Source organism: Pistacia vera, unplaced genomic scaffold (assembly GCF_008641045.1).
Source record: "Pistacia vera cultivar Batoury unplaced genomic scaffold, PisVer_v2 Contig320, whole genome shotgun sequence".
Lineage (NCBI taxonomy): Eukaryota > Viridiplantae > Streptophyta > Magnoliopsida > Sapindales > Anacardiaceae > Pistacia > Pistacia vera.
This window is the reverse complement of record NW_022196136.1, coordinates 1,670,823-1,741,757: the sequence shown is the minus strand read 5'-3', so window position 1 is coordinate 1,741,757 and position 70,935 is coordinate 1,670,823. Positions and strand designations below refer to the sequence as shown.

The following is a 70,935-nucleotide window of genomic DNA, read 5'->3' as shown; positions in this document are numbered from 1 at the left end:
TTTTGGGTCATGTCTAAAGGGTGAAGCTGACCTTCCATCATGTTTGGCTGGAACATTTCTACAGATCTTTAAGATTCCGAAGCTTATGGTTTTTCAATCTAACAACACAATGGAAAATTCCACTGAAAAAAAAAAAATGCAAACGCATGTCGCAGCACATAAATATGTAGGAGAGAGAGTGAATATAAGAGAAGAAGGTTGCCAGGATTAAAATGGTAGGCAAGAAGACAGATAAATTACCCTATCTGACATTAGTTTATTAAAAAAATAAACGATCGACTTGGTTAAGTCAAGAATAAGACTTAAGAGCATGTTAAGATTCTATTTGTTTAAATAAAAAACGAAGGTCCCAAATTAACGTTTCTATCCGTGTGTGCAGAGCAAAAGACTTTACGCGGTTTCGCAAATTTCGAGATGGATTTTGCTTGAAATGGCAAATTAGTTCCACTAAGAGCAGATCACCAATATAATAAATTTTTTTTAAAAGTAGAAGATGAACAAAAGATCCGTAGTTAATTTGAATAGTGAGAAGAAATGATAAAACGAATCCAAACTCAAAAATCTTGTAACCCATGGCATTCACTGAAAATGAAGAAAGCAAGCAGAAAAATCGAGGAATTAAACATGAGAAAGACTAGAAGAAGAAGAAAAAACTCATCCAAACCATAGATTCAAAGAGCAAAGGAAAGAAAGCTCAAGTCCTGACCTGACCGAGGGAAAGTCCTGATGATGATTCAAGTCCACCAACAACATTACCGTTCCTACCGATCATTGACGGCACGTTTCTTGCCGGGATCATAACTCCGGTTGGCATATTTTCAGACCCAGAAACCCTATATTGTATATGGCTTCCCCACTCTTGTTTCCACTGTATCTAGTGATGTTTGGTTTGGGGGTTTAATATAGTAATTAGGGAAAATAAGTATTGTTAGATTCCTTGCAGATGTCTGTGCAAACCAATTAGGTTATTACATGGAAAAAAACAAAGAGAGCTGACTTATAATTTCTCTTAGCCGTTGAAAAGAGTCTCTCTTTTTCTCACTCTAGTTGCTTGAACCTATCTGATTCTTACGTGCCAATGCACGAGAAACAGAATATTAGTAGAAAGATTGAGTTGACAAATTTAAGACGCCCCTTCACAGACAAAAATCAGGTTTAAACCCAAATAACGCACAACGAAGATCACGGAAGATCCAACTATGCCTTCTCTGTCTATCTCAAAACCACCTTATTTTCATTCCTTTTCTTTCTTTGGCTTTATCTGCATCAAGAAAATAAAAACGTAAAAGAGAGAGAGAGAGAGAGAGAGGATCAGAACAAAATGAGAACACTTTATCTCATATAGATATGAATTTGCAAAACCACTGATCCTAAAAAATGCTAAAATTAAAGAAGAGCGAAAGAGTATCCAAAAACTTGCTTACACAAAGATTTTGCCCTAAACCGAACAACCCCCTAAAAAGCCCTAAAAATGCCCCAAAAATGATAAGGGTTTAGATCTGTTTTCCATCCCCTTTGATAATGGAAAACCAACTGGTAAGGCTCCGAAAGTGGTTGTTTGTGGTGGTTTTGATGTGAGCTGTTACAGTAAGGAATATGTTTGGGATATTGAGAGAGAAAAATAGGGGCAAGCAATGTAGAGAATAACACGAAGAATGAAAAGAAGAAGATGGAGAATCGAATTAAGAGAGAGAGAGAGTTCAATGGCGAAAGTGGATAAAAGAAAGAAGAAAGAGGGGAACGGATGGAGAAAAATGTGGCAGCGAGGAGTTATTGCAGAGCGTATTGAGAGGGTGCAATAGCATTTAATGGTGGAGACCGGAGAGGTGTAATTGCTATGAGGGGAGAGAGATAGATAGCATTTGATGTTTAATTTTCCCCTAGGAAAGTGTATGGTGCAACGAATGACGGCTACCAAACTCTATAATGTCACCATTCCATTTCTACCTTCAACTTTTGTTAATTCTAATCTTCACTTTCTACTACTACATTATATATGCTTAATCATTTCTTTTCAGATTATGATTTCAATTATTTGAAGGCAAATGTGTGGGGGATTTTACTCTCCTGTTTGGTGGCTATGAAAATTTTCTTGTGGATTATTTTGAATAATTATACAAGTCAAGGTATTTGATCTTATTAATTCCTTTTATTGTTGGAAATATTATAATCTAAAAAATAATGCATGCAGTAATTTATGATCTATCGATATTAATTTCAAGTGTCTAATGTTTTTATTCTTTTCGTGGACTGTATTATTCTGGAGATATGAATCTTACATTCTTTTAATGAGAGTATCAAAATAAGATATTAAGAAATGCATGATAAATATATAAGAAATCAACTAATTGCTCAATTATTAATTAAACGCTCGGTGAAAAACATGTACGTACCCTGGTCTCAATCTTTCCTTTTCTTTTTTTCTTTTAGTTTTTTTTTTTTTTTCAAATCAATTAATATATTTATCTGATAAATGAAACTTAATTATTCCCTTATATATAAATCCCCCTTTCGAATAATTCTTGTGCTTCCCATCTTATTTTTTTTTAATGCATTTAAATTTATGCTATTCTTTAGTTTTCGCGTGTCTTCATAATATAGTTGCCCAGTGCATCACTAATTAGTTTTTGTTTTATGATACTGTTTTCAATTAATCTCCGTAACTTCCTAGTTCCAAAACTATTTTAGTTTAAGTCACTCAAAATTCTTGTTGTTGAAAACTATTATAAGGTCTAAATCTCAAATTTTATACTGTAAAAAAACTTTCATCCTTCACTGTCGTTTATGATATGGTTGAATACAAGACATTTTTGAGTCAATCCTCTATTCAGTTTTCTCTCTCACACTTTTTTCTTTTTTAAATAGTTTCACTCCTGTGATGGTTTAATTGACAACTTCTTTGGTAATGAAAAATGCTAAGAATCTTTTGATGCCTAATTTTTTGGTAATTAAATTGTGAAATTTATAGCCCCATACAGAAATTTATAGTGAATTTAATTACTCTTATCTCTATAATATGTATATTTGTTGACACAAATGTTAGATTATGAATTTTTCTTTATTTATTAGCAACGTTTATGCTCTTTCTTTTTCAGTAGATAATAGCTGGATTACATTTTGAAAAAGATATATTTGGTAAATTTGGTGAATGATAATTATGCTTATCAGACGGAGAACATTCATTAAAACAGTTTATATTGAACCTATTCTAATATTTCTTACATCATCGTATAAAAAAGCTCTCTCTTCAATTGAATAGTAATTCACTACTAATAATTAATATACAGTACCATTAAAATACGTACATATATATATATTCAACTTTATGAAACGACTTTTCACTGATCATGAGCAATAAATTTTTGATTCTTATATTGATCTCCTAAGTGATTTCAGCTAATATTTATTTGTTGTTCTCTTTCATTAAAAACAAAACATTTAAAATAACATTTACTACTGTTGACCACGGGCGAAATTAATTGAGGAAGCTCATGATCTTCTTAAACCCAGTAAAATATGTTTTTTTTCTTATTATAATTCTTTCATAAGAAATTGCTTGACACATCTTTTCAAAAAGTATCATATCATAAAAGTATTCCACCAAACTTATTATAATTTCCTCATTATGTGACAAATATAGTCATGTCTCACCATAGAAAGGACTCCAAATCCCATCATTTTGATTCAAACATAATCGTGGATTCACACCATTGTAAAGAGAGTTTAGTTGCTTCCTTCCCCGTTGTTTGTAGGAAGATGACCTTAATCCCCATTGAATTAGCAAACGAAGATAAAAATATCACGTCATTTTGCTATGAAATGTAAAAGTGAAATTAGGAAATGCTTATCAGGTTCTTTTGTTGTACGTTATTGTCTGAATGTAATACAATTGCAGGTATCCTGATCACTTTAAAGCATCGTTAAAAGATAAAATGCAACTAAATTAAAACTTATTTCGTGAATTAAATGAACTAGAGAGTATACATCTTTAATGTTGATTATGATATAAATTTTGGTCTGTCAAGTAAGAACATCAATGTCAATTATAGAGAAGGAAACAAATTTGAAGAATAAGCCATAATCATAAATATTGTTCCAAATGTAATGCATTTATTAGTGTGGAGAAGGTGATAGGAAATAAATACATACGTATAACATTGGGCTGCCGCGCTACTTAATGGCACATCCCAATAACGACATTGAATTTTGCAGAAAAGATTATAATTAATCCTTCATTGACCCATTTCATGTTTGAGCTAGACCCAATTTTACATCTATCTGTTTAAGGAATGTTGAAACAATGAAGCATGAGCTGGAGAAGAAGTTTCTTTTCTTTTCTTTTTTTCATTTTTATACTTTTAAGTTAAGATACTTTCAATCAATTACACACTATCATAACAACGAAATACGGAATAGCATCAGAAACAAGCATATTTTATTTTGTTTTAGTTTTGTGACCATGAATGAACATTGCAATTTCAAGAAAAAGCATATGAATTGCATATGCTATATTTCGTCATCTCATCACTACGATAACTTCAAACAGCTCATTTACAATTAATGAGGTATTACTTTGTTTCTTTCTCGTACTTGGGCTGACATTTTATTTTACTCGTAATATTATTCTCTCTAAAATATTTATCAATTTTTATAGAGATTGATTGAGTAAACAAAGCCATGTTGATTAATACAAAAAAATGACTCCAAATTGCCACTAGTAAGGGAGGAAGCAACTAGGGTTTGTATGGTGATGTGTTTCCTTCAAGAAAACTAGGGTTTTTGTGTGACAGTAATGTGATGTGGTGAAGGAATTGAGGTTCCGGTTGAGGCGAAGCAAAGTCATCTCTATCCTTGAACTTGCCCACACCAACTCTCATAAGTCTTCCTTTTCCCCATTAAATGTTTCTGAGCACGCACAGACTCTGCATGGCTATCCCCATTTACTACGTTCATGCCAGTCTTGCACACTTGCTTCCATTTATCCCCTTATTTTACCTTTTTTTTTTTTTTATATATATATATATATATATATACTCAATTAAATCAAGAGCCTCCTTGATATTGGCAACTCACGCGCTTTCCAGTGAACTGTAGCTTTCTTGTTAGACCACATACACCATTAGTGAGTCTCGAATGTGGAAGGTAACGGTCCCAGTCCAATTTATTGTCATTACGAGTGTGTGATATAGCGCGTGAGGGTTCGTTGGGTCTTTCTATCTTTCGCTCTCCCTCGTTTTGTCTTATCTATGGCCAGTTACGAGTTACTTTAAAGTCAAACGCTTCGTTCCGTTCCGTGAAAACTGCCAAAAACATTGGCCACTTCACCGTCCACCGTTACGTTTCCCTTGTGGGGAAATTTAGGTAGCGTATGTGGTTTCACCAATTTTTCAAATAAAAATTGTGAATTTTATTAATAATATTAGTTTGGCAAGTGGAAAATTGAAATTTAAAAACGTTGACTTGATTGATCGTGAAAAGATGAGTCAGCGGTGTAGGGACACGGAGGCCGATGACAGTGGTATTGGCATTGACGAATGTCCAATGCGCTCATATTTGTCAACTGTCACGGGTCCACGGGACCTTTATCATGTCATGACTTACATTTTTGGCATCTCATATTTTATATTTTGTTCTTTGTTTCGAAAATACATATATTTCAATAATTCTATGAAAAGAAATTTTACTTTTTATTATTCATAGCAGATACCGTACCCATGTGAGAGCAGCTTATCATGTAGAATGGGCCCTACCTACCAATCAATGGTTGATGGAGAGATCAGATTCATCACAACATTTCTTATTTCGTGAGCATAGCTCAGATCAGACGGTCCACATACTATCATATCTCCTCCCGTTTGCTTAAGTTAGATGATACAACACGGTCCATTACTCCGGTTGATCTTGTGTTGTAATTTAAACAGGCCCATGTGTAATTTACTAATGTTTAAAAAGCCCAATGCCGAATGTGAGTGAAACAAAAGAGATACAGAGATTATATCTGCCCTTTTTTTACACAAATTAAGGAAGAATTGAATAATTGATGAAATTAAGGGCGTGATTTACTAATATCAATTGGCAGAATTCAAAAATATAATTAAAATAAATAGATATTTGTGTATAGAGTAATAATGGTTTGACCACGTCAGCGTTTGGCGGTAGCCACAAACATCAAAATCCGCTTTATCTTTAAACAATAATGCAAAATAAAATTGATTTTATGTAATTGAGAGTGGATGACGTGAAATGGTCTCTCAAATAAAATTTCCATCTTCTGGACCATACACTAGATCTAGACTTGTTCTAACAAATTGAATGGAATACGCAAATTATCCATAAAGCTTCCGTACAAATTAATAAATTTGACAGAGTCATGATATGATACATTGATTTGTGAATTTTCTTAATTATATTGAGATTAGGTAATTAAATAAAAAGATGTAGGTGGGTTGGGTAAGCAATGGTGATGAAATAAATACAAATTATTAAAGGAAGAGAATGTGTATATCTCACTCCAGTGAGATAGGATATGTGGTAGCATTTGCACCATTGATGAGTCTCTGTCTTTGCAACCGCACAACCTTTCCTTAATTTCCACTTCGCTCCTTTATTTTATCACACTTTTTGTGATAATTAATTCCGTTGTCGGTCTTTTCTTCATTTATTATACGGGAATTACTTTTTCATTCATTCATTCATATATTTTTTTTTTATTTATTGCTATTACCAATGACACTATTTATTGTTCCCGTGATAATCTGGTGAACCCAACTTATAAGAAAATGCTCTAGTGCATGTTGTTTTTGTTTTCCCTTTCGATTCGTTGCAATCAACCCCATCTAATAAATAAATAAAGCCTCGCTGATTTCAGCATTCACGTTTGATAAAAGTAGTTTGTTTCCCAAACATTATATAAGGATAATTATCTGTAATTCAAATATGGTTGGACTGAAATCATTCACCTGTCATTGCTAAATTATTTAATTTGTCTTATCTTATAAAATATAAAAGCATAATTAGAAACATTATACTATGAGGATAATTCGTTTCTCATGACTAGTCAAAGCTAAATGGATAAAGACAAGAATAAATCCAATTTTTTATTTAAAAAAAAATAAAAATGGTCGTTAAAATAATGATCTGAAAAAGGAGAGATTAATAGGAGTAGGACCAGTGGAGGGTGGAGATGACAGGGCAGTATCTGTCATGGGGTCAATGGTTGCTATCATGGCCTTGAGGGAAAGGGCAACTTGCTCCCACAACTCATCATCAAAAACTTCTGCTTGAACAAGTCAAAATAAAAAACTAAAATCAACTCCTCCTTTCTTCTTCTCTTTACTACTCCCTACCACCACCACCACTTCCCCATTCATTGCCTATTTAATAAACTCCCTGCATTCTTAACTAAGTCAATTCTCTTTTTTATTTTTTCCCTCACTACTCTAAAGTCATACATTGATTGAAAACACTTAATTTGAGAAAAGATAAGATAATTTCAAGTGTAGTCACTCATGTCAAATTAAAGGAAGTTTGATATAGATGAGATTTAATTTTTTTTACTGAACTTGGGGAATTAAGGAATTGCGTTAGCTGAAACAGTAAATGATATGTCATATTAAATGAGTTTGAATATATATGCCAGGATTAAGATTGATTGTTTATCTTATATATTGACTACTTCATCTGATATTTACATTAAATTATTAATTATCAATAAATTGGTGTGAATAAATTCTTCATAGTTGAGTACCGGACAAATTTACAAATATTGTCAATGAGCATTGAATCTGAATTCTAATGACTTAAATTTAACGTTGGAGAGACTTCTTAAATGCATTTCTCATAGAAGATTTGATGATTTAATATGAAATTGATTCTTCTGCTGGGAGACAAGAACATTTCATACCCTGCATATATCACTTGAGCCTTTAATGGAGAAAGGGATTCTTGCGTATAATTTTTTTTTTTTTTTTCTCACATTTAATTTGTTTGATGGAGTAATTGCAATCCCTATGCAGTTTTCCATGAATATGTATTTTAAGGATATAACATCTGTAGCCCATTGTTATGACTAAGAAATCAAAGGCTGGCGTGGAGTTGCGTGACGAAACGTGGTCTGCTCCCGTCAGAATGGTAAGCGCACGTCAGGCCTGCCAAACGCCCTGGTGCTCCCACTTGTCCGCTAACCTGCTCCAAATCGCTTGAAATCGGCTTGGAAAATAGGTAATGGGACGTAAAATCAGATTAAGTCCTGATACTCACACCAACCCATGGATTTAATGATGATTACACGCTTCAGCTTGATATAAAATGAAGAAGACCCTTTCATTAAAGGGGATTCGACAATTTTACATAAAAAACTCTCTCTCTCTCTCTTGTAAACAACGCATTTTACTTTTTCTAAATCTCTTGTAAGTCAGTCCGCTGTTGCGACCTGACCCACACTATCAATATCAATACAAATCAGTGGACGTAGGATTTTCTACCTTAGCATCCGAACCACTTTAAAAGCTCTCATAGCATTGATTTCGTATTGATAATCCATATTCACGTGCGTTCCTTGTCCAATCAACGTTGCGCACGTGTCGATTGGTTGGTGCCTAAATCACGCATCAACAGTTTGGCGCTAGAAGGAGGGCTGATTTAGTGTCTACCCTTCATCAGGAGAATCTTCGGTCCCACAGCTACAAATGGCCCGCTAATCTGAACCTGAGCAAGTCAACCAGCGTGCGGAGGGAGTCCCCCTAGCCTAGAGGGATGCCCCTTCCAACGTACCTCCAGTTTCGCAAAATGCTGCGGGGAATATCCCGGCAGCTCCACAACTCGACCCTGCCATCAGAAGCTACCTGGAGAGGTTCGACAATACTCTCCAGACGGTCAACCAGAGGCTGGACCGTTTGGACCAAGGCATGTCTTCTACGACAGCCGGGGCGGTACAACCGCCAAAGACACCTGCAGGTCGCGCGAAAGAGGGGCAAAGGGCAATAGCCCGTGCCGCGAGCACTGCAGTGCGTAGGCGCAAGGGTAAGCAAGTGGCAAAAAGTCAGCCTACGGGCTCCCAAGGACCAGCGAACACGAAAGGTGCCCCGAGCAGGGTATCGGCAAAGCTGAGACTCGGCGAAAAAGTGAATCCCAAGCTGTCCCATGCCACGTCGCAGGCAAACCCAAGCAAAAACGCTGGGCGCGATGATTCCTATCACCACCAGCAGAACGACCCCGATCGTTATCATGCGGGTGGCCCCCACACCTCGCAGGGCAGTTTGTACCACCGCGAGGGTCATGAAAATGCCCCGCACAATCCACCACTTTCACACGCCTCTAGTCAGCGTGTGTCGAGTGCAGCCAGAAATGTCGGCCGAGGACCTCTGGACCTTCCTGAACCGTAATCGAGAAGGCCGGACTCGCACGGGTGAAAGCAATCCCCAATTGGCTCCGCTACCACAAATTGAGGAGCTATAGCGAGCTCTGGACAGGTTAAGGGAGCAGCAAAACGAGTAGGCGCAGGTCGCCTCTACATCCCTTTTTTCTCCCGAAGTGCTAGCTGCTCCACTCCCACCAGGGTTCAGAATGCCAGATATGCGGCCGTTTGATGGGAACTATGATCCGCAGGATCACTTATATGAGTTCAACGACCTGATGGAGCTCCACCAGGTTTCGGACCTTGCAAAATGCCGTTGTCTGGCCGTGACGCTGACTTCTCACGCCAAGCGGTGGTTAAGGTTGCTCCCGGCGGGATCAATCAGTTCGTGGCCTCAGATGAGCACGACGTTTCCAAGCCAATCGGAAGTTTTCGATGCCTTTGAGCTACCTCAGTAACATAAGGCAAGAAAGAGACGAATCCCTGCAATCTTATATTGACCGTTTCCACAGGGAACTCAACAAGGTGGCCCACGCTCCAGAAGAGTCCATCCGAACACTTATAATAGTTGGAGTTCGCCCGCAAACCGACCTGTGGAAAGAACTGCAGGCTGAGGACGATATTTCCCTTACCAGATTCTACAACCTGGCAGAAAAGTATCTCCAAATAGAGAATTCATTGGCGGCACTCTGCCGTCGCGATCACAGCACTTCCAGCAGTATGTCTGGTCGGGGAGATAATAGGAGAGCTGATCGCAAAGGAGACATTGACGATCAGCGAAAAGGGAAGAAACCCCGCTACGAGCAGAAAAAGTCCTATGCTCATGTTCCTCATCGCGACCGCGACAGGACTCAATACACTCCGCTGAACGTGTCCATATCTGCAATCCTCGACAAATCCGAGGAGGCCAGCTTGCTCGATGAGCTCGAACCCATGAAAACCCCTGCTACGGCCAGAAACAACAAAAAATACTGCTGTTACCATCGGGATAACAGGCATCACACTAATGAATGCCGAGCTCTAAAGCAGGCTATCGAAGAGCTCATCAAAAAGGGGCACTTCAAGGAGTACATTGATGACTCCCCAAAAGAAAACCAAGGGGAGCGAAAGAAAAAACGCCGTGATCGTAGCGGGTACAACAGTGTGAACATAATTTTTGGAGGACCGCACCTCGCGGGAAACACGTGAGGAGCGCAGGAAAGGTATGCTCGCGAAACGCATCACGACCCGATCAGGGTAATGAACACTTCGCAGTGACCTCAAAAAAATAGAAAGGAGGAACCGATTACCTTCTGAGGATGCTCTGGTGATCACGCCTCTGATAGGGTGTCATAATGTCTGCAGAATGCTTGTAGACAACGAAAGCGCTGTGAACATCCTGTTCAAGTCCGTTTTCGATAGAATGAACCTAGCCGAGGCCAACCTGAAGCCGGCCTCGATGCCTCTATACGATTTTACAGGGGATCACCTGATCCCCAAAGGAACGATCCAGCTACCAGTCACGCTCCGCGACTACGACGAGGTGACTAGGGTTACTGAATTTTTGGTTATGGACTGCCCATCGGCCTTTAATGGAATCTTGGGGTGACCTCTGCTGAGAACCTTCAGGGTGGTCACTTCCATTTATCATCTCAAGATGAAGTTCCCCACTCCAACGGGGATAGGCGAAGTAAGCGGATCGCAGAGGGCATCTCACGAATGCTATGTAAAAGCGGTCCAAATGGCCGACAAGGGAAAGGGCATCTCGCGATACGTGCCCCGCCAGGCTATGGCGATCAACTGGATTGAGCCACAGCCTGGCCCAGCGGAGGATAACATAGATCCGCGAATTCAGGAAATCCCCCCCAGCGGCCCAGTTGAGGATTTGTCCAAGGTTTCGGTCGATCCGAAAGAGCTGAGCCGAGCCGAGTGTTAAGGATTGGAAGCTGTCTCAACCCACAGCTCGCTTCCGAGCTGACAAGCTTCTTAAAGGAAAACATTGACGTGTTTGCCTGATCGCACGCAGATATGGTCGGGATCAGCCCAGACATTATTTGCCATTCATTGAACGTCAACAGTGAAGCCAAACCAGTTCGCCAAAAAAGAAGGACGATGGATCCGAAGCGGTACGCCACACTAAAATCAGAAGTGGAGAACCTTCTCCGAAATGGATCAATTCGTGAGGCTCTCTACCTGACCTAGGTTGCCAACCCGGTCCTGGTAAAGAAGCCAAATGGCAAGTGGCGGACCTGCGTAGACTTCAGCGACCTCAACAAAGCTTGTCCGAAAGACAGCTTCCCCCTGCCGAAAATCGACCAGCTCGTTGATGCCACTTCGGGGCATGAGCAGTTAAGCTTCATGGATGCATACTCGGGATACAATCAAATCCCGATGTATAGGCCAGATGAGGAGCATACGACCTTCATTACGGACCGGGGGCTATACTGTTACAAAGTCATGCCCTTCGGCCTCAAGAATGCGGGTGCGACCTATCAGAGGCTGGTTAATCGAATGTTCTCCGACCAGATTGGGAGGACAATGGAGGTCTATGTGGACGACATGCTGGTCAAATCCCAGGTCGCCTCAGAACATATTGCGCATCTCACAGAGATGTTTGACATACTCCGACTCTACAGAATGAAGCTGAACCCTCTCAAATGTTCATTCGGGGTATCGTCAGGAAAGTTTCTGGGATATATAGTCAATCAGCGGGGCATAGAAATAAACCCCGAGAAGATTCAAGCTCTGCTCTATATGGAGAGCCTGACCAGCAAAAAGCAGGTCATGAGTCTGAACGGGTGGGTAGCGGCACTTAGTCGCTTCATATCAAGGCTAACAGACCGCTGTTTACCATTCTTCAATGTTCTGAAGGCCAATAAGAAATTCGAATGGACTCCCGAATGCGAGCAGGCATTCCAGAGTATAAAAGAACACCTTGAGAAGCCACCTCTCCTCTCTAAGCCTCTTCCACAGGAAATCCTGCTCATTTACCTGTCCGTCTCCCAGTTCGCGGTCAGTGCAGCTTTAATACGGGAAGAGGAAAAGGCTCAGTGGCCAGTATATTATGCAAGTAAGCGGCTATCGGATGCCGAGATGCGGTATCCAGAAATGGAGCGACTAGCTTTTGCTCTGCTGGTCGCGTCCAGAAAGCTACGACCTTACTTCCATGCCCATACAATTAATGTAATGACAAATTACCCCCTCAGGCAGGTCCTTCAGAAGCCAGAAGCCTCGGGTAAACTGCTTAAATGGGCCATGGAATTGAGCCAGTTCGACCTAAAGTACAAGCCCAGGTCAACCATTAAAGGGCAAACTGTTGCCGACTTCATCTCGGAATTTTCCTATCTCCCAAGCGAGCAACAGCCTAGCGAAGCCATGCAAGAAAGTATTCAGAACCTGTCGACTTGGAACCTTTACGTCGACGGGTCATCAAACAGGAAAAGAGTCGGTGCGGATCTTCTCCTTGTGAGCCCCGAGGGGGCTCGAATTCATGGTATCCTCCGGTTCGGGTTTAAAGCGACCAACAATGAGACGGAGTACGAAGCTCTGCTCGCCGGGTTGCGACTTGCCAAAGAAATGGGTGCAACCGCGATCAGCATTTATAGCGACTCTATGCTGGTCATCAACCAAATTCTAGGGGAATACCAAGCCAAGGAAGAGAACATGGTCTGCTACCTGAAAGAGGCTAAGATCGCGCTGGGGTCGTTTAAGCACTTTGAAATCGCTCAGATCCCCAGAGAGAGCAATTCTATAGCGGATGCCTTGGCAAAGATAGCCTCCTCGTTGGATTCAGAGGCTCCAGAAAACATTCCTGTTCATTTTGTCGGTGCTCCAACTATCAGCTCGACCGAACAGGCCGTAAATGTGGCTCAACCAGATTCCTGGATGACTCCCATTATCCAATACCTCAAGGATGGGACCTTGCCAAGCGACAAGGTCGAGGCAAAGGTCCTGCGAGTAAGATCTGCTCGTTTCACACTCATCGGCGACCAGCTGTACAGGAGAGGATTCAGTGCCCCTCTCCTCCGATGTGTAACCAGTGAAGAAGCAGACTACATCATGAGGGAAATCCATGAAGGGATCTGCGGTAACCACACAGCTGCTCGATTGCTCGCGAACAAGGTTGTTCGTCAGGGATATTATTGGCTCCGGATTCAAGAAGATGCGCACAACTTTGTCAAGAAATGTGATAAATGCCAGCGGTTCGCAAACATTCCGCGAGCCCCCTCTCACGAGCTGATAACTATGTCTAGCCCCTGGCCGTTTTCCATATGGAGGATCGATCTTATCGGCCCCATGCCAGTCGGAAAGGGAGGGGTCAAGTATGCCGTGGTCGCGGTAGATTATTTCACGAAATAGGTGGAGACCGAACCACTAGCCGCAATCACGATCAGGAAGCTGAAAGACTTCGTTTTCAAGAACATAGTGTGTCGCTACGGAATTCCTCACACCCTTATCTCGGATAATGGAAAGCAATTCAATAACGAGGAATTCAAGCAGTTCTGCGACGAGCTAGGCATACATAAAAAATTTGCCTCAGTCGCCAGACCGCAAGCGAATGGCCAAGTTGAAGCAGTCAACAAGACCATCAAGCACACTCTAAAAGCCAAACTTGGGGCAGCCAAGGGGAATTGGGCTGACGACCTCCCCGAAGTCTTATGGGCGTACAGGACAGCTCCAAGAACTTCCACCTCAGAGACCCTTTTTTCGCTAGCCTATGGCTGCGAAGCGATGATCCCTGTAGAAGTGGGAACTGGTTCTCTTCGGAGGGACTTGTACGGCGAGGTTGAAAACGAAGCGTTTATGAGGGCAAGTATGGATCTCGTTGAAGAGCATCGCAGCAAGGCTTTGCTAAGGATAGCAGCCTACCAGCAGCGAGCAAAGAGATTTTTCGATTCAAAGGTCAAGCGAAGAGACTTCCAGGTCGGGGACCTTGTGCTAAAGGAAGTTCTGCTTGGGACCAAAGAGCCGAGTGCGGGGGTATTAGGACCTAACTGGGAAGGGCTGTACCGGGTCGACAAGGTGATCAGACCGGAGACTTACCATCTCAAAAGACATAACGGTTCCAAAGTACCCCGAGCTTGGAATGCCGAACACCTCCAGCCATACTATCAGTAATCCCGAACTCAGCTCTCAATCAGTTTATGTTAATTTCATTTTTAATGTAAAGCTTAATTTTGTTCGCTGGAAACAGTTCATATGTGTTCTGTTCGCGTGTAAGAATTCGCATGAAATATTGCTTATGTAAATTGTAAATTGAGCTTATGTATGAAAAAGCGAACTGCAATTGAAAACAAAATGTATCTTCATTTATAAACAAACAAAAGTTAAGACCCAGGTACAATGGAGTCGACTCATCACTACGGCTGGTCGGGGGGATCCTTCGAACCAGAACCCCCTGCCTGGTCGGGTCGTTGGGTGGCCGCGGCTGCCTGGTCGTCTTCCTCAGCCATGATCCGCAAAGTCTCTCGCCACCCCTCCGGGAGGTCGGAAATGTCCATATCTGGGTTCCTTAGTCGGAGGGAATAAATGGACTCAATCGCCCAGTCGGCGGCCCTTTCCTCCAGCTCCTCTAACTGATTTCGCATTTCTTCAGTCAGCGAAGCAATCCTTTCACGGTTCTCCTGGAGTTCAGCCTCAAGAGCTCGCTTCTCCTGTTCGGAGACCTCCCTTTCTTGTTCGACCCGCTGGGCCCATACAGAGGTCGCTTGGATCTCCTGATCCTTCTCCCCGACCACTTTGGAGAGCCTGGCGATTGTCCTTTGGAGTTCCTTCACATCTTCCGCACGTCGCTCAAGCTCCGCCTTTTGGAAGTCCACCGTTCGTAAGGCAGCATCCTTTTGGCTCAGATACTTGTTCGCCGCATCGAATGCTTGTGTTCTTTCGGCTTCGGCGGACTCCAGGCTTTTCTTGAGCTTCGCGACCTCCTCCTGTAGGTCGCTGGACCCCTTTGCGGCTCCCAGCCGAGTCTTCTCCATAGACATCGTCATCGCAAGTAGAGCCTGCGAGCAAAAAATGGTTAGAAATGAACCAGAACAAAATTTTAAGAACAGCCCGTTTACCTTGCTCAGATGCTGGAACGACATGGTCATAAGGTCGTCGCCCGTGTCGGCGAACTCGTCGTAAGACTCCGATAGTCCACATTTGAGCGGAGAATAGACTATCGGCTGCAAGTACTCGGGCAGGCTCCCCAGCGAGTCCAGCACTGGTATGTCCTTCGCCTTGTCGGAGGTAATCGCCTCGCTTGCGGTTTCTTGCCCAACCTCCTTGAGTCCCTTCGCGACCTCAAGGGCTCCTCCTCGGATTCGGTCTCAGACTCTTCGGCCTGAACCTGTTTCCTCTTCTTCGACCTTTGGGCTGGAGCCTTACGCCTTGGGCGCGCCGGTGGGGCCTGAGCGACCTGTTCTGCCCTGGTCGCTTCATGCACAGGGGGCTACGAAGGTGCAGCAGCTTGCACCGGTTGTGCGGGAATGGGACGAGCAGCTTCGGCCGCTCTCTCCCTCCTCGATCGAGGGAAGACGAACGGTGCTCGTCGAGGCTGCTCGGATTCCTTCGGGGGCATAGTTTCTGCATACAAGTGCGTTAGTAAACAAAACTGCTCTGCGACCAGGACGGAAATCAATGTAACTTACCTTCCAAGGATTCTAAAGACGCTTTGTCGCTGATAAAATCGTACTTCCGCAAGTTCGCGGTTGTCACGAGCTTCCTCGCGTCCGGTTTTCCTCGTCTAGTACTCCGAAAGATACGAGCCTGTCCGGGTCGTTAAGTAAGTCTTGGCTGGTCGTTCTGTTAACTGCAAAAGAATACAGGTTGTTATCATAAAGCATGCGAGCAGGATTATATACCTAGCGAGGAAGAACCTACTTGGTGTCTGGAAGCGGCAGTAGCCGTCATAGCAGAAAAAGAAGAATTTCGTCTCGTAAGCCCCCGCGTTGCTGGGATAGCTATGTATCCCCTCGGCGATGGTAGGTCGCCGGGACAAGTAATATGAATCCTTGTCCCTACTCTTTTTTAGGTAATAGGCGACGTCGAGCTCCACCGCCGTTGGCTCGCCCAAACCGCTTTCACAGCACGCGATGTACATCGCAACGGCGATGACATACGCGTTTGGTGTGAGTTGCATAGGTGCGATCCCGAAGTGATCCAGGACCGACCTGATGAAAGGATGGAAGGGAATCATCCCCCCACCCTTGAAGATCTCTTCGGAGATCGCGGCAAGGCCATCGGAAGGGTGCCGTGACGACCTGGTGTGGTCGAGGAACACCTCCGTGCGGACGTCGAACTGCTTTTTTATCCTATTAAGATCTTCTTGGGTGAGAACCGAGAAAACATCAAGGGATGCGTCCTCGGGAACATCCCGCAAGGACGAGCTGGCCGCTTCCTCGGGTCTGGACGTTGACGGATCCATTCCAGAGTCTGCAACATCGACAGACACGGTCATTTAGGCCCCCGTATTTTGTCCCGTGCGGCGGCAAGGGACAAATTCCTAAAACCCTAACAGTAACTCGAGCCGCCACCCACGGCTCGAGTCCGGCAACAGTGGCACGTCTCTGGTGGAACACCAGGAGATCCAACGTCGTTGCCCACCAACCAAACAAATGCAAAAAAAGAAAAAGAAGAGAATTTTACCTCCTGGGATGCGTAACAGAGGCCGAAACTCGTTTCAGTTGCCTGAGAAGCGCCGATCGGGAAAGAATGATTTCTGGTTTGCTAAGGCTTGTCACTGGAAACGAAAAAGGTTTTGGTGGCCTCATCTGAAAAATGCGAGGTTTTATATGGATTGCGAATCGACGGTTACTACCTCTCGGAACCGAAACGACGGACCTCTCTCTCTCCCCGCATTTAATGCGCCCCACGTCGCATTAAGTGCCATGATAGGAGTCGTCGTTTCAAACGCGTCGTGCAGTTAAAGCTGTCAAAACAACGCCGAGTCAGCACAGCACATTTAATGCTTCTGGCAGACACTGCGGCGCGTACAGAGCGCCTGACAGCGTGGATGCAGGTTCATTGAATCTCTCCAAGGCACGTAAAAGAGCGCCCGACGAATCTAGGTCGTTAAAATGACGATTGTCAGGTCGTTTGGGCGAGAATTGTGCGAGGTCGTGTTCACCAAAGGTCGTGTCCCGAGCTTCTTTTATTCAGGTCGGAACAACCAAAACCTCCAACCGCGGCATGACTTAGTTTCCAAGGTTCGACCCTCAAACCTTACAAACTAGGGGGCTTCTGTTATGACTAAGAAATCAAAGGCTGACGTGGAGTTGCATGACGAAACGTGGCCTGCTCCCGTCAGAATGGTAAGCGCATGTCAGGCCTGCCAAACGCCCTGGTGCTCCCACGTGTCCGCTAACCTACTCCAAATCGCTTGAAATCGGCTTGGAAAATGGGTAATGGGACGTAAAATCAGATTAGGTCACGACAATCACACCAACCCATGGATTTAATAATGATTACACGCTTCAGCTTAATATAAAATGAAGAAGACCCCTTCATTAAAGGGGATTCGACAATTTTACATAAAAAACTCTCTCTCTCTCTCTTGTAAACAACGCATTTTACTTTTTCTAAATCTCTTGTAAGTCAGTCCGCTATTGCGACCTGGCCCACACTATCAATATCAATACAAATCAGTGGACGTAGGATTTGCTACCTTAACATCCGAACTACTTTAAAAGCTCTCTTAGCATTTATTTCGTCTTGATAATCCATATTCACGTGCGTTCCTTGTCCAATCAACGTTGCGCACGTGTCGATTGATTGGTGCCTAAATCACGCATCAACACCCATAATAAAATATATAAATAATTAGTAATGAACAGGAAAAAAAAATTCCATTCCATCCTTATAATTTGTATCGACTATTGGTCCTTTATTCATTGCACAGATGTGACCTTAATTACATGATTATTGCTTAAAATCAAATCTAATTTATTCATATTGATCAAATAAATAAAATTTGAAAAATTAATCGGGGTTGTTTTATTCGTTTCTGAAAGAGACTATTATCTTTGTTTTGTAATGACGCCGTTGTACAAGTCTGGTTTAAATTGGTTGGAATGAATTAAAAGATTAAAAGTCAATTAATATTGGTTGAATTAAATGCTAGCTGTACAACTGGAGACAAGATTTCTGTTTATCGTATTCACTAAACGACGTTTGCTGCCACGGTCTGGAATCCGGATTGATTTAAACTGAGCCCAAGTCTTCTGATTATGCAGCAGTCTCCCATTTTGGGCTCAGTTCCAAACTCAAGGTTAATAAATGGGCCTCAAGTGGACTATTTCCAGGTTATTTATATTTTTCCCAAAATAGTTTTATTGGAAAATTTTATATTTTGAATGAAACCTTGTAGAATTATATTTTGAACGAAACTTTGCAGAATTATCATTCTTTAAAATTTATATTTCCTTAAATAGGTTTATATTCAATCCAGCGGTCTATATTAATTTATATTTTTGGCTATTTGGCTAGATTATCACACCAAGAAATTTGATCATCATGAATTTGACATTTAAATAAAACAACAAAATGAAATGTATTGGAACAATTCAAGAGGTTGGTCTGGTGGTCAAGGAGGTATATTCTCTTCCTTGACTTCTTAGGTTCAAATCTTGAGGTCATTTATCTCAATGCATAATTGTATTTTACCATAAAAAAGAATGTATTGCAACAATATTTTGGAGAAATTATTTAGTTTGCAGGTTGAATGCACTTTTAAATTTAACAATGTCGACAACTTGTCTACTGATTTGAAAGGCAAAGGTGGAACCATATGATTTGAAAGGCAAAGTTGAAACAATAAGAGTTTGAACCGAGGTTCGTTAAACTATGTGTAAACTAATCCTGAATACCCAGTTAACAAAAAAAAAAAAAAAAAAAAAAGTATTGAAACAGTATTTTGGAGAATTTATTTAGTTTAAGGTTGAATGCACTTTTAAATTTAACAATGACTGACAACTTGTCCGGTTGATTTGAAAGGCAAAGGTGGTACTATATGATTTGAAAGGCAAAGGTGGAACCACAAGAGTTCGAAAAATCTTTATGGAAATTTTTTGTTTTTGTACACAGTTCTATAGCTTCAACTTATGAGCAATTTATGGGCAGTTGGTCTAGTTCTTTAATCCTTAATAAGGTTTATGAAATAGGATAAGTCCTACGGTCCGTGACCAACAATATTAACAACTGTTTTTGTGATTCAAACCTGAGATAAGAGGGAGAGAAAACCCTTGACTCTAATCCTTTTAACACTCAGTCATCCCATTATTGGCTAACTTATGATATATCTTTCTTCTACTGTTAAAAAATTATGGCAATGTCAGTGATATTCACAGGAAAAGATATTAAATAATATAGACCGCTGGATTGAATATAAAGATATGGTGAACGCTCTTGTTTTGTAAGTTTAATGAGATTGCTTTGCTTTATTATTTTTATTTTATTTTTGAGGCATTGTAAGGTACAGACACATTCTCTGTCTGGAACAGGTGTGGCTGCCTTACTGATTACACCTCCATGATTGATTATAAAACTATTCACAGTTCACTAATTCATTGTCTTTGAATGTTGAAATGACATCGGTTCACGGATAAGTGATTGCTTCTGATTTCTGAAAGCTGAGTCTTACAATGTTTCATGAGCTGATAAGGGACCTCGTGGTTTTAGTTGTCTACTTCTAGCTTCTGAATATGAATGATATTCATGCTGGTCCAATACTAAACTTTTAGATACTGGACCATCTATCCCTCACTTTCATGCATCTCCTCCATGGATTGTTTTTACCCCCAACTAATGGAGGTGAAATATAATTACAACTCTCAGAAAGTAGGGTCATATATACAAGCTGTATCAAAGCAGGATAATGACTTGCATGCATGATGTGCACGAAATACATGAATAATGGTAATAGCTTTAATGTTGATGTATCCTGAACCAGCTGATTTAGCCGACGAAAATTGGGCCTCATATGTCTCACATTTAAAGAAACACAAGAGTTAGAACCAGGACTTTGGAGAAAATGGTGAGTGACCAATAGTTATGCTCAAAACACAGAGGTTTAGCAGAGTTATAAAAAGTGTTTAATTGCAAGGACTAAGAGGAGGGTGAAAGCTATTTGGGAGGTATGAGATAAGAGATGTAAATTTATGTGATTAGTTTGTAACATATGTGGCTGTTCTGAGCAAGTAATGGCCATTGATTGAAGGACAACCAAGAGTTGGCAGTAGCTTTAGGCTTCTGTGCACAGCACACATGTTTCTGCCAAGAAATACTTTTGCATTATTGTATCATGATTTAAGACACACAAAGAATCCTGCGTTGGGACCTTTATCTGCAGAGTGATGAATATTGCATTATTAATCTTTTCATCACAAGCCAGAGAAATCAAACATGTGTTAATAATCATAAAATCCTCAGTAAACATAACTGCAGTGAACTTTCAGTTCTGAATAAATCAAGTTAATTTCCAGAAGGAGAATCTCACCTGGTGTTGCAGGCAGATCCATGGGAGAAAAATGATACAAGCTAGTCATAATTTATAATCAATGGCTGCAAACTTTCAGTTATTCTATCCATGATACAACCTAATTAGTCAAGACTTGGTTGGTGTCAAATTGATAATGTTTCACACGCTGCAGGTGTAGATTGACATTGTATGATTTGAAGACTTTTTTATTCAACATGCATTGATGTTCATTAATTTTGTTATTGATATGAATATGATATGCTACCACGTGATCTGACATCCTTTGGCCAAAAATTAATATTGGCTCATTGAATTTCCCAATATTAATTTTTGGCCAGACTAGGTAAAGCAAATTGGCCTTGGATTTAGACTGACAAATTCATGACATTAGTACGGATTTGGTTTTAAAAAGCTCATAAATTAAAATCACAACTGAGCCTCATCAATTATTCAATTTGACAATAACCCACCAGTTTAACATTATCTTTGAAAAACTTTTGGTTAAAAAGACTATACCAGTTTGAAAGTGTGTAGACGTAAAAATCTACATGTACGGAAAGGGGGTCTGATCCCATGAGGTTGAGGCCACTAGCGATCCTCTGCACCTGCACACGTAGAGAAACACACGCGTGAAGCGAACGGAAAACACCGGGGTGGTGTTTGCCGTAGGTACTTCGACGCTCCAGTCAGCAAGGCTGAGAGAGGCTAATATAGTGAGGGTTAGGGAGTACAGGTTACCAGAAGTCTAGTCGGGTACTGTGACTACGGCGGTGATGTGGAGCTCTCAAGTCAGAGCTTTCAATGTGAAGGTGTAATGTCATCTCCCCTTTGTGAGAGGGTTGGCCTCTGCTTATATAGTGGTCGTCTGGTCTCTCAATCCTGGTAGAAGTAGGAGTCCTAGTATGACTCTGATGCAAACCCTAGAAGAATTAGGGCCGTGGTAAGCTATCTTACCAGTTTCGATGGAAAGTGATTCTGTTAGGAGAGTAACTCCGAGTAGGAAGTGGTCAGGAATAGGAAGGTGACCTTGAATGGGATTGATCAGGAGTAGGAAAGGATTCTGAGGGGGTTGTGGTCTGGATTCGCCCATGGACCTAGGAATGGACCGGGATTAGGAGGCTCGTGCCCACGTGGTTTGGGCTGGCTATATTTGTACGAATGAGCCTATCGGGATTGGCTTGGCTTCTTCTTCAGTGTCGAGTCCGTTTTCTTATTCGGGCCAAGGACGATTTTTGGCCCTAACAACGTGGTTGGTGGGTTTTTACAAATGACCAACTAGCCAAAGCTCTGGTTTTTCCATTCCCAGTTTTTTTGTTTGCCTACAAGAAAGAAGTGTTCCTATTTATTCATCTCGTCAGTATTGATGCAGCCATTAGACGTCACATAAGCTAAAATCTCCTTACATTGTTGTGATTTCAGGATTATTGCTAATTTCTTTATTGATCTAAAAATAATTGGAAAACTGGACCTCCTGCTTTATATACTGTACCAAAGCTGACGCTCAATTTTTAAGGTAGACTTAGCTAGCGTGGTACTGGTGACAAATATGTGGTTGAGAGAGCAAGCCCATCCCCATTGTCAACTTGGGCTGCAAATATTATATCATGTACAGTTGAAGAGTACTATTAGGTAGCCCCTCTATAACCTGACGTTGAATCAGTTCAGGCTGAGTCTGTAAGGTTTGCTGAAGTAGTCCAAAGCTTTTAGTTTTTGGTTTCAATAGACTCATTAATTGTATTTGGTTGAAAGGTAAGTACTAACAAAGAAAATGGCTGCCAAAGCTAGTGGAAAGCTTATTTGAACCACAAAGGTCAACCCCCTTCACCTTTTATCATTTGTTTTCTTCTTGCACGTTCTCTCCCCTCTCTCTCTCACCCTTCTTGGTTATCTTTGCAACTGCTGATTTTAACTCCCTCAACTTCCCTGGCCCACTTGGCCACACCAAGATTCTACATTATGGCTTCCCTTTTCTACATTATTTTATCATCTTTTTTTTTTTTTTTTCTGTTATAAATCTCTCTCTGGAAAAAGGCTTATCAACTCCCTGGCAAAACAAATCTATTAATTCTCTTTCTTTCTTTCTTTCTTATATATTTCTCTTCTTGTTAGATTGATGGAGGAGGACTCTATCATGAATTCATCTTATACGCAGAAGCCTGTTGCTTCTCAAGAGCCTGAGGAGAGTGGTTGGACTGCTTACTTTGAAGATTTCTCAAACAACAGTCGAGAACATAGTTATTGTTCTACTTTTGATAGCTCTTCTTTGGTTTCTGATGCTGCTTCTGGTGCTGCATGGAAACTATCCCACAAAAATAATCTTGCAGCTTGTTCTTCAATCGGAGGCTCCCCAAAGATTCCCAAGAAGTTAAAGTTTAAGAAATCAAGGACCAAAGAAATCTGTCAAGATGATTCTTTAGAGGATACTGCTAGTTCTCCTGTCAATAGCCCCAAGGTCAGATTGATTTATTAACCATGTCCTTCAATAAATCTTTTTCTTTGTTTTTCTTTCTTTTCAATTTTGAGATTATCTTTTTAGTCTTTCTCAATATTGATCATTATTATTAGGTTGGAGATAGGGAACCGACGGATATGAACCCTCGGAAGACTGATCATCATGATCATATGTATAGTTCTCTGGTATACTTTATCTATATATATAAGTTTTTTCTTGTTAATAAATCAATTTTTATATTTAGGATTTGATTTTGATTGATTTAGGATTGTCAACCTAAGAAATTATATGGAATTCTGATGATTTTGTAGGGGAAGGGAAGTGGCTCAGAAATGCATAGAGAAGAAAGAAGCATGAATTTGAATGAGAAAAATGATTATACAGACTTGAAGAGAAGGGGGCTGTGCTTGGTTCCTTTGTCAATGTTAGTAAAATATCTTGGTTAATTTCCTCTCTTTCTCTCCCATGTCTTCCATTAGAAGCAACTTAATTGTCAGACTTGTAGAAAGAAAAGTTTTCTGGCAATCTGTTGGATCATAATTAATGTGTACTGGATGCGTCTTTCTCTTCATTTGTATGCTTAATATCCAGTTTAAATCCTTCTTTCATGTAAATATTTACAAGAGAGGAAAAAAAACTCGAGGTTTGAGCAAAGTATGTAAATATCTATTTATCATTAATATCATAAAATAACAGATGATAAGAGAAGACAATAAAGTATTTTATGAATATTGAACTGAACTACTTTAGGGGATGTTTTGAATAAATTTATGTGAGTGATGATCCTTTTAAGTTAATCTCATTTATTTACAAGGGTAAGCGAGCCTGTACTTGAGATCGTCAATTCTGCTTTTTGTTTGGTGGGTTTTGTGGAGAGAGGAGAGTGAGCGTGGTGGACTTCTTCTTGCAACCTCTGATCTTGGGATCCAGCGAAGTCAGCATTAGAATAATAGCCAATTAGCCAATTAATTAAACTTCGGTTAGCAGGAATTTGTAAGGACTTCTGAGTAAAATATTGAAGTCTTGTTCTTTGGAAAACATTCTTCCTTGAAATTATCATATTACTAACAACCAAAGATACAGACTCATGTCATGATGGTATGATACTCTTGAAACATTACTCGAGGCAGAATGATGTAAACATAAATTTCTGTCGTTTCCCACTACTAGACTTCACAAATTTTGATGCTCCATTCTTCTATCAGTCTTGCATGCACATTTACTGTTCACCAGTATTAGATTTAAAATTCACCATGAAAGATGTATCAAAGTGAATCAAATTTGATACATATACACCATTGAAAAATTAGGGAAAAAGTGGACTGTAGTAAAAGTGATGGTAAAAGAGTAAAAATATGTTTTATGAACTCCTGAGTTTGAGTTCCCACAAACTCTAATAGGGGTGGTTATTGACGGACTTACCTGATCATTAACTTTAACATCTCGGGAGATTAGCTAAGGCGTGCGCAAACTGGCCGAACACCCCTAGTCACTTGAAAAAAAAAAAACCAAAATTGTTAACTTACAAGTACATGCATGATTTGCATTTTGCAGTAAATATAATGATTATACATAATTCAAAATTCAAAACGCTTCATTAAAACTAGATATGCTAGGAAGTTTCTTCTCAAAAAACAAAGGGGTCTTAGGTGATTGATGTATTTTGACACAAGGACATCAAATAAAGGCAAGGAATTTGATTAGGTTCTAATGCCTTTTCATATATAATAGTTTAAGGTTTTGGAACAAGAATTTAAGATGAATTTGGTAATACAGGTGATACGAAAATTAAAAGAGGCCGATGTGAGAGTCATCCGTAGTTGCCTAAGTTTAGAGATGTATTAATGATTTTGGTTTAATTAAGGCAAGAAAGTGTCTCCCAATATATAAGCAGCTAATAATTAATCAATTAAATCTCTTTTTCTTAACATTCATTCATTGACCCTACAAAAATTAAAATTAGAAGAATAATTGATATATGTAATTGGATATGATAAACTCCTGTAAACATTGATATACATTATTCGGTAGTGGGAATGAGAATAGCAACCAAACCTAAAGAATTTGAAGTTCCTTGTGCCCTCAAAGTAAACATTATAAAATGGCAATGATAAAATGAAAAGTAGATTGATAGGTTTAAATATTAATTCATCTCCAACATCTTGCAGGCCATTCATTTAAATTATTTAGAAAAGGGCTGCAATGGAAGACCCCTCCATGTGCACAAGCAATAAAGGCAGGTGAACACAGAAGGGCACAGAGTTGTTTAAGGACGTTCAGTTAAAATACCACCATTTAATTCTTCTCTGTGGTTGACTCTCTTTTATCTATCGCATTCGTCAAGACTTTTTCTTCAGTCTTCTATTAGATTTTTCACCACATGCATATGATATGATATGACAGTAACCATTATTAATTACATTTGCGGAAAGTTAACTAAAGATTACACCATCATTCATGCTAAATTAGTCTGATTCTTCCAACATCCGGGATTTTTAGTTTATGATGTTTCTGAAAAATATTCACAAATTCATCTTTTCTTGACATGTGTAGTCACAACAAAGAAGGCCGAAAGTTGGTGTTAAATGAAGAACAATTTGGCTTATTAGAGTGAAACTGATGTTTGTCGCAATGCATATTTGAAAAATGTATCTGCCAACTTGATATTGAACACTACTTACTACCTCCGTATTCTTTAATTGAAGATGAGGAAATAACACCAAAAAAATTGAATAATTTATAGTTTCCATTCCCATTCAGTGAGAAAAACCATATTATCAATCCAATGAACCAAGTCTAGTCAACAATCAAAGTCTCCCCAAACTTATTTTGAAAAAAGAAGATGTGTTAACTGATAATCGCCCACCACAAGTCGCAGATATATATTGATTATTTGAAGGTCTTAAACACGAACCCAAAACCTTTGAATTTATATGCAGTTTATTTGCTATAATATTCATCCTTTTCTCTGAATTAAAACTGACAGTCTTCCAGAGAACTACAACACCTATAAGACATCCCTTTTTCACGGAGCAAATACAGTAATTGATCATATAACAGAAAATTAAGGAGGCCCTAAGTAAATTATGTTTGAGAGAGATCTTTTATGATGTTCTGGGGGAGCATCGGGACTATAAAATATATACTTCTCTCTTTCCTGTGCATTTGGGCCACCACAGCAGCTACCTGATTAATTGATTATTTATGCAAAACTTTATTGAGATGACTAACACGTAAAATCAGCATAAGATTTTAATTAATCACGGAATTTAATCTTTTGCACGTAATATTTTCAAGTCGGCATCATATATAGTATAAATTGTGAACAGATCAATGCAGAAATTAAAAGGTATTAAAGATGATATTTCTGTGGGTAGAGCTAATGGGATATTTGCATAATTAAGATGAATAATACAAAGCATATATGGATGGACAAGAAATAAAAGGGAAATTCAAAACGACCATTAATCTGTTGTGAGCCATTTGTTTTAGAGATGAGTGATGAAGTTAGGTGACCAATCAAATAGTTAAACAACCGCTAATGATGTGATTTGGATTTTGGAATGGTAGATCACAAGTCTAATTCTAAACACCGTTTTAAAACAGTAACATCATCTAATTAAGATCAGCCAGGCATCTCTATCATAAGGTCTTCTATTATATCAAACCGGTGTTTGAGAGATGTTTCACAACAAACACTTCTATTTGAATTAACAAAATGTATTATTCATAAGGATGACTAATTTAGGCCTTCTCTATTTTGTTAGCGCTATGATTCTAGACATATCTTTTGTTTTCTTCATTAATTGACCAATAATATCACATCATTCAGCAGCTGCTAATCGAGCGTTTGATTAAAGACTCATATAATAATATCAACAAAGTCGACTTTTTTATAGCGGGGTACTTTACTGCTTAAACAAGACTCAATGGGGGCCATGTCACACTTCAATGTTTCTATGTACAAAAATTTCTCTCAAATAAGAGAAAAGTTAAGAGTAAGTAATTTCAGAATTACGTGTAAATCATAAAGATTAAGATAAAAATGAGCTCTCGATCGGAATCCCCTCATTTAGTTAAGATGGTCAATGTAGACTGTATATACACAGAGAATTGACGAATTTTTTTGGGTAATTTCAAAAGTAAAACCGTACAAATTAGGGTCTGATAAAGAAAATGGTGGCATTCGAAATCACATGCATGTAGGCATTGAATGAAGAAATTTGATAACAAGCATGAAGAAAGGCAGCCAACAGGCTGGCAAAGAATTAGGGTCTGACAAAAGTTTGTATTATTGACCACAAAAATGCATGGCTTCCCTTAAACACTGCCCAAAATAGTTAATGCTTTGATAAATATATGAAAGGGTTGATGATGAACTTGCGTGATTTACGGGCCATCGCAGTCTTTGATCAAAAAAATAAATATTTATATCATGGCCCACAAAAGAAGGTTAATTTGATCATTAATTGGCAACCATGTGCAATTTGTTGAACCTCAAATTTGTGTATTGACTTTAACCAAACAAAATAGCCCGTGAAAAGAGAAGATTAATGATGCCTCGTGAGGAAAGTTGGACACTTTTTGCCTTAAATAAGTTAATTTCTGAATCTATTAATCTTTGCTTGCAAACATTGTATTGCATAAGAATCTTTATGCGTATATTTGCCGGCCTCCAACAACCTCCACATTAAACAAAAAACATTTCTTTTGATTAAACGGAGCATCAAATCTTATACCCAAATCCCCTATCTTTGTATTATATTATTTCTGTATTTGTATATTAATGTTAAGCTACCCCAACATATTCTCTACATTCGATCATTTATCACGCTTCAATTCTACGTATGTTCATAGAATTATATATACCTGTGTTCTTCATCTCATAAAACTATGGGAATTTAATTTAATTAGATACATGTTTATATTTGGTTCCTAATTGACCGACTTTGATAAACAATTATGTTATAATTTTAATCCTTTGTTTCTAAATGGAATCAGTTTACAAACAAAATGTGATCTAATTTAAAACAGTCAATTGTTCAGGCATGTAAATGGGCATTATATTATTTTTATGAACACGACTACTATATATATATATTCAGAATAAATGTCCGCATACAATGTGGATACTCCTCTTTCCTCCTAATATGTAATTATTAATAAATTATATATTTATATATGAACTTAAATAACAGTAGGAAGATGATCCGTCATCCATCTATTGCTTTGCAAGCCAGTTTATGCGCACCTCATTAATTAATCCTCCGGAACTTTGGAACTAGTAGTCGAGTAACAGTTTCAGTGACCACCTCTATTAGTAATCAAAAAGAGATTTGAACTCATGACCTCTTGAGTAATACATCCAAGAAGCCGGAAGTTCCTATCGAATCACTCGGCCACCCAGGAGTTGGTTGATATATATACATATATTGCTTGACTAATTAATTAATTAATTTACCTACAACTTCTTCTTAGTTATAAAATTTAACCCTGAGATATAAATACTGTATAAACTGTTGTTAAAGATACGTTTAACACAATTTCTATAAAAATTATTTATATTAAAAATAATTAGCAATCCTTCTTAAATACTTTAGAAAAAGTGTTAAAGTATTTTTCTAATAAAAATTGAATACGTACTTTTATTTATGTTTTTAAGTCAAACATTAAAAAAAATTCATATAAAAAAGGGGGCGTTTTGGTTATATAAAACTTGTATATCACCAAAAAATGAATCAGTTGCAAACACAGTATAAATGTCGTTTGTCCCTGACCCTGAGCGTAACATCCAACCAATTCTATTCATGAAAAACGTCCCATTAATTAAGCACATAATTTAATAAATATGTTGTCTTTTGATCAGGACCAATATTAATAAAGGCTGTCTCTTCAATCGTTCATGAAATAATTTCCATGGACCATGGTTGGAAAACTCCCACTATAATATCAGATGGATATGTTAATAACTAGCTCCTCACAATCACTTTACATTTATTATCAATTTCAAATGTTTCACTGATGAAAATAATAAGTGGCCCCATATCATAGAATATATACAAATGATCTTCATTGTTTAATTTACTGGGATTTCCAGTTGCTGTGGAACACTTAGTATGATGAGGAATGAATTACGGATTGCTTAAGGGAAAAGTTATTGTTAAATCCAATGATTAAAACGGGTTAACGTTACTCAAATTTTTGTTTCTTGCTTAATATGTATATATATACACAGGCCCACCAAACAAATTTCTGTGTCTCAATTCTCCTGATCATCTCAGGATTCGTGATTATGAGTTATGATTTAATAGCAAGCCCTTTCTCCAGATTTTAAGTATTCCTTTTTCTTTGGTCAGCAATTGTACTATCTGGTTCTTATGTCCTTTATTCTCTAATTTGGTCCGTCTGTTGCTTCTGATTACTAATTTGTCAGTTATCAATCAATAACCAATTCCATTTTATCATAAAGAAACTACCATTATTGTATTTAAACTCTTTTGGCTTCACTGGTAATTTCAAGCTCTCAATTTTACTTCTCTAAAAATATCTCAAATGGATTCCAACTTTTCTTTTTACTCTCTTTCTGGTTTTTCAACTGTAAGTACATGATCAAGATCAACGAGTGAAGACTGAAAAAATCTAAATATGCGACTGACCATTTAAATATTAATCCTAATCTGTTTAGATACATCTCAATGTCTGGATTATAACTTGATTTTGGACCTGCATTTAGATTCCAGACTCTGGGTGTCGATCCAAATAGTGATGCTACAGATACTAACAGTCCTTGCATGCAGCTTGAAGATCTTAAACACTTTCACTTGCCCATGCAACGTGGCTGTTGAGGTCATATTCAAGCTTCCAGCTTCAACATCATTCCAAAAGTTAGGATTTGTTATTAACTTTTCCGCCTCAATAACTGCAGAAGTAGTTATATTAATCTTGCCTCGCGCAGGCACTAATTCCTCTTCAAGTGGAACTTCAGCTACAATATCTCCACGGTAGTTGATATAAGCTGTGGAGTTCTGGAACTTGAAGCTTCCATAGTTACGATTGTCAATGGTGACCATCATGTCTATTGTAACATTTAGTGAAGAGAATGAAATATTTCTCAGACCTACTGGGTTTGCAGTGATGTCAGGATCCTTAGGCTTGAAGATGGTAAGTGACAATGTTGTGATAACAATCACTAGTATAGCTATGAAAATTGCTGTCACGATACCGCATATTTTGAGACCTTTTCGGGAAGTTTTGGCATTGGCCATACTTTCACACGACATCAGCTGATTAATTATCACTATGAAGATTAATTGCTGTTTGGGATTAGCTGTGCAAGAGTTGTATTTAAACAAGATCAACAGTTGTATCATTCTATATTTCATTTTAATAGTCTAGGGAGTTGAATACAAAATTATAGCGATGCTTTTGTGTGGCCTAAGGTTCAACAACGGCTTTTGAATTAGCCTGCTGTATAAGCAGACAATGCATATGGCTACAAAATTCCATTCATACCCAATATATGTAATCAATTAATTTGTCCTCCATTTCGGCATGTGCATGCAGTAATTTGAAATATTTGTTTATACATCAGGAACATTTTTCAATTTCATTCTTTAAAGTTGTGATATATCTGATCATACTTAAAGAATATATATTTAAAAATATAATGAAAATTAATTTTAGGGTAATAAATTGATAATTAATTTAGAAGATTTACCGTACAACATAAATATCATGCTAGTGAATTATTGTTTAAGTAAATATTCATATAAAACATCATCATTTTTATTAATTGTTTAAGTAATTTACCCATTAATATTATTATTATTGATTGATTGTGATCGTTGAGTGGGCTTCATATAAAAAGCTATATAAACAAATTGCCCATTGGGCCTGCAGTTGTCTTTATAACTACTTGGTCTAACCATAGGTCCATCTTTCAATCTCAAATCAACAGAATATATCAATAATTTTTTTTTTTTTAAAACATACAAAATAATTCAGTGAATTATTTACATAATAATAATATGTTTGAAGGGTTTTAATTAGACATAATAATTCATGTGAACAATTATTCAATAAATTCAGTAAAAGTATTAAATGGGAGCAAGACGTAATATAATAAAATAAATAAAAAAGCATGTAATTGTAAATCCAGGTTATTTAGTCTTAATCCAAACAAACATTATTTCAATTAATTTTAGAATGAATAAGCTTCAATCAACTTCTTGAAGTAATCTTATCATAACATTTGGTTTGAGAAATAGTAAAAATAATAATAAAACTCATATATAAATATTAAAATTCATTTATACATCCTCCATTGTTCACAATCTACATGAAATCTCCTATATCGTGAAGATCTCTTGTTTTCTAATGTAAAATCTAAAAAAAAAAAAAAATCAATTAATTTTATTGGTAATATTAGATTAATATAATCATATTATTAATTATCCAAATATAATATAAAACCTTTTAACTTCAATGTAAAAAATATTTAACAGAAATTTCAGGTGCACATAATTATTATTTGGAGTAAACACAACTTTCTTTTTAACATGCAACCACATGACGCGACATGCTTTTGACAAAGAATAAAAGATCAATCTCATCCAGTTTTGACAAGTTCATGAAACATGGATATAAAATAATGATAAAAAGAACAAAACATTAACTGTTGATTATTACAAGAAACATGTTTTTGTGTAACGTCTTTGTTAATAACTTAATATAATTTGATTAATACAATTAATTAAAACGCCGGCCAAACATAGTAAAGTAAACAACTATTAACATTAACATTTAATAACACAAACCTCCATTTAGGACTTACTGGCGTCTTTCTCTTTTTCATTGCTTTGACCAACATGAACGACTTGCTTACGGTAATTTTCTTTGCTTTTCTTTTCTGGGTATTCTTGATTTTTAGTTGTAAATTGTGGCCTGTGTATCAGTCCTGATTTTGAAACTGTAATTTAATTCCTTTTTTTTCGCTTTGTTTCAGTTTGTTTTTTTACTTCGGTTTGATGGTGAATTGTTTGCTTAATTTGAATTTTGGGGTCGGGAACTGATATGATGATGCTTACTTAAAGTAATTGTTTGATGCTTCTCGTGTGTTTGTGATATTTCTTCTTACGCTTTTGTTTGTTGCTGAGGAAACAGAGAAAAAAGAATAGCAATTAGCGTTTGTTTTGGTTTCTTAAAGATTGAAAATACATCCAAATAGTGACCAACAGTTTTTGTGGTATGCTTTGTTGCCTGGAGATATTTCAGTTTCTTTTCTTACAACTTTTCTGAGGATCTCAACAAGGCCTACTGTAACATAGCTATGAAGTCTTTAGATTGAATACTTGGACTTAGGAGTTCTTTTGATTTTCTAACAGAATTTTGTATAATTTTGCCATGTATTAGGACTCGTTTGTTGGCGATGCCAAAGGCCAGCCTTCCAGAGATAATGATATCGAAATGGGAATGCAAGTTCCGAGGAGTAATTCTGATATGGGAATGGAGGCTTTCAATAAGCAGGTGCATCGTAGTCATGTTTTTCGTCACTTGAAGATTTCTATCTTTGGCAACTTGCCTTTTTTTTTTTTTTTTGGGTTTTCTTTTCTCTAATTATGTTTTTTCTGGTTCTGCTGTTTGTAATTTAGATGCAAGAGGTTGAAAAACAGGTTGACAAGCTCTCTGGCCTGCTTAAGAAACTGAAGGTGTGTATGATGCTTATCCAAGTCTTTGTTTATAGTTTGCAGTGAGACAGCTATTAGTGATATTTTGTAAAAAAATGTATCACAGATGTAGGACAATTTTGGCTTAGATGGTAGTGCTTATAATATAGCTTTAAGGAAAACCTTTTAGCTTCCATGTTATCCCATCAACTCCTTGTTTCGAGAAAATATGTCTACAACATATGATTTATCATGCTCTACATGATTTAACTTCTTTATCTTTAATGATCCTATATGTTACTTGGCCTGGAATATTTTAGCTAAAAGAAGAATTGAACCTGACAAGAATTATTGGGGTGATATTTTGTTAATTTCTTCAAGTTTCTGTTCAGCTGCCTGATGTCCAATAGTTAAAAACGAAGAGGGAAGAATAAATGTTTGAAACAGTTACTGATAACTGAATTGAAACTCTAAATGATCCTCTAGTCATTAAGTATTTAACTAGATTAGAAATGATAACATGTTGTGTTGTGTAAGGATGGACTTGTGTACTCTTAGCGCTCATCCACCGAGCAGATGAGATATCTGGTTTCTGGTCCAGATGTTTCAGGCTCTGACTGGTTCTAGGTTTAAAATAGGTTCTTCCTACATATTGAAGATTTCGTATTGTAATGTTTTATAATCATCATTCTATTTTATTAATGCTGTATCTGAGCGGCTATCTTATTGGCTTAGCTGATAAAGAAACCAAGTTTAAAAGGTACGCGTCTGCTATTCTGATACTAAAACTCAAAATTCCTCCTCACTGGACCATTGCACAGAGTAGACCACTGTGATACAGAATTTTATTGCTGCCTTAATCTCATGTCAAGAAACTTTATAGATGATTGGCATAATTTACTTTTAACATTTTTAGGTATTAACTTTTCACAGGATGCAAATGAGGAGTCAAAGTCCGTAACAAAAGCATCTGCAATGAAAGGTAGTTAATTATATACTTATATGTTTTATCACACACAAACGGAATTTCCTTGTTGTGTTCCATTATAGATTCACCATGAGTAAGTTGCAAGCCTCATTGTGCACCATAACTAGTTGCTAGGTGATTGATGGTGTTGGTTTAGTGTTTGTCTAGTTATACATATGAAATGAGATTTAAAGCCTTGGCCATAAACTAATCCGAGAGATGTTTTGCGTATATATAGGTAACTCTCTCTGAGCTTGCTATTCACATCTAATGTTCCTTTTTGCTTTCTCTTTTGTATCAAATCTAATTACAGCTATCAAGAAGCGAATGGAGAAAGATATCGATGAAGTGGGAAAGATTGCACGAAATGTCAAAGCAAAACTAGAAGCAATAAACAGAGAGGTAATACTCCATTCATTGTTTCCTTAACTACCATCACGTCTCCTGCCAATAGCTAGGTTTTTAAAGTTTATATGCTAATTCCTTGATGTTCATCATCAGAACTTGGCTAATCGGCAGAAACCTGGGTGTGAAAAGGGAACAAGTGTTGACAGATCGAGGATGAATGTCACAAAGTGCGTCATGGAGTAACTTTTATATACTGCTTAGGTCTTATTGACAGTAGCAAATTGATGGTAAAATTATCTGTTTGAATTGCAGTGCCTTGACCAAGAAGTTCAAGGAAATACTGACAGAGTTTCAGGTAGATCTAAATATTACACTATTCCTTGTCTGTACTGAGTTTCTTCCTTGTCTTCTCATTGTGCTATAATGTTTTAGACACTAAGACAAAGGATCCAAGACGAGTATCGTGAGGTTGTGGAGAGAAGGGTCATTACAGGTTTGAATACTTGGCTTACAAAATAAAAGTAGAAATGTTTATCAATTTCTAAGTACAAATATATATATTGGCATTATGGTAATTTATCTTTTCTAAATGAAGGAATTTATATTCATTGCACTTGTATTTGATATTTATGATTGAACAGTGACGGGATCCAGACCAGACGAAGAGGTCAGCCTCAATCCTAGAATTATAATTTCAGCTCTAATGGTTATGGATGTTATCATAACTGGCAAAAGGTTTAATTTCTGTTTTAGACAATTGACAACCTGATCGAAACTGGAAATAGTGAGCAAATCTTCCAGAAGGCAATTCAAGAGCAAGGACGAGGACAGGTATACCCCTTTTAATATTTTAATTAAATGTTCTCTGGAAATTTTTTGAATCCTGCAAATTGTAGCTCAAGAATGGTGCAATTTTGATCTGTGACAGAATTCTAATGTTCACTGGTATTTGCTTGTATCCTAAGTTGTGGCCTTAGAATTTAAATGCAAGAGTTTCTTAATTGGTTAATTATTCTTGTTCTTTTTCTTTTGAAATGGATACAGCTTAACTAAAATTACTGGTATCGGATCAATTAAATTAAATATTTCAAAATATGATTTTCATCCATGTTACTGGAAGAAGGTTGATGGTTATTGATGATTGAAGCATTTGGTAGGAGTGACATTGAATTTTGAAGTGTGGTACAGCATCAAATTTGAATATCAGGTCATACAAGCAAAATGAATAGAAGCAAGAATGTAGTAAAGTTCTGAAAATGTCTGTTTGGACAAGCAGATATCTTTTTTCTCCTGAGTGGCATCAAATGAGATGATGGTTTCTCATCTTCACAATAGAAACATCCTACAAACTCAAAGTTCATCAATCGTGCACAGCTCCCAACTTTGTGCCTCTGCTTCATTTTGGTCAGGAATGCACAATCTTCTATAGGGACCCTTTCTTTACTAATATGTCCTGAACGTGGTTGCAGGTTCTGAATACATTGGAAGAAATCCAGGAGAGACATGATGCTGTCAAGGAAATTGAGAAAAAGCTTCTTGATTTGCAGCAGGTACTTCTGCACCTGGACTAAACCTTGACTATCCTATCAACTTGTCTAGTCTGATCATGTTATTTTCCAGGTTTACCTTGATATGGCGGTATTAGTTGAGGCTCAAGGAGAGATTTTAGACAACATTGAAAGCCAGGTTCGATTTTACTGTCAGATCCTTTTTGGTGGCTATGCATGTGTGTGCATCTGTTTGCATTGTGCTTGGTTGCTTGTGTTAACAGAAATCTGGTTCAGGTTGCAAATGCAGTCAGTAGCGTCCAATCAGGGACAAGTGCACTTCAAAATGCAAAGAGACTCCAGAAGAATTCCCGAAAATGGATGTGCATTGCCATTCTAATTCTCCTGATTATAGTAGCTGTTATAGTTGTTGGTGTCCTGAAACCATGGAAGAGTGGCAATGCTTGAATGCCCCTTCTGTTGCTTGACTATATGATACTAGTAATTAGTTGGGAAGTGTTTGTCTTACTAGTGTGCCAAAACCTCTTCGATGTGGTTTTCTTTCTTTGCTTTTTCTTTTTAATTTTTTTTTTTATATTTTCGTTTTTTGGGGTAAGATTTGGTTTCTTGGTGGTGGTGTGGTTTAATTTAGGGTTTTGGAACACTTATATTTCCCTCAATGAAAAATTTCTGCCGAAGCTTTTTATTTGATTTGCTAAACTCGTAGATATTAGATACTGCAATTTTAGCTGCCCTTATGTCCTTTGCATTTGCCTAGAAAAAAAAAAAAGAGAGAAAAGTAAGACTAAATAAAATAGAACTAAAATGAAGTTGAATTCTTCATGGGAATTCAAATTCATTTTTGTTCTCCCTTTTTTGTTGTTGTCTCGTAGTCCTTAGCATTAGTTAAAGTTGGACTGAATATAGCAAAAATTAAAAATTACAAAGCTGTGTCATGGTTAAATGGATACCAAGAGTTTTCCAACGTAAGTAATAGAACTATAGAAGAACAAAACCGTCTTAATTTGTGATGGTTTTTAGGATGTAATGGCATCCAAAAGGGTGAGGTCATAGATTATATTAAGTTTAGATGGTGAGTTTTATTTGTCAAATTTAAGAAAAAGGAAATTGTATAATGTACAAGGTAGTAATTTGCATTAGTTCTACTTCATTCTACCAGACTGAGTAGGAATAGACAATTAGCCTTTACATAGAAAGAGAAACATTGGTCTTATAATTTTATTGCATTTGAATTCATTTTGACTTTGTTGAAATAAAATCCTGCATATTTTCTTCGAAATTGCATTTATATATAGAACAATATAAAATTTACAAATCTTTGCCATGTATTAGGACTCGTTTGTTGGCGATGCCAAAGGCCAGCCTTCCAGAGATAATGATATCGAAATGGGAATGCAAGTTCCGAGGAGTAATTCTGATATGGGAATGGAGGCTTTCAATAAGCAGGTGCATCGTAGTCATGTTTTTCGTCACTTGAAGATTTCTATCTTTGGCAACTTGCCTTTTTTTTTTTTTTTTGGGTTTTCTTTTCTCTAATTATGTTTTTTCTGGTTCTGCTGTTTGTAATTTAGATGCAAGAGGTTGAAAAACAGGTTGACAAGCTCTCTGGCCTGCTTAAGAAACTGAAGGTGTGTATGATGCTTATCCAAGTCTTTGTTTATAGTTTGCAGTGAGACAGCTATTAGTGATATTTTGTAAAAAAATGTATCACAGATGTAGGACAATTTTGGCTTAGATGGTAGTGCTTATAATATAGCTTTAAGGAAAACCTTTTAGCTTCCATGTTATCCCATCAACTCCTTGTTTCGAGAAAATATGTCTACAACATATGATTTATCATGCTCTACATGATTTAACTTCTTTATCTTTAATGATCCTATATGTTACTTGGCCTGGAATATTTTAGCTAAAAGAAGAATTGAACCTGACAAGAATTATTGGGGTGATATTTTGTTAATTTCTTCAAGTTTCTGTTCAGCTGCCTGATGTCCAATAGTTAAAAACGAAGAGGGAAGAATAAATGTTTGAAACAGTTACTGATAACTGAATTGAAACTCTAAATGATCCTCTAGTCATTAAGTATTTAACTAGATTAGAAATGATAACATGTTGTGTTGTGTAAGGATGGACTTGTGTACTCTTAGCGCTCATCCACCGAGCAGATGAGATATCTGGTTTCTGGTCCAGATGTTTCAGGCTCTGACTGGTTCTAGGTTTAAAATAGGTTCTTCCTACATATTGAAGATTTCGTATTGTAATGTTTTATAATCATCATTCTATTTTATTAATGCTGTATCTGAGCGGCTATCTTATTGGCTTAGCTGATAAAGAAACCAAGTTTAAAAGGTACGCGTCTGCTATTCTGATACTAAAACTCAAAATTCCTCCTCACTGGACCATTGCACAGAGTAGACCACTGTGATACAGAATTTTATTGCTGCCTTAATCTCATGTCAAGAAACTTTATAGATGATTGGCATAATTTACTTTTAACATTTTTAGGTATTAACTTTTCACAGGATGCAAATGAGGAGTCAAAGTCCGTAACAAAAGCATCTGCAATGAAAGGTAGTTAATTATATACTTATATGTTTTATCACACACAAACGGAATTTCCTTGTTGTGTTCCATTATAGATTCACCATGAGTAAGTTGCAAGCCTCATTGTGCACCATAACTAGTTGCTAGGTGATTGATGGTGTTGGTTTAGTGTTTGTCTAGTTATACATATGAAATGAGATTTAAAGCCTTGGCCATAAACTAATCCGAGAGATGTTTTGCGTATATATAGGTAACTCTCTCTGAGCTTGCTATTCACATCTAATGTTCCTTTTTGCTTTCTCTTTTGTATCAAATCTAATTACAGCTATCAAGAAGCGAATGGAGAAAGATATCGATGAAGTGGGAAAGATTGCACGAAATGTCAAAGCAAAACTAGAAGCAATAAACAGAGAGGTAATACTCCATTCATTGTTTCCTTAACTACCATCACGTCTCCTGCCAATAGCTAGGTTTTTAAAGTTTATATGCTAATTCCTTGATGTTCATCATCAGAACTTGGCTAATCGGCAGAAACCTGGGTGTGAAAAGGGAACAAGTGTTGACAGATCGAGGATGAATGTCACAAAGTGCGTCATGGAGTAACTTTTATATACTGCTTAGGTCTTATTGACAGTAGCAAATTGATGGTAAAATTATCTGTTTGAATTGCAGTGCCTTGACCAAGAAGTTCAAGGAAATACTGACAGAGTTTCAGGTAGATCTAAATATTACACTATTCCTTGTCTGTACTGAGTTTCTTCCTTGTCTTCTCATTGTGCTATAATGTTTTAGACACTAAGACAAAGGATCCAAGACGAGTATCGTGAGGTTGTGGAGAGAAGGGTCATTACAGGTTTGAATACTTGGCTTACAAAATAAAAGTAGAAATGTTTATCAATTTCTAAGTACAAATATATATATTGGCATTATGGTAATTTATCTTTTCTAAATGAAGGAATTTATATTCATTGCACTTGTATTTGATATTTATGATTGAACAGTGACGGGATCCAGACCAGACGAAGAGGTCAGCCTCAATCCTAGAATTATAATTTCAGCTCTAATGGTTATGGATGTTATCATAACTGGCAAAAGGTTTAATTTCTGTTTTAGACAATTGACAACCTGATCGAAACTGGAAATAGTGAGCAAATCTTCCAGAAGGCAATTCAAGAGCAAGGACGAGGACAGGTATACCCCTTTTAATATTTTAATTAAATGTTCTCTGGAAATTTTTTGAATCCTGCAAATTGTAGCTCAAGAATGGTGCAATTTTGATCTGTGACAGAATTCTAATGTTCACTGGTATTTGCTTGTATCCTAAGTTGTGGCCTTAGAATTTAAATGCAAGAGTTTCTTAATTGGTTAATTATTCTTGTTCTTTTTCTTTTGAAATGGATACAGCTTAACTAAAATTACTGGTATCGGATCAATTAAATTAAATATTTCAAAATATGATTTTCATCCATGTTACTGGAAGAAGGTTGATGGTTATTGATGATTGAAGCATTTGGTAGGAGTGACATTGAATTTTGAAGTGTGGTACAGCATCAAATTTGAATATCAGGTCATACAAGCAAAATGAATAGAAGCAAGAATGTAGTAAAGTTCTGAAAATGTCTGTTTGGACAAGCAGATATCTTTTTTCTCCTGAGTGGCATCAAATGAGATGATGGTTTCTCATCTTCACAATAGAAACATCCTACAAACTCAAAGTTCATCAATCGTGCACAGCTCCCAACTTTGTGCCTCTGCTTCATTTTGGTCAGGAATGCACAATCTTCTATAGGGACCCTTTCTTTACTAATATGTCCTGAACGTGGTTGCAGGTTCTGAATACATTGGAAGAAATCCAGGAGAGACATGATGCTGTCAAGGAAATTGAGAAAAAGCTTCTTGATTTGCAGCAGGTACTTCTGCACCTGGACTAAACCTTGACTATCCTATCAACTTGTCTAGTCTGATCATGTTATTTTCCAGGTTTACCTTGATATGGCGGTATTAGTTGAGGCTCAAGGAGAGATTTTAGACAACATTGAAAGCCAGGTTCGATTTTACTGTCAGATCCTTTTTGGTGGCTATGCATGTGTGTGCATCTGTTTGCATTGTGCTTGGTTGCTTGTGTTAACAGAAATCTGGTTCAGGTTGCAAATGCAGTCAGTAGCGTCCAATCAGGGACAAGTGCACTTCAAAATGCAAAGAGACTCCAGAAGAATTCCCGAAAATGGATGTGCATTGCCATTCTAATTCTCCTGATTATAGTAGCTGTTATAGTTGTTGGTGTCCTGAAACCATGGAAGAGTGGCAATGCTTGAATGCCCCTTCTGTTGCTTGACTATATGATACTAGTAATTAGTTGGGAAGTGTTTGTCTTACTAGTGTGCCAAAACCTCTTCGATGTGGTTTTCTTTCTTTGCTTTTTCTTTTTAATTTTTTTTTTTATATTTTCGTTTTTTGGGGTAAGATTTGGTTTCTTGGTGGTGGTGTGGTTTAATTTAGGGTTTTGGAACACTTATATTTCCCTCAATGAAAAATTTCTGCCGAAGCTTTTTATTTGATTTGCTAAACTCGTAGATATTAGATACTGCAATTTTAGCTGCCCTTATGTCCTTTGCATTTGCCTAGAAAAAAAAAAAAGAGAGAAAAGTAAGACTAAATAAAATAGAACTAAAATGAAGTTGAATTCTTCATGGGAATTCAAATTCATTTTTGTTCTCCCTTTTTTGTTGTTGTCTCGTAGTCCTTAGCATTAGTTAAAGTTGGACTGAATATAGCAAAAATTAAAAATTACAAAGCTGTGTCATGGTTAAATGGATACCAAGAGTTTTCCAACGTAAGTAATAGAACTATAGAAGAACAAAACCGTCTTAATTTGTGATGGTTTTTAGGATGTAATGGCATCCAAAAGGGTGAGGTCATAGATTATATTAAGTTTAGATGGTGAGTTTTATTTGTCAAATTTAAGAAAAAGGAAATTGTATAATGTACAAGGTAGTAATTTGCATTAGTTCTACTTCATTCTACCAGACTGAGTAGGAATAGACAATTAGCCTTTACATAGAAAGAGAAACATTGGTCTTATAATTTTATTGCATTTGAATTCATTTTGACTTTGTTGAAATAAAATCCTGCATATTTTCTTCGAAATTGCATTTATATATAGAACAATATAAAATTTACAATCGAGTCATACAAGCAGAGAAAAAATAAAAAACATAATAATTATTTTACATAAATTTTGAATAAGTTTTACCTGGGTGTATTGATTCAATTTTTTGACTTGTAAGAAAAAAAAATCATTGTTATATTTATTTTCGCATTTGAGACAGCAGATGGTGAAATTAATCCAATTACGTCACGACATTGACAACCACCAGAGGAAAAAAATATTGTGTTCGCACAACAGGCTCCAAGTGCTTTGTTTGAGGACCTGCCACAGTTTGGGCTTTTGCTGAGCATTGCTTTGCATCGTTTCCATCTAAAAGCACTTCATTGTTGCATTTGTGATCCTTTGTGTGAGTGTGTGCCACACTTGATTATTGCTTCCAACTGAAACACCTTATGAATATTTCTCTAAGTGCTGTTAAATGCTTTACGAAAAGCAACACCACAGCTTCTCACATAAGCAATAACGATCCCTTTGTTGCAGGTGACAAATGCGGTGGACCATGTTAACATGGGTACAGATGCTCTCCGCGTGGCAAAGAGCTTGCAGAAGAAGTCAAGAAAATGCATGATGATTGCCATTATCTTGCTCCTGGTTATTGCAATTATCATCGTACTCTCCATTTTGAAACCTTGGAAAAAGAAGTAAATTCAATCTCCCAATGTTAATCTTCTGTTACATAATCCACTTGGATTAAAATTTACTGTAGAGTGCTTTTTTTCCCCCCTCAAATTTATTCGCTTTCTGTATTCTATCGTTTGAGACTCAATTATAAATAATGCAAAGATTCCACGATTGCAAGACAGGCGCCATTAACTGCTCTTCTCATCATCATAATTTTATTTATGAAACAGCTATATGCTTAATTATTGATTACAGGCAAACATAGCAGAGGCTATAAGGTACGGGTTGGAGGGGCCGCAAACTCTTGAGGTGAGTCATGAATTTTTTCTACACTCTAAGTGATGTAAATTGCCACAAAACATTGAAAGAAGAGAAAGGTAGCATAGCAAGAAGTAAATAAAGGTTGAACGAAGTTAGAATCACTGTGACAAGCTTCTCTAATAAATCTCAGTAGGAGTCAGACTTCATCCATAGACTTTCTATAAGGTTGTTTTTCTTTATACACTATCCTGATTTACACCACCATTGCTCCACCTGACACTAAGGTTATTGTTGCATCTTCAGCATCCTGTGCCACTTATCTACTCATATCAGCTGAAAAGAGTTTCATAAATATAGAGCATTATAAAATATTGGATATATTGTAAAGCACTATGCTTTCAGAAATATTATTGCTAGCACCCCCACTGCACTTTTCCACACATACACCATCATGTACCACATTTCAATCCAAGAATTCAATTTGCAAAAGCAGAAATAAGAGTATGTTTTAGAGAAAAACACACTTTTCATGTTCATATCAATATCATGTTTTCTGCAAAAAACACTTTAATCTTAAAATAAATGTGAATTTAGAAAATTGGATTATGAACTTCTCCTTTTTACAATAGCCACTCGAATAATGACATGCCACACATGACCAATGAGCTTGCAACATTATTCTTCTAGATCGCCTCCTTTCTTCTGTTAATTAGTAGCTTGTTACATTGGAAAGCCAAATTTTTACTCCTAAAATAGCTACTTCACTTCTATATAATTCTAGATTTGTATAAACTTGCAGAGAACTTGAGAAGGTATTCTACGAGGAAATATCATTTGCCAGTTGCTTTTCATATCAAGCTTATGCATGTAGTTATTTGATAAACTTACAAGCCAATTTGATTTAGAAGAAAGGAACTTACATTGGGAAGGTTCCAGAGTGTAAAAAACCCATGGTAGGAAAAATTAGCATAAAGTACACAAAAACACCTGGAAACTGCCAAACATAAAAGTCTAAGGTAGGAAGGAAGTGAATATTAATGCACATTCTGGGAAACAAACATATGAAAAGATAAAATAAGGAGAACACCTTAACAATCTAAGATTATATTTACTGAAGCTCTTTTGACCAGAAATTCGCAAGTGATTTCTGCTGCATCATTGGAAGGCACTTAAACCAACTTATCAATTGTTTGCATTTGAATTATGTCCCTTATCCTGTCACTCACCCAGCAACACACTTATTTTTCTCCAATTTAATCACCTTCGTTCTGCAGAAAGTGAATAGGCACTAAGAGATACTCTCATCAACCATGTCATGTAGGTTTAAGTTTGCATTTAAAAGTGTTCTTGAAGCTATAATAAACACTTTTATGCCAATTTCTTAGTCTCTAGCTGTAGTAGATACGTCTTTTTTTTTTCCTTAAAAAAACATGTAGAAGCTTTACAGTTGATAGATAGTTTCCTGGAATGCACATTTTAGATTAAAAAGAAAAACACTTTAAATACTTTCTAGAGCAGCACTTGATTGTACTTTACCAGGAACTGAATACAAATACCCTTATAGAAAATGCTTCTAACTAGTTCGGGCAAGACTATCCAACTCATCTTCTTCCATTGTTTGTGATGAAATGAAGTATCTAGATATTCATTCTTAATAAAGGGTTGTTGAAGAACAACTTTTGAGGTGATATACCAATGCCAATATTCACAATTATTATCATATAAAAGTCACAGATCCAACTGCAGGAAATAGTCTTTAGATAAGCGTAAATAAATCCAAGAAACCCAGAAATTGAATTTGAATTCTTTTGTAAAAACACAGTCCAAAATGTTAATAGAAATAGATGCAAAACATACCTGAAAATAAAAGTGATTAGAAGCCAGATTAGGTGTGATGTAACTTCAAATCATCGCGCCTTATGTCTTCAGCTACTCAGATCCAGCTTTTCTCTGCATTCTTTTATCTGGATTGCGACTTGTAGAGACGAGTGAGAGATACATGGACATATGTTAATTAAACGCAGCGTTTAACTTTTATCCTAGACGAAACGCACCGCGTGGACCGCACTTATGCCAACTAACTTTCGGGTTACACGTACCGGTATACGACCACGTATTTAAAGTTTAAATTGAGACTGTACATTATGGATTTCTGCTGTAAAAAGGATTAGCAGTAACTGAAGGTATAAGTGAGATTAAGATTGTAAAGGAAACAAAACTCTTAATAATTGTATCTGAAACAAGGAACCAAATTATAGTAATACAGAAACACGTTTGTTCGCTAAAAGGCCTTAAGAGAGCTAGAACAGAACTAAGCAGCACAATATGGCCAAAAAATGCCCAAAATGAGTAATGACGCCAATCACATATTGAATTATGACAAACACATTATTCTTCCCAGCTCTGCAATCCAGAATCTGGGTAATACTCAATAAGACCCTTCACCATACTCAAATTCCAAATAGCTTTCTCACATTCTTGCCTTAGCAACCACCACATTTCCTTCATCAATATTCATTGCCCCTGGGCTAGTCCATTTTTCCTTGAATTGCTCTTCCGTCACTCCTGCACAAGTAACGGCAACAAGAGTTTTCAAAACATGTTTTCATTTATTCTTAACATATAGGAAGTAGATAGGAAATAATTAATTAACTTGCCTTTGCCCATAGCAGCAGTGGAAGAAATGCCTCCCTGGACAGTCTTGAGGTACCTATCATAATAGTTTGCACCTGACCATTTTTGGTGAGCAAGTGTGTCAACTCCATGGTTCCTTTCTTCCCTCTGGATCCTCTCCACGTAAGCCAACATACCTCTCCTTGCATAATCTCTAGCAAATGTGTCAATCACAAGGGCATCAGCATGGAAACCTGCTAGTGTTATGAACTGCCAACAGTAACCAAGCCTGGCTATTCTTGGAATGAAATCTTTCATTTGTTCATCAGTCATTCCTGATGCATCCCAATTGAAAGATGGTGAAAGATTATAGGCTAACATGATCTCCGGGAGCTTTGATTTCACTCCTTCTGCAAAGTTGGTGCACTCAACCAGGTCAGGGCTGGCAGTCTCCATCCAAATAAGATCAGCATGAGGAGCAAAAGCCCAGCCGCGAACAACTGCAGCCATAACTGACCCTTTGAACCTGTAGAATCCTTCTCTAGTTCTGGGTAAGTCCCAGTCCCAGAAGAGATTCTTAAGCCCCAATCTCTTAGCAATCTCTCGGCCTTGTTCATTGGACAGACACTTATCATAGCTAGAATGGTTCTTCCATTCATTCAATATCCTCCTTTTCTCATTCTCACCAGCATTCATATTCTTGATTGCATCAATAACACATTCAGGGAATGTCTTGAGCTGAGCCGCTGCCAGCCAATTGTCTTCAATGGCTTGAAGGTCAGCTCCTGTTTTGCCGGCAGCCATTGCTTCTGCCAAAATATGAGCCAAAGCTTTCCCTCTCAGATTTGGATTAGTCGCACCGAGAATGAACTGATGGTCTCTAGTGTCCACATTGGTTTGAATCAAATTAGCTGCAACTGCATCAGTCCTAGCTACCAAAACTGTCTCCACCCCCATAACATCAAATTGTAACCTCGCAGCCACAAGCCTATTAATGTGTTCACTGACCGCAACAAGCACCTTTCCAGCCATGTGACCACATTTTTTGGTCACTGAAGACTGGTCCTCAATATGGACACCAGCAGCGCCACGCTCAACAAAAAGTTTGCAAAGTTTAACGGTTGCAGTAGTGCCACCAAACCCAGTATCACCATCAGCTATAATTGGCTTGAGGTAATCAACATAAGGGGTTCTAGCCCTCTCTTCGCGGCTCATGCTCATGCGTGCCTCTTTTTGTTTTCTATCATGGTATTGCTGAGCAAAGAAAAGATGTTCCACTTTGTTTGGAACAGTGTCATAGGGGTAATCAGCAAGGTCTGGACCAGGTTCATTGGTTGAAGTGTGGGTGGATGAACACTGCCAACCGGAGACATAAATGGAGTCCAAGTGCTTGGCCATCATGGTTACTTGGACAGGGTCAAGTGCACCAAAAGTCCTGGAAGCAGTGCCATTGCCTTGGTGTGTTTTGAGAGTTCTCCATAGCTTTTTGGCCATCTCGTTGGAGCCATAACCTTGTCTAAGGGTCCCTCGAAGAGCCACAACATCTCTTGCCGAATATGGTCGCCGGGTTAGCTTGAACCTCTCTGTGTTCCACCACGCTTGCACCTCTGCAACTTCTGCTTCAAATCTCCCTTCTTCTTCCATTATCTGCTTAAAAGAATTCTGACTCATTATTAATTGACGATATTATTAGCAGGATAGCTGAACTTTGTTCTATACAAACTACTGTAGAGATGACAAATTTGAGCTCTTGGTGTATATTTGTTTAATAATTTTTAAAGTGGCTGTATAAAGTGCTTCATATGTGAATTGCTCTCCAAATACTTCGACGATTTGTGTCACCGAAACATCTGTTGATCCTTAAAGATTTAACTAAGGAATAAACGTGCTTAATTCATCATCTCTAAAGTCTAATGAGAGATAGCTAGCCTGTCATGGCTAAAGATAGTTTTCAAAATAGGAATTTTAAACATGGTTAAAATCCTTAAATATCTGTAAAGATATGTATTTACAGCGAAGCTTTATAATAACTTTTTTTTTTTTTTAAACAGTTGGGACACTTGCAGAAGTGAGCCAGAGAGCAAGAGCAAAATTTCAGAAATTCTTAAAGCTTTTACATATGAAGTTTTTCGACTTTTTTCCTGTAACTTCTGTACTCATGCATCTGCTAATTAAAGTACCAACCAAAGAAAAAAAAAATATTGTAAGTTTCTCTGCCAACATTATCATTGATTTCTGTGCAGCCCAAAATCATAAAAGAAAAGAATTATACCTTGTATTTTTAATAAACACAATTGTTTCAGTTTTGCTGCTATTGAAAATACTAATGATATTTGAGAGAAAGACAGACAGATTATGAGGCGGAGTGTAAAAATCTCTCTCGCTAGTGTATGCATTTTTGAAACCCATAAGTAGCGTCACAAACTGAGAGAATAGGACCAGTTACAAGCACAATTGTGCCGTGGGTCACTGAAGCAAGGGTGATCTTATTAGTTCAACATCACTTTTTAAAATAAAATGGATTCAACTGAAAGTACCCTCCGACAAAGAAAGATCAAGTATTTTAACTAAAAACATTGCATGCACAGCTGAGAAGTGTTTGAATTCATAGTTAAAGAAAACCACCATTAATATAGTTCAGCTTCACTTTAAAAAAAATATATATATATTCTAAGAAAGAAACAAACAGAAAGCTGAGAGAAAATGTATGAGAAAAGTTGTTCTCAGGCTTACCATTGAAGGCACTGAGTAAGATGCAGCCATGGTAGAACTTTTGGTATTTGGGTAGAAAAGCTTTTGTAATACGAATGTACTCTTAACAACTAAGAGAGGTTCATGCAAAAGGCTCCTCCAAGCTCCTCAATTTATAACAAAAGGCGGGCAGAGAAGATAACAATTACAATGCCTCTGTGGATAAGGAAAAAAAAAAAAAAAAAAAAAACATATTCCAAGAAAATTCCACTGTGCATGCTTTATTTTTCCTCAATTATGTTTATCTACCTAGCTAACTTTTTGTCATAATTTTTTTCAATTGTTATCTTCAGAAAATGTTTGAAACTTGTTCCTTGGGAGCTGCATTTGCAGGCACGTAAGGTAAAGGCATTTCTCAAACTATCCCGTGCCACTTCCACACTTGCTACTGTCTTATTTCATTTTGCATGATGTCATCTATTTTTGTTCATCTTTTTATATATAAAGTTATAACTGATTTCAGTTTTTCTGTTCCTTTTTTTATTACTGTTCTTCGTTTCCATTGTCTTGACGTTTGAAAAGTGTAGCTGTACATTCATTATTCACACATATTAAGGTACATTAAATATTTAGAAGTGACACAGTGTAGGTGCCAACTTCATATATTGCTAGCTAACAGAAAGTCATATACATTTTGACACATATTAAAATACATTAAATGTCTTGCAAAATTTATATCTCAATTCTCCTGCATCATTATTCTACTGCAGTATGAATCTTCATGCTGTCTATCTAGCTAGGAATAGGCGAGTTGGATCACTATTTGCACTTGACCTCGCCAGCTAAGACCAAGGGGAGAAGGAGGGAGATGGATTAATTCTAATTTGATGGAACTCCGTCTATCAGCTAATTCTATGAATGCAAAATTAAACCACATGGTAGTCTTCTGACTCAATTTAGGAACGAGAAAAATTTTAATATTTTATGATAGTTTTTTTTCGATGTCTATATCAGTTTACGTGTATTTCGACTATTTCTCTGAGGCTCTAAAGTTAACAGTTAAATAAACTTTCAATAATTACCTTTTATAAGTAGTTGTGAGGATTCAAACTCAAAACCTCTTGAGTAATATATCTAAAAATCTAAAGCAAACCGTTCCCACTATAGTTATTTTTTCTCACTTATCCATGAGCTGACTCTAGCCAAACCAAAGGGTTGAAATCTTTGTATTCGGATTTATTTTCTCGTTTGTTAGGTAGCTTAGCTCTGCGCCAAAACTGGTTACTATAACTCTATTAACATCAGTGAACGTGAATGGCATCCATAAAATGAACCCGCTTTCAAATAGGAATAATCCAATAAGTTAGTAGAACCGGCCACACATCTATCTTTCGGCACAAACCGAAATTGGAAAAAAAAAATAGAAATAAAAAGAATATAGACCATAAATTACAAAACAGAACACGATGAATATATATATCCTCAGATAATTGCGAGTCCTGGTCAAAATTTTACGCCCAATGAAACTAATGAGGTCAAATATATTGCCAACTCGGCTTATTGTTTTGTTCCTCCATAAATCTTTTTTTTTTTTTTTTTTTTTTTTTTTCTGATACATACCTAGATACGGCCGGCCCAAAAGTACCTTTTTCAGACTACTTAGAAAAAATGAACCATTCTACAATATTCAATTTTATACTGTTTTTAAATATGTAACATTATCTTAGAATATTCGAAAATATTTTTCATATTATTTTTATAGATTTCATGAAGCATTCAAATAACAGCTTATAGATAAATAATACAACCATGAGTTAAAATATTATGAGAAGAATAATATGATGCAATAATATCGTTGATAACTTTGTTAAATATGATGACTTGCCGACATGCAACTGAACCAGTCGGTTAAGAACAAGTCGAACCTCTAACTCTCAAACATGTGGTCGTCCCAGAACCAAACACGTAAAGAAATTATCCACGAAAGAATTACTTGTCACCCTGTGGGGTGAGGAGGCCAATTGAATGGATAAAACTAAAGTAAGCAGTAGTTTAGCAGTTATCTCTTAAAACGCACCGCATGGTCAACAAATATAGCAAAAAGTTTGATTGGGCGGGGGACCTGGTGGGTGCTGGTTGCAGACGGGGTGACGACAGAAGCGGTTACAAGAGTTTGGAATTGTAACTCCCGAGGAAGATTAAGATAAGCCTAAGCCTATCTCATTTTCATCCAATTCTTATACAACTTGGCAATTCTATCCTGAAACTATGGTTACTCCCAATCTCATTTTTATATTTTTATATGATGTGGTATGGGCAGACACCACTCAGCAGAATCATGAATCGTCCAGTGTGGTGCCGGTGGGCAGTGAGTGGTTGATAAATAGACACCAGAGCAAGTACTAAGAGCTAGCTTTCTCGAGTATTATTCTTTTATTTTTTTTTAATGCAAATTGAGCTATTGATGATAATAGTTTAAGCCATTATATCGCATACCATTATTTCAGGTTCAGGGCTTTAGAAGATGAGATGATAAACATTTGTTCTTTGGATCGAATTCTTATGAAAATAATAAGGTGTGGTGATTGATCAATAATTTTGCGTGGCATGCAAATCAGACATAAAAACAGAAAAGGTGGTTGAATATTGGATTTAGGATGGTATCGGAAGTGGTCCTCAATCTCTGATGTAAGCTAAACTATTTAGCACTTCGAGGCGCAATAGAATAGAACCTTCATTTCATTTTCACTCACATGCATCTCATTCTACTTCTTCCAAAAAAACTCAAAAACTTGTGTGCTACTTAATTTATATACTTAATTATAAATACTCACTTTTATTTCTTAGAAGAGTACCATTAATTGCTATTATAGAAAAAATAACTAATATATTTATTTCAAATCACCACAATGATTGAGTGATTAACTAGAACTTAGAGTGTATTACTTAAAGATCTTGAGTTCGATTTCCTTCGACTCCTAATAGGAGTGACCACTAAAGCTCTTATCCGACTGCACTTCTAAGGTTTTAGAGGATTAATTGAAGTGTTTGCAAGCTAACCCAAACACTCCCAATTATCAATAATTATATATATATATATATATTGAAAGCTCTTATTCTAGGCTTTTTGAGAATTATCTGGGTTATGCTAACTTTAGGGTAAAATAGTATTGTGATTTGTGTTCAAATCATAAACTTCTCTGGGCCTTTTGTTTAATGTACGTGAGCTTCATTCATCTGTGGGCTGGGCTTTCTCAACAGGGTCTGCCCTCAGCTGGCATCAACTCCTTCTATTTTCTTTTAACTTTCCATGCTCTGCATAGTAACTAGAGGTGGAAAAGCAACCCGCCGCCCGCCCCGACCCGGCCCACGACGGGTTCCGCAAAGTGGCGGTTTTCCTGACCCACCCGCCACATGGTAGGCCGGGTTAGGCCCGCCAATTATGGGAATTGGTTGGCCCAACCCGGCCCGTCACCCTACCCTGTCGGGCTGGGTTAACCCCCTTTTCGTTTTTATTTTATTTTTTATTTTGTTTTGTTTAAGTTTAAATGTTTATTAACTTTTCAAATGAATAATTAACAATTATAAATAAATAAATGTAATTGTTTTTAGTTAACTTCTTTTAATATCAATAATTCAATTAAATTAATTTTTTTTTAACATTCCAAATATTAATTCAATTTTAATACATTAAAATGTAATATAAGAAAAATTAAATTATTTATTTATTAAAAAATAAAAGAAATTACAATAATTATTACCTCGTTAAAAACCTCACCAAGAAAAACCCAATGGGACAAAACATTGGTAAGGAAAAGAGTGCAATAATTGACAATTAATTTACAAATTACAATTTACAATTACAAACTAATTTTGGGGTTGACTAGACCTCTCTCATCGTACATCTATATTACAAAATTGAAATGATTCTATTAAAGTATCGTCGACAACCTCGTATTAACCTTGATGTCGCGACCGTTCCCAATCTCGAAGATATGTGAGGACTTCAATCATTTTTGGTGAAAGTTTAGTCCTCCTTCATTTAAAATTCTTCCACTTACACTAAATGTTTGTTCGGATGAACGGTTGAGACTAGAACAGCAAAAACATCCAAGGCAATCTTGATAATACCGAAAAAATATATTTTCTGGTTTTCCAATATTCCAAGACATCAAATTTGACTCTTTGTGTGGATCTGTTGGTAACATTTTAGGAGTTTCTCAAATATTGTTGAAGCTCGTTACTCTGTGATTGCATGGCGGATAGTAGATTCGTTGTTGCCGTTGGTGCTTCTGAAGAGGAGGCACGCCTGTGCTTCGGGTTTGGTTCCTCTTCGGCCTATTAAATGCACTCCAGGTGTAGAAGTCTTCATTTGTTTCTTCTGATGAAACTTCCCTTTGTAGTTCGTGTCTTTGCAGTTCCCATACTTGTTTTTCATATTTGAAATATACCTCTGCAAGACAATTGTTACCTCTCCTATTTGATTGACAAATGCTAAGTTTTGTAAATTTCGATATGTCTCTAAACCATTTTCTAAACCTTCTTGTTTAATTCTAGGATAAAAAATGGCACCTAAACAATAAAGAAAATGAATTTTTAAAATATTTTAAAAAAAAAATTTCCATTGCCTTTATTGGTTCTTTTAAAATTTCATTGTTTTTGTTTTTTTGTAGATAACTCTAAAATTTTTATAATTGTATGTATTACCAATGGACTAGTAGGAAATACACACCAGAAAGTTATAAAGTGGATTGGTAAAAAATTTAAGAAAAGAATGAAATACTTTAGCTATTTGCCAATCATTTTCTCACCAATAATAGGACCTCTATTATTTGCTAACAAATAACTAATTAAATTAGCATAAGGTAAACATGAATCAAGCATTAAATAATACTATCCATCTAATATGCATGTCTAATGTAAATGTTCTAGGAGACATGCCTGATTTATATAAGTATCTTGAAATTTAACATTTCTTTTATTACTACTTGTAACCAAGCTAACAATCTCTAATTCTATCAATATTTTCTTTAATTGTTTTCATACCACTTTTCACAATTAAATTAATAACTGACATGCACAAAGTTGGTGAAAAAACTTCAAATTATTTTATAAAAGATAATTACTTTGAAATAATCTATAGCTTTACTATTAGAACTTGCATTATCTAAAGTTAAACTTATCACTTTACTAACAATATCATATCTTCTAAACTTCAACAATTTTATATAAATCGGTTCACCACTATGATCAACATCCTTAATCTAATAATCCTGATAAAGATTTATTTAATTTATATTCATTATCAAAATAATGACTAGTCACACAATATAATCTTGATTAACTCTACCACTCCAAATATCGACAGTTAGAGTCACACTACATGACAAGTATGTATTTATTTTTTAGTTCTAATTTCATTTTCTTAAATAATTTTTTAAAATCATTTCTAGTTGCAATTTTAGAAATACCTTTTAAATCCTGGAAAAAATGAAGTTTGAAAAATCTTTCAAATATTTATCTTCAGCCATATTAATAGGTTGATCAGTTGCAGTAATATATAAAGCTAATAGTTCCTATATACATCAGAATTATAACGCCAAGTAGTACCCATATTAGTTATTTGAGTTTAATTGCCTTCTCTATTTCCATGTTGATTAATATGTTTATTAGCATCCTTTTTAAGTACTAGTATCATTACCTGAATCAGTTTTTATAAATATTCCACAGTATTTGCATCTCGTTTTTTTGACTTGAATGCCATTTTCTCTCGTCGTAAAACTTGTCGAAATGCGCCCAAACGTCTGATGTGTGTTCTGTCGTTTCGACGGCAGTTGATGAACCCGCCTCAGCTTCAGATGAAGTTGGACAGGACAACGTTACGAGGACAACTTCTAGAACCACCGGAGCTGTATGGGGAGGAATCAGGGCATATTTTGAGGTGTATCGGATTTTGAGACTGGGAAAGTTGCGGGACTATTTGAATCTCCTGCATTTATGTTAATAAAATCGGCGGAACTAGCTAAGATAGTAGTTTTTCTTCATCATTGATATTGATGGGAGAGAAATATCTATCAATTGTAGTTTGAAAAAAAAATTGATGTAGAAGAAAATAAAAATTAAGAAAGAGAATTGGAATATGGAAATTGAAAATTGGAAATATGAATTGAAAATTGCAAAACTAATAAAATTAAAATAAGAGCAAATTGATAACACAAAAGATTAAGAGAATAAATGAATAATTGAGAGATTAGAGATTAGAGAAAATGAAAGAATGAGAGAATTTGAGTTGTGAGAAAAGATGAGAGTTTAGGACTAATTTATAGAAAAAAATGGGAAAAGAAAATGATGAAAAAGATCTCTCTAACGCTATATTTCAAGGTGAAAGGTAATTGAAAAAACAAAATTTTTTTTTTTTATTTGTTTTTCGGCCAACCTGCGGGTCACCGACGGGTTGCGGTCCTTTATCTAGAAGGACAAACAGCAACCCGCGGGCTCGTTTGCCATTCTCAACCTGGCCTGCCCGGGGTTGCTGGCGGGGTAGGTTCAACCCAGCCCGCCTTATGCGGTCCAGGTTGAACCCTCTTGAATGCAGGTCGGATTTCAATTGACCTGCCTAACCCAATCCATTTGTTCCACCTCTATCTGTAACATGTTTTTCTCAATATTTTCATGTTGTGTATTTGGGGAGTAAGTGAGATAAGATAACACAAAATAGGAAAACAGAAAATGACCTTCAATATTTTATATCAAACATTCAAGTTGGCACGGTTGGTAATCTGTCATATCACCTAAATTTGACAATCATGCATCAAAAACATGTGAGTAGCCTGATTCTTTAATAAATATATATTATCACCTATTTTTAACCACAAATAATATTATAATTATCCCCTTGTTATCTTAATTAGCATATTATAATAAGAGTCTTATATATAATATAAGATACCCGTATGTATCATATCTGGGAATTGGAACCAATGATGAATTCTCCAAATAATGGACTTTAGAGGAACATGAAAGAAAGATTGATGGTTATTCGTAATTAGTATTAGGTGATAGGTACCGAAGAGTTATAGCAGCTGGACAGAAAAAAGAGAGACCTGATAGCATAAGAAAAGTCTGGTCATTAATGGCTTTGCATTCGACTATTCACAATTTTGAATGTCAGGAATAAGCCCCATCAGTGTGTCCCTTTCAATACAGCAGAACATTGTATGGTAAATTCTAGCCAAGCAATTAGACAAAAGGATCGCTCTGTTCAAATGTGACTGACTAGTAAATTCTTGTTCTGTAAATCTTGCATTATTCTATAAAAGTACTGAGATCGAAACTAGAGTTTGTCAGAGGGAAAGTACAGTTGAGGGTTTGATAAGGCCAAAAGCTTCATATTTTCTTCATATCATTTCTAGCATTTTTAAGCATCTTACGTTGGACTCTGTTTTGCTTTTGCACTAAGTCTGATGAAAGTGCTTGCGAACAAAAAACTTCACATAACCATGCTACAAAAGCACTAAATTCTATCACCCAAATGCTTTTTACCAATATTCACATACACCTGACTCATGAATCACATCACATAAGCTTAAAATCAAAATATTAGTAGGCACACAAAAAGAACCATGGTACGACACTGGCATCTATAAGAAATGCCCCATTTGATTACAACTTAAACCGCATAGTGCTGTACAAAGTCCATCTAACTTTTACAACCCCAAAAATTTTCCAGGCCCAAAACTGAGAAGCATATCATTTTAAAAGGGCTTTCTCAATTCATTCACTGGTAGAGTATCTTGAAGTCCAGTACTTTTCAATTTCCTCGCTGTTTCTCCAGGAATTCTTCCAGCAATCAGAGACCACCTGAAGGAATACAACTTAGTGTTAGTAAGCTCCTTGGTGTTTGATTTTTGCATACAGAGAAGAAATAATTTAACCCCACCTCTCACCAACCAGATTGAACATCCTAGTTATAAGGGTTTCTTCATCCTCTGAGAATTCAAGCTTTGAGTCTTGACTGGATTGGTCTGCAACAAACACCCATGAAAATACTAATTATTTAATATCATAGCAAAGGATTCATTGGAATACTTTCAATAGAGTAACCTAAACAAAAACTTTAACCTAATAGAACCAAAATATGTACAAACCCACAAACTTATCATAAGAAAAGAAATCAAAGTCGAGCCATTAAGAACTTAAAACGAAGAAAACAGTAAAGATAATGAAATTAAAAAAGAGGAATTTGAAAAGGGTACCTCTAGAATCCACAGAGCATCATCAGAAGTCTGATCCAAGTCAGCCATCAAGAGTTGAAACAGCAAAGACCAGAATTCAGGATAAAAATAATGCGTGCGTGAAGAGTAGTAAATAAAAGGTTGAGAAGTGGAAGAAAGAAACGGTGTGAATGTTGGAATTGAAAGGCATTGTAAGTGTAGTATTAATAGGAAGAAAAATGTGTTGATGGATGGAGAAGAATGGGCGGTGTGACCGTGAAAGAGAAGCTGAGAAATGGTAGTTATGGACTAGGTTCTAGTCCAACTTTGATAGGTAGTTGAACACTTACCCGTTGGTTGGTATTGATATCTTTCCATCAAGATTCTCTTCCTACATTACTCATAACTTTATTTCAATCCCAATTACTTATTTATGCAATCACTTATCATTGCTTTAAGATTAACGGTTTTGATATCTAACAAGAATTCTTTAGTTGAGTGTTATATACGAGAGTTTTGCCTTGAAACGAAATGTTTGGTAGGAGAATTATTTAAGAAATTATTCGGGATGAATGTTAGCAGTAATTAAGAAAATGACAAAGGAGAAACAGACATACCATAAGACATTTATAATGATTCCTATAAAATAATATACGAGACGACTACGCCTAGATCTACTCCATCTTTCTAGCTGTTCTTATCTGATTGTGAATAAGACAAATGTTTGAGTCGCCGACGCTCACAATCAGCAAGTAGAGAAGCCACCGCAGAGTTTATCTAGTATTTTTGGACATATATTTGAACCCATTGTAATTTTATACTGACAATGACAGAATACTTACATTATATAAATACGTACTGTATATTGTGTAGTTATTAAATTTTGACATTTAAAGTTTAAATACCAACATCACAATACGATTACTTCATCTCATAATGGACAAATATGCTTGTAGAGTTGTTGTAGTTGTATTACAAGCCAAATTGTCTCTTCTGTTAAATACTGTTTGGTGGGAATGGGATAAAATTAATTACCCTATTCCATATAATAAAATATTACCATTGAGAGTGGTTATAACTTTCACTGTAGATTGGAGTTTTGCAGATGAATGATAACATGAGGAGAAGCAATATGGGAATGACTGCTGCTGATCTCGCATAAAGAAATAATTATAATTTCATTGGATGAAAACGATAACCAGTCTCTTACTTTTGACTTGTTAATATCTCACCAACTGTGTTAAAAATTTTTCAGAGTAACGACATGTTCCCCACCAAGGTTTGCCGAAACCCCAGTCAGTACCACTGGTTTCATTTTATTCTAGATTCCCACCCTTAAAGTGACGAAAAAAACGTTTGATGTAACGGTAAAGAGGTAAATTGGTCATTTACATGGGCAGCGCACGTTAGCAAACCACTGCCTCTAACAGTTCTCCGGCGCACGTTAGCAGCCGCGCTCCTGACGTTTTCACTCTTTTCCGGCGATTCTTCCACCTAAATCACCCTTGTCACCACCATTTGAACCCCCATCCTCCCCTCTACAAACTATACCATTCACACCCCCTCATCACTCGCCGATCTCCGGCAACGCAACGAAAAACGGCCGTGACACGCACTCTTGGCCGGCGAATGACGACGAAACGCTTGCGGGGACATAGGGGTTCTATAGATTGGGGACAGTGGTTGCATTGTGGTGTCCAATTGGATTTCACCATCGGAATCGACCGGAATCCGTGAAGAACACCGAAACCCTAAGCCTAACGGTGCCGGCGATTGGAGGGCAAATGAGTCGGGAACCAGAGGGGTTTTGGACACGGACTACAGGGAAGTGATGGAGGTGACCAGGGGTTCGACGTCGTCGGAAACAGCCCAATCGGGCTGTTTCCGGTGAGGGTGTATAGTGACCGAGGTGTTTTTGATATAATTTTGAAAATAAAATGGTAAGTTTTGTAATTCACTAATTGGGGTTAAAATAATTATTAATTTAGGGTTAAGGGCTTATGTAATTGCACCCTCTAACCCTAAAAATTCATAATACTGTTACTTTAAAGGTGGGAATCTAGAATAAATGAAACCAGTGATACTAACTGGGATTTCGTCAACCTTGGGTGGGAATATGTGTTTACTCTATTTTTTCACGACTTTGACTAAGTAATCTTACTTTAATGCTTATATTAAAGATGATTTACAGAAGTTGAACTTTAACCATTCCTTTCCAAAGAAGCGGCCAACAACAATGCACCTGCTTAATTTCTAAAATCCGAGTTTTGCATCTCCTGTTTTAATAAAATTAAAATGTTATCTAATGAATTGAAGTAAACAAATTATAATTTACATCACTAAACCCTAACAATTCTCTTATAATATCTTGATAAGAAAACATCTCTAATCTAACATGATTTCATTTTTTTTTTCTAGATTTTCACCCTTAGGGCGTGTTTGTTTGAGAGTAATAGGAGATTCTGAGATAATCATCTTATATTACTTGATTACTATGTTTGGTTGTTAATAATATAAGATTTCCAGTAATTTTCCAAACTAATAGGAGGCATTTGGATTGGGGGTATAAAGATAACGGAGTAATCTTCGTTTAGTTTGCAAGATTCTGTGTTGATTTTGCAAGTAAAAAATATTACAATAATCTTTTATTGCAATAGTTTTTACTGTTGATAATGTAGGGGTAATCTTATTACCTTGTTAGGGGGTGTTTATTAAAACTTACCAGGTAATATGATTTTCTATCCTTTTTGCCCTTAATTAAAAACACATTTCAGCCACATTGCCTCAAATGTCTACCAAATAACAATTAGCGTAGGTCTCCTACATTGAGAATTAGCTAAAACACCTCAACCACAAAAAGTTTAAAAGTTAACAAAATACCCCCACCACCCAGACCACCGCTGACCCGTCGGCGTCAGTTGCTGCAATGGTGCACAACCGCGTATCTGGTCGGTTGTGCGCTGGTAAGGTCTTTTCTGACTATGGTGTGGAAACGACCAGATCTGACGTTTCTATAACCGTTTCAACGCCCAAGAGTGTGGCCGTGAACGACCATAATCAGGCCGTGAAACGAACACAGATCCGACTGAACGACCACAGATCAGATCGTGAAATGACCAAGATCTGACAATGAATAGTCATAATATGACCGTTTTCCGTCATGGATTTGTGATCCATGGTCATTTTTTACTTTGTCGGCGCATGGCCGGCCATATCGGCTAATTGTGTGCCATTTCGTCAACTGCTGGTGATGGTGGTTGGCTATCGCAGTGGCTTGGTGTTAGTGAAAGAGAGGGATGTGCCACGATTGGGTTTCACATATCAGCTGGCTGGCGATTAGATAGTATGGGGTGGACACTGCAACTCTTGGGCACAACACGGCTAAAAAGGCAGATAAATGGGGGGGGGGGGTGGGGGGGGGGGGGGGGGAGAGGAAGTTTGATTGTTTGGTAATAAACTGTTTTGATTTGTGTGAAAAGTACGCCCAGGATCTACGAAACGGACGATGATGACACCAACAATGGTGATGAGTTGAGAGAGGGTTTAAGTGGAGAAAAATTGAAATCAAAGTGAAAATCTGATTTAAGATACAAACAATATCACTTTAAGATGAAATCTGAAATACGAAATCAGAGGTAAAACTTACCATTTTGCTAATGTTTAGCGGAAACTTGTTTTGCTTCCCATAAAAAAAAAAAAAAAAATTCATTGAAGGCAACATTAATTAAAATTATTAATATTGTGCTGAATGATCAAATAACTTTAAAATGGATATATAAGGTAATATGAAGAATGGGTTTCAATTTTTTTATTTTTATTTTTATACTAAGTTGTGCCAAACTTAAACAATCCTAATATCACGCGCAAACGGTATTTAGGGCGAAGTCATCACATGAATACAACGCAGTATACATAATTTTTATTCCTCAATAAACGTCTTGGAAGAAACCATAATCCTTCCCAAACAACAGAACTAGAAGCTTAAAGACCACACCCAATCAGCTGTTTCAAACTTTTGACGTTGCACATACACAACAATATTATAACCCCAAGTAATAAGTTCAAATCATATATTTCTTGCAACTATGCATAAGCAAAGCCAACTCCATATAGTACTTCTTTCCTACTTAGAAGCCATGGATCTTGAGAATCTTTCCTCACAATGCCAGCCTGTTTGGCCACAGAAAAAACTCTAATTACCAAAGCACAACAAAGTTGTTTAACATAAATACCTTGTTAATGTATACATATAGCATTACCTGAACAAGGAGGTTACACATTCTTTCTTGGTCACCCTGGAGTTGTATGACCTAAGAACGTATAAAAATTCATTCAGGCTATATTCTATATACAAACTTTTCTCTCAAATAACAATCCCTATTCTAACTAGATATGGATTTCGAAAACATTTAATCAAGGGTCTGTGACTGACCTGGCCTAACTCAGGTCCTGACAACAGTACCATTACAGCGAACTCTTTCTTGAGGTCCTTGAGAATCTTGTTTAGCTGTAGTCCTTTCAATTCCACCTTGCACGGTTGTCAGGCTTTTTCCTCCCATTACGTGTTGAACCGAATATGGACGTAATCTTTTGCCCCACACCGAGTCTCAGCATTTGCCTCAGCGAAGGGATCTGCCCCACCATAAACAAACACAAAATCAAGCAATCAAAAGACATATCTACTACTGTCATGGATACAAACATATCAACAGAATCAGCTTTAGCATAACTCACCAAAGGCACTTGGATTCTGGTTGTCAAATTCAGACATGAACCTTGGTGTGAGGGGAAGAGTCAGTAACCGACAATTGATTCCCTTTAATCAATTTGACCTCAGCGCAACCAAAGGCAGAAAAAACACGTCAGTCTGAATTGGAAACAAACAACAATAACCTCTCAACTAGATTAGCTAAAGAAAAACTTCCTCACCCATATGAGCTAACAATTCCATTTTACAATTTCTATTTCTAGGACCAAATCCTATTGTAAAATTATTGGCTATACAATCTTACGGGCAACAACCATATCTTTAGTACCTCTATTCTCTCATGGTCCTTGAGTTAAAAAAGGCTATCACCTTACTTCAATCATGGTAAAATCCATACTTCATTATTGCATGGACAAATGTCTTTTCATGACAGCCATCAACTACCTCGCTAAGATAACTAATATGATCATACTTTCTTGGACCACTTTTTCAATGCCTTTTAAATCCATAATATTCACATCCAAGTTTATGACTTAGAAAAAAATTATCTCAAACTCACTATCCTGAAGCCAAAACACAATCCTTCCTGTGAAATGCATTTATATAACTAGTATATCAATTCAGACATCAAAATTGTTCAGGAAAAATAACTACCATATTCAAAACTAACAAATAGTTCATTTCATCGCGAATGAATCATATGCACTATTGAAGTAGAGCATAGTCAACATCACCAACGATTTCCCATAAATTACAAAAGATTGGTACTAACCCTATAATTACAAATCGCCAAGATCAGCTTAACAAGGCTCAATAAATTGAACAAATAAACAACAACCACAAATTGGAATTTCCCCCCAAAAATAAATAAAATGCAACCTAATTTTTCGAATCCCATAATATCCATGAATCAAAGTAGCATAAACCTAAATTTTCTCAGAATAAAAATAGATGAACCCTAATCAAACACTCGTACAAAACAATAACAGATGCAGGGAATACAATAATATAAAATATCCTAAACCCAAAAGATGAAATCAACAAAACGGAAAAATAATAGCAGGGCAACTCATGAAATGATTCAATTAGACAAAAACAACACATTAAACAAAGGTAAACAAGACGAAAGAAACAAACGGATAAAGAACATATCAATTATGGACAAGAATGCGAAACCAGAAGAAGATTAACTTACAGAAAGATGTAAAATCGGAGAATTTATAGAAAAAGTGCAAGGATTGGATTGTATTGGGCTGAGGTAGGGGTGTTATATAAAAAAGGGCCTCCTCGTGACCACAACAACGCACTTTTTTATAGACACTTTGCTTTTTTAAACTACGTCGTATCTTAGTCGGTTTGTTTTGTGTGTTTCTACGGTTGAGATTATAAGATGTTTACAACGATGAAGGGCTATGATTTTATTACACGTCCAAAGTTCGAAGATAAAGTGACATACAGGAGGTTTGTGCGTCCTACGCACGCTGCCATTGAAAAGATTCCATTTGGCCTTTAAATAAAGGGTGATGAAAATGATATATATTCGATTGTTGATTAAGGTACAAACGGTGTCGTGACGATTTTAAAACTCGGCCCAAATTTTAAATTTTAAATTTTAAATTTAAATAATATTTTATAGTTATTTGTATAATATGAAAAAAAAACCATCTAAAATTAAAAAAGACATCATAAAGTGGAATAAAAATTATATGATATAACTTCATGTAAACTATTTAAAAATTATCTGAAAATTAATAATAGAAGACACTTTGTGTAAATACGATGGACGTTGGTTCTATATTGTAAAGTCACCAACGACATCTCTGAAGAAGGAATCAAAGAATAAGATGGGGGGGTTTAAAATGGTGATAGTACATATGTTCAATCCATTCTTATAGTTGTAAGCCCTAGAGGGATCGTATGTTTTGTTCCTAGACTTCAATCCAAATGTGTTTGTTAAGTGTAGGCATATAGCTCCATTTAAACACTCAACAATCCTCCACAATAAGTGATGTGGGACTTGTTGCAACAGTGTTATAGGCTTTTCCTCAAGTGTAGATTATTAGAATTAATAAATAATTGTTGTACCCATTAATTGTTGGAATTATGAGTCAAATCAAATCAATTAGTATTGCATTGAGATATGAGTTTCCTACATATTTTTGTAGAACTACATCATATATTATATAGGAATTAATATAAAAATGTATTAGGATAGGAATATAATCCTATTAGGAATAGTTCTTAGGTATTACTTATAAAAGGTATTAAATCATAGAGATTGGTAAAGGCAAATGACACAATTAGCGTGTAAGAGTCACTAAAACAGCTTTAGAGAAAAAAACAAATTTGTGTGAAACTAAGAGATTCTTGTAATTTTTATCGACAAAAGTAGATATAACTATCATACGAAAGTGAAACTATATAAATTATCGTGTCTGTGTGTGATTTTATAAATTGTCGTTTCATAACATCTAGTACCAAAATCATTATAACAATATTGATGATAGTAATTTAAAATTAACATAAATATTATATTAAAAACTTCATAATATGTTTATTTAATAAAAAAAAGTATAGATGTTTCCTAATTCCTACGTTGAGAAGGATTCTCAAATCACAATGGAGTTGATGCAGTGTTAAGAAGCCTACCCAGCCTGATTTGAATTTCCGTTTTAGTTTTTTAAGTTTAGTCTTACACATGGCCCAATTTCATATTATTTTCTAACCTCTTTTTATTTGTGCCCCTTTTCTGATTAAAGTAAACAGCTTTTCACCTTTATCTATCTGCTTGGAAGTTTGATGGCAGCGGTTACGAGGGTAAACCATGATAGCGGTTTTGAGGATAAACTACTGTAGTAGTTTTGAGAGGTTTTTAGTAGCAGTTTTTAAAATACCCAACCGGTGTTGGGGAGTTTATTTTCCAGCAGTTCTAACAGTTTTTTAAAATGATAAGTTTACATATATACCCATAAAAATACCCCAACTTCAACCAATACTTGGGAGTTTTTTTTTTTCAATTACCAATACCTAGTATCAAAGTTCCTTCCAAGTTTAATTTATTTGTAAGTTCTTTCATTGTATATTATTTAATTTATTTGTATGTTTTCACTAAAATATGTAATTTAGTTGATAACATTCGTTATGTTGGCACTATTAGCATACTTGGTAATTTGACTTCCACTCAACAACTAGATTTGCTGAAAATATATGCAAAAGAAGCCAAATTGAGCTTCCCACATTACCAATGAGTTCGGGTTTTCTATTGAATAACCCAATTCATATCCAAGAACAGCAAACTCTAAAAGAGAACTGTTCAGAAAAATAAATAGTTTGAATATAAGCAACCAAAATTGAAGCAAAAATTTCAAGAATTATCACATGTTTAAAGAGATATAGGTGCATTTTTAACTTCCTCAAGCAGAGAGACTATTTTCTACCAAAACATACTCTGCCCAGCATCAGTAACAACGTGGTTTCTCATCTTCACTAGAATAGTGTAGATTTTTTCATAAGAAATTCATAGGATGCAAAAACTGCATTCATTAGCATTGTGTAAACCTCGTCCCATGGTTGCCTGTTTTGAGGGATAAAAATAAACAGTCTGGGTAGGTGTAAGCAATTGGAGATGATGGAACCATTTCAACACAACCATGGAGGCAATAGTATTATTAACTACAATCTCTGCAATAAATCTGCAAGTGAATTGTTGAAAGCACAAAAACTCAAATGTGATTAATTTTACCACTAACTGAAAACCTAATTAAAAAGAATAACCTATTGCAAATCTAAGGCAAATCAATTAAGAAGAACAAAGGATCCTTCCCTCATTTATGCATGGCATGGTAAACCCAAACAAAAAATGAGAGAGAAACAAACCTTGTTGAGAGAATTGAAGAAGCTAGAGAAGGAAGAATCAAACGAAGAAAAGTCAGTCTTTTCCTTTGGCCCTCTATCCTATGACTTTTTTTTAGCAGCAAAGGGATTATTGTATATCACGGAATAATTGTGGAAATGGGTTTTTTTGGGATAAAATTTTTAAACCAACCAAAACACCCCGATTTGGGGTGTTTTATAAACCCCTAAAAAATATACTACACTGGTTTTTGAGGGTTTTAAACCAGTCCACAAAAAATCTGGCAAGTAATGGTTTTTAAACACCTCAAAACCAGTTTAATTAAAAAACCCCCCAAAACTAGTGCAAAAAAAAAAAAAAAAAACTCCCGAGCAGACCCTAAGTGTAAAGTGTCTCTTAAATGTAGTTTATAAAACTTGTGCCTTCTAAGTGTTATGTTAGAAAAATATNGAATGACTGCTGCTGATCTTCGCATAAAGAAGATAATTATAATTTCATTGGATGAAAACGATAACCAAGTCTCTTACTTTTGACTTGGTAATAATCTCACCAACTGTGTTTAAAATATTTTTCAGAGTAAACGACATGTTCCCACCCAAGGTTTGCCGAAACCCCAAGTCAGTACCACTGGTTTCATTTATTCTAGATTCCCACCCTTAAAGTGACGAAAAAACGTTTGATGTAACGGTAAAGAGGTAAATTGGTCATTTTACATGGGCAGCGCACGTTAGCAAACCACTGCCTCTAACAGTTCTCCGGCGCACGTTAGCAGCCGTCGCTCCTGACGTTTTTCACTCTTTTCCGGCGATTCTTCCACCTAAAATCACCCTTGTCACCACCATTTGAACCCCCATCCTCCCCTCTACAAAACTATACCATTCACAACCCCTCATCACTCGCCGATCTCCGGCCACGGCAACGAAAAACGGCCGATGAACACGCACTCTTGGCCGGCGAATGACGACGAAACGCTTGCTGGGGACATAGGGGTTCTATAGATTTGGGGACAGTGGTTGCATTGGTGGTGTCCAATTGGATTTTCACCATCGGAATCGACCGGAATCCGGTGAAGAACACCGAAACCCTAAGCCTAACGGTGCCGNTAATTATCCCCTTGTTATCTTAATTAGGCATATTAATAAATAAGAGTCATTATATATAATATAAGATACCCGTATGTATCATATCTGGGAGATTGGGACCAATGATGGAATTCTCCAAAATAATGGACTTTAGAGGAACATGAAAGAAAGAATTGATGGTTAATTCGTGATTAAGTATTAGGATGATAGGTACTGAAGAGTTATAGCAGCTGGACAGAAAAAAAGATGAACCGATTGCGTAAAGAAAAGTCTGGTCATTAATGGCTTTGCATTCGACTAGTCACAATTTTGAATGTCAGGAATAAGCCCCATCAGTGTGTCCCTTTCAATACAGCAGAACATTGTATGGTAAATTCTAGCCAAGCAATTAGACAAAAGGATCGCTCTGTTCAAATGTGACTGACTAGTAAATTCTTGTTCTGTAAATCTTGCATTATTCTATAAGAAGTACTGAGATCGAAACTAGAGTTTGTCAGAGGGAAAGTACAGTTGAGGGTTTGAATGAGGCCAAAAGCTTCATAATTTTCTTCATATCATTTCTAGCATTTTTAAGCGTTCTTAACGTTGGACTCTGTTTTGCTTTTGCACTAAAGTCTGATGAAATGTGCTTGCGAACAAGAAAACTTCACATAAATCATGCTACAAAAGCACTAAATTCTAGTCACCCAAATGCTTTTTACCATATATTCACATACACCTGAGCTCATGAATCACATCACATAAGCTTAAAATCAAAATATTAGTAGGCACACAAAAAGAACCATGGTACAAGACACTGGCATCTATAAGAAATGCCCCATTTGATTACAACTTAAACCGCATAGTGCTGTACAAAGTTTCATACTATACTTTGGTACAACCCCAAAAATTTTCCAGGCCCAAAACTGAGAAGCATATCATTTTTAAAAGGGCTTTCTCAATTCATTCACTGGTAGAGTATCTTGAAGTCCAGTACTTTTCAATTTCCTCGGCTGTTCTTCCAGGAATTCTTCCAGCAATCAGAGACCACCTGAAGGAATACAACTTAGTGTTAGTAAGCTCCTTGGTGTTTGATTTTTGCATAAAGAAAGAAGAAAATAATTTAACCCCACCTCTCACCAACCAGGTTGAACATCCTAGTTATAAGGGTTTCTTCATCCTCTGAGAATTCAAGCTTTGAGTCTTGACTGGATTGGTCTGCAACAAACACCCGATGAAAATACTAAGTTATTTAATATCATAGCAAAAGGATTCATTGGAATAACTTTCAAATAGAGTAACCTAAAACAAAAACTTTAATCCTAATAGAACCAAAAAAATATGTACAAAACTCCACAAACTTATCATAAGAAAAGAAATCAAAGTCAGCCATTAAGTACTTAAAACGAAGAAAACAAGTAAAGATAATGAAATTAAAAAAGAGGAATTTGAAAAGGGTACCTCTAGAATCCACAGAGGCATCATCAGAAGTCTGATCCAAGTCAGCCATCAAGAGTTGAAACAGCAAAGACCAAGAATTCAAGGATAAAAATAATTGCGTGCAGTGAAAGAGTAGTAAATAAAAAGGTTGAAGAAGTGGGAAGAAAGAAACGGTGTGAATGTGGAATTGAAAGGCAGTTAAGGTGTAGTATTAATAGGAGAGAAGAGAAAATAGTGTTGATGGATGGAGAAGAATGGGCGGTGTGACCGTGAAAGAGAAAGCTGAGAAGAATGGTAGTTGATGGACTAGGTTCTAGTCCAACTTTGATAGGTAGTTGAACACTTACCCGTTGGTTGGTATTGATATCTTTCCAGCAAGATTCTCTTCCGTACTTGTACTCATAACTTTATTTCAATCCCAATTAACTTATTTATGCAATCACTTATCATTGCTTTAAGTTTAACGGTTTTGATATCACTAGACAAGAATTCTTTAGTGTGAGTGTTATATACGAGAGTTTTGCCTTGAAACGAAATGTTTGGTAGGAGAATTATTACGAAAATTATCCGGGATGAATGTTAGCAGTAATTAAGAAAATGACAAAGGAGAAACAGACATACCATAAGACATTTATAATGATTCCTATAAAAATAATATACGAGACGACTACGCCTAGATCTACTCCATCTTTCTAGCTGTTCTTATCTGATTGTGAATAAGACAAATGTTTGAGTCGCCGGACGCTCACCAATCAGCAAGTAGAGAAGCCACCGCAGAGTTTATCTAGTATTTTTGGACTATATATTTGAACCCATTGTAAATTTTATACTGACAATGACAGAATACATTACATTATATAAATATCGTACTGTATATTGTGTAGTTAATTAAATTTTGACATTTAAAGTTTAAATACCAACATCACAATATGATTACTTCATCTCATAATGGACAAAATATGCTTGTAGAGTTGTTGTAGTTGTATTACAAGCCAAATTGTCTCTTCTGTATAAATACTTGTTTGGTGGGAATGGGATAAAATTAATTAACCTATTCCATATAATAAAATATTACCATTGAGAGTGGTTAGATAACTTTCACTGTAGATTGGAAGTTTGTAGATGAATGATAACATGAGGAGAAGCAATATGGGAACGACTGCTGCTGATCTTCGCATTAAGAAGATAATTATAATTTCATTGGATGAAAACGATAACCAAATCTCTACTTTTGACTTGGTAATAATCTCAGCAACTGTGTTTAAAATATTTTTCACGACTTTGACTTAGTAATCTTACTTTAAATGCTCATATTAAAGATGATTTACAGAAGTTGAACTTTAACCATTACTTTCCAAAGAAGCGGCCAACAAAAAATGCAACTGCTTAATTTCTAAAATCCGAGTTTTGCATCTCCTGTTTTAATAAAATTAAAATGTTATCTAATGAATTGAAGTAAACAAATTATAATTTACATCACTAAAACCCTAACAATTCTCTTATAATATCTTGATAAGAAACATGCTCTAACTCTAACATGATTTCATTTTTTTTTTCTAGATTTTCACCCTTAGGGCGTGTTTGGTTGAGAGTAATAGGAGATTACTGAGATAAGTCATCTTATATTACTTGATTACTATGTTTGGTTGTTAAATAATATAAGATTCCAGTAATTTTCCAAAACTAATAGGAGGCATTTGGATTGGGGGTATATAAGATAACGGGAGTAATCTTCGTTTAGTTTGCAAGATTCTTGTGTTTGATTTGCAAGTAAAAAAATATTACAATAATCTTTTATTGCAAATAGTGTTTACTGTTGATAATGTAGAGGGTAATCTTATTACCTTGTTAGGGGGTGTTATTAAAACATTACCAAGGTAATATGATTTTTCTATCCATTTTGCCCTTAATTAAAAACCATTTCAGACACAATTGCCTCAAATGTCTACCAAATAACAATTAGCGTAGGTCTCCTACATTTGAGAAATTAGCTAAAACACCTCAACCACAAAAAAGTTTAAAAGTTAACAAAATACCCCCAACCACCCAAGACCACCGCTGACCGTCGGCGTCAGTTGCTGCAATGGTGCACAACCGGCGTTATCTGGTCGGTTGTGCGCTGGTAAGGTCTTTTCTGACTATGGATCTGTGGAAACGACCAGATCTGACGTTTCTATAACCGTTTCACGACCAAAGATGTGGCCGTGAACGACCATAGATCAGGCCGTGAAACGAACACAGATCAGGACATGAAACGACCACAGATCAGATCGTGAAATGACCACAGATCTGACAATGAAATAGTCATAGATATGACCGTTTTCCGGTCATGGATTTGTGATCCATGGTCATTTTTTACTTTGTCGGCGCATGGCCGGCCATATGCGGCTAATTGTGTGCCATTTCGTCAACTGCTGGTGATGGTGGTTGGCTATCGGCAGTGGCTTGGGTGGTTAGTGAAAGAGAAGGGATGTGCCACGATTGGGTTTCACATATGCAGCTGGCTGGCGATTAGATAGTAGTGGTGTGACACTGCAACTCTTGGGCGACAACACGGCTAAAAAAGGCCGTTAGGACATTAATTGCTATTATAGAAAAAATAACTAATATATTTATTTCAAATCACCACAAGATGATTGAGTGATTAACTAGAACTTTAGAGTGTATTACTTAAGAGATCTTGAGTTCGATTTACTTCGACTCCTAATATGAGTGACCACTAAAGCTCTTATCCGACTGGCACTTCTAAGGTTTTAGAGGATTAATTGAAGTGTTTGCAAGCTAACCCAAACACTCCCAATTATCAAATATATATATATATATATATATATATTGAAAGCTCTTATTCTAGGCTTTTTGAGAATTATATGGGTTGTGCTAACTTTAGGGTAAAATAGTATTGCTGATTTGTGTTCAAATCATAAACTTCTCTGGGCCTTTTGTTTAATGTACGTGAGCTTCATTCATCTGTGGGCTGGGCTTTCTCAACAGGGTCTGCCCTCAGCTGGCATCAACTCTTTTATTTTCTTTTAACTTTTCCATGCTCTGCGTCTGTAACTAGAGGTGGAAAAACAATCCGTCCGACCCAACCCGTAACGGGTTACGCAAAGTGGTGGGTCGGTCCTGACCCACCCATCAACATTGACAGGTTGGGTTAGGCCCACCAATTATGGGGAATTTGCTGGCCCAACCCGGCCCATTTATTCCACCTCTATCTATCTTTTAACATGTTTTTCTCAATATTTTCATGTTGTGTATTTGGGGAAGTAAGTGAGATAAGATAACACAAAATAGGAAAACAGAAAATGACCTATCAATATTTTATATCAAACATTCAAGTTGGCACCGTTGGTAATCTGTCATATCACCTAAATTTGACAATCATGCATCAAAAAACATGTGAGTAGCCTGATTCTTTAATAAATATATATTATCACCTATTTATTTAACCACAAATAATATTATAATTATCCCCTTGTTATCTTAATTAGGCATATTAATATATAAGAGTCATTATATATAATATAAGATACCCGTATGTATCATATCTGGGAGATTGGGACCAATGATGGAATTCTCCAAAATAATGGACTTTAGAGGATCATGAAAGAAAGAATTGATGGTTAATTCGTAATTAAGTATTAGGATGATAGGTACTGAAGAGTTATAGCAGCTGGACAGAAAAAAAGATGAACTGATAGCATAAAGAAAAGTCTGGTCATTAATGGCTTTGCATTCGACTAGTCACAATTTTGAATGTCAGGAATAAGCCCCATCAGTGTGTCCCTTTCAATACAGTAGAATATTGTATGGTAAATTCTAGCCAAGCAATTAGACAAAAGGATCGCTCTGTTCAAATGTGACTGACTAGTAAATTCTTGTTCTGTAAATCTTGCATTATTCTATAAGAAGTACTGAGATCGAAACTAGAGTTTGTCAGAGGGAAAGTACAGTTGAGGGTTTGGATGAGGCCAAAAGCTTCATATTTTTCTTCATATCATTTCTAGCATTTTTAAGCGTTCTTAACGTTGG

General features: G+C 36.6%; 6 protein-coding genes and 2 long non-coding RNA genes across 14 annotated transcripts in view; 3 read left to right on the top strand and 5 right to left on the bottom strand.

Annotated features, from left to right (window-relative positions):
• Positions 1-1,721, bottom strand: part of LOC116137135 (homeobox-leucine zipper protein HDG2) — a 5,661-nt gene extending 3,940 nt beyond the window's left edge. Inside the window, exons 1-3 of one of the 3 annotated variants that reach the window (XM_031422820.1) lie at positions 1,425-1,721; positions 707-1,261; positions 1-47 (exon numbers count right to left, since the gene is read on the bottom strand). The exon at positions 1-47 is cut by the window's left edge and continues 165 nt beyond it. In XM_031422820.1, the coding sequence (XP_031278680.1) occupies positions 1-47; positions 707-814 (155 nt within the window). In that variant the 5' untranslated portion in view covers positions 815-1,261; positions 1,425-1,721. Of the gene's footprint in view, positions 123-706; positions 1,262-1,424 lie in introns of those variants that run through there. The other 2 variants (XM_031422821.1, XM_031422822.1) reach the window with 2 other exon arrangements.
• A 20,942-nt stretch (positions 1,722-22,663) lies between these two features.
• On the top strand, positions 22,664-24,196 carry LOC116137159 (vascular-related unknown protein 1). Of its 3 annotated transcripts, none has more exons than XR_004129116.1 (4): positions 22,664-23,244; positions 23,358-23,416; positions 23,556-23,668; positions 24,059-24,196. XR_004129116.1 is itself a non-coding variant. In XM_031422845.1 (4 exons), exons 1-4 carry the CDS (start codon positions 22,906-22,908, stop codon positions 24,129-24,131), a joined length of 597 nt encoding a protein of 198 aa, XP_031278705.1. In that variant the 5' UTR covers positions 22,664-22,905; the 3' UTR covers positions 24,132-24,196. The 3 variants fall into 3 exon arrangements, 2 of the variants coding, with proteins under 2 accessions (XP_031278705.1, XP_031278706.1); XM_031422845.1 differs by having other exon boundaries at positions 23,358-23,429; XM_031422846.1 differs by lacking the exon at positions 24,059-24,196 and having other exon boundaries at positions 23,556-24,036.
• Positions 24,197-29,948: 5,752 nt separating this feature from the next.
• On the bottom strand, positions 29,949-30,509 carry LOC116137084 (late embryogenesis abundant protein At1g64065-like). Its single transcript, XM_031422773.1, has one exon. It carries the CDS (start codon positions 30,507-30,509, stop codon positions 29,949-29,951), a length of 561 nt encoding a protein of 186 aa, XP_031278633.1.
• Positions 30,510-31,992: 1,483 nt separating this feature from the next.
• Positions 31,993-36,422, top strand: LOC116137106 (syntaxin-132-like). Its single transcript, XM_031422796.1, has 13 exons — positions 31,993-32,129; positions 32,656-32,769; positions 32,895-32,951; positions 33,843-33,891; positions 34,190-34,278; positions 34,378-34,451; positions 34,537-34,579; positions 34,657-34,717; positions 34,866-34,891; positions 34,978-35,055; positions 35,694-35,774; positions 35,845-35,910; positions 36,009-36,422. Exons 1-13 carry the CDS (start codon positions 32,112-32,114, stop codon positions 36,177-36,179), a joined length of 927 nt encoding a protein of 308 aa, XP_031278656.1. The 5' UTR covers positions 31,993-32,111; the 3' UTR covers positions 36,180-36,422.
• Positions 36,423-37,066: 644 nt separating this feature from the next.
• LOC116136935 (syntaxin-132-like) lies at positions 37,067-42,251 on the top strand. 2 transcript variants are annotated; one of them, XM_031422613.1, is made up of 12 exons: positions 37,067-37,178; positions 37,304-37,360; positions 38,252-38,300; positions 38,599-38,687; positions 38,787-38,860; positions 38,946-38,988; positions 39,066-39,126; positions 39,275-39,300; positions 39,387-39,464; positions 40,103-40,183; positions 40,254-40,319; positions 41,923-42,251. In XM_031422613.1, the coding sequence occupies exons 1-12, from the start codon at positions 37,119-37,121 to the stop codon at positions 42,085-42,087; spliced, it is 849 nt and encodes a 282-aa protein (XP_031278473.1). In that variant the 5' UTR covers positions 37,067-37,118; the 3' UTR covers positions 42,088-42,251. The 2 variants fall into 2 exon arrangements, with proteins under 2 accessions (XP_031278473.1, XP_031278472.1); XM_031422612.1 differs by lacking the exon at positions 41,923-42,251 and adding an exon at positions 40,418-40,831.
• Positions 42,252-44,617: 2,366 nt separating this feature from the next.
• Positions 44,618-47,745, bottom strand: LOC116136933 (isocitrate lyase). Its single transcript, XM_031422611.1, has 3 exons — positions 47,671-47,745; positions 44,982-46,584; positions 44,618-44,889 (listed from the first exon to the last, which is right to left on the bottom strand). Exons 1-3 carry the CDS (start codon positions 47,698-47,700, stop codon positions 44,795-44,797), a joined length of 1,728 nt encoding a protein of 575 aa, XP_031278471.1. The 5' UTR covers positions 47,701-47,745; the 3' UTR covers positions 44,618-44,794.
• A 7,701-nt stretch (positions 47,746-55,446) lies between these two features.
• Positions 55,447-55,937, bottom strand: LOC116136900. The gene is made up of 3 exons (XR_004129076.1): positions 55,884-55,937; positions 55,568-55,652; positions 55,447-55,488 (listed from the first exon to the last, which is right to left on the bottom strand). It is a non-coding gene; the product is annotated as an uncharacterized LOC116136900 (long non-coding RNA).
• A 10,229-nt stretch (positions 55,938-66,166) lies between these two features.
• LOC116136942 lies at positions 66,167-66,984 on the bottom strand. 2 transcript variants are annotated; one of them, XR_004129100.1, is made up of 3 exons: positions 66,925-66,984; positions 66,608-66,681; positions 66,167-66,514 (listed from the first exon to the last, which is right to left on the bottom strand). It is a non-coding gene; the product is annotated as an uncharacterized LOC116136942 (long non-coding RNA). The 2 variants fall into 2 exon arrangements; XR_004129099.1 differs by having other exon boundaries at positions 66,608-66,785; positions 66,816-66,952.
• Between the last annotated feature and the right edge of the window lie 3,951 nt (positions 66,985-70,935).

Coding starts and splice junctions, on each gene's coding strand:
- LOC116137084 (XM_031422773.1), bottom strand. CDS start 30,509: ATGGCCAATGCCAAAACTTCCCGAAAAGGTCTCAAAATATGCGGTATC.
- LOC116136933 (XM_031422611.1), bottom strand. CDS start 47,700: ATGGCTGCATCTTACTCAGTGCCTTCAATG. Junction 46,585..47,670: donor CTTACTCAGTGCCTTCAATG/GTAAGCCTGAGA, acceptor TCTTTTAAGCAG/ATAATGGAAGAAGAAGGGAG. Junction 44,890..44,981: donor CACTGCTGCTATGGGCAAAG/GCAAGTTAATTA, acceptor TTACTTGTGCAG/GAGTGACGGAAGAGCAATTC.
- LOC116137159 (XM_031422845.1), top strand. CDS start 22,906: ATGGAGGAGGACTCTATCATGAATTCATCTTATACGCAGAAGCCTGTT. Junction 23,430..23,555: donor ATCATATGTATAGTTCTCTG/GTATACTTTATC, acceptor ATGATTTTGTAG/GGGAAGGGAAGTGGCTCAGA. Junction 23,669..24,058: donor TGCTTGGTTCCTTTGTCAAT/GTTAGTAAAATA, acceptor TTTATTTACAAG/GGTAAGCGAGCCTGTACTTG.
- LOC116136935 (XM_031422612.1), top strand. CDS start 37,119: ATGGGAATGCAAGTTCCGAGGAGTAATTCTGATATGGGAATGGAGGCT. Junction 37,361..38,251: donor GCCTGCTTAAGAAACTGAAG/GTGTGTATGATG, acceptor AACTTTTCACAG/GATGCAAATGAGGAGTCAAA. Junction 39,127..39,274: donor GGAGAGAAGGGTCATTACAG/GTTTGAATACTT, acceptor ATGATTGAACAG/TGACGGGATCCAGACCAGAC.
- LOC116137106 (XM_031422796.1), top strand. Junction 32,952..33,842: donor GCCTGCTTAAGAAACTGAAG/GTGTGTATGATG, acceptor AACTTTTCACAG/GATGCAAATGAGGAGTCAAA. Junction 34,279..34,377: donor TAGAAGCAATAAACAGAGAG/GTAATACTCCAT, acceptor GTTCATCATCAG/AACTTGGCTAATCGGCAGAA.